The 61,106-nt window shown below is 32.5% G+C and overlaps 7 protein-coding genes across 7 annotated transcripts; 4 read left to right on the forward strand and 3 right to left on the reverse strand.

Annotated features, from left to right (window-relative positions):
* The first annotated feature begins 6,159 nt into the window (after window positions 1-6,159).
* LOC112714779 (transcription factor GTE7) lies at window positions 6,160-9,332 on the forward strand. The gene is made up of 4 exons (XM_025766447.3): window positions 6,160-8,250; window positions 8,343-8,562; window positions 8,648-8,821; window positions 8,917-9,332. Exons 1-3 carry the CDS (start codon window positions 6,937-6,939, stop codon window positions 8,704-8,706), a joined length of 1,593 nt encoding a protein of 530 aa, XP_025622232.1. The 5' UTR covers window positions 6,160-6,936; the 3' UTR covers window positions 8,707-8,821; window positions 8,917-9,332.
* Window positions 9,333-9,477: 145 nt separating this feature from the next.
* Window positions 9,478-16,639, reverse strand: LOC112714777 (uncharacterized). The gene is made up of 8 exons (XM_025766445.3): window positions 15,085-16,639; window positions 14,627-14,752; window positions 14,344-14,541; window positions 13,713-13,940; window positions 12,496-13,620; window positions 11,524-11,811; window positions 10,867-11,311; window positions 9,478-10,715 (listed from the first exon to the last, which is right to left on the reverse strand). Exons 1-8 carry the CDS (start codon window positions 15,664-15,666, stop codon window positions 9,868-9,870), a joined length of 3,840 nt encoding a protein of 1,279 aa, XP_025622230.1. The 5' UTR covers window positions 15,667-16,639; the 3' UTR covers window positions 9,478-9,867.
* A 192-nt stretch (window positions 16,640-16,831) lies between these two features.
* Window positions 16,832-20,377, reverse strand: LOC112714778 (heat shock 70 kDa protein, mitochondrial). Its single transcript, XM_025766446.3, has 6 exons — window positions 19,893-20,377; window positions 19,530-19,594; window positions 19,339-19,417; window positions 18,687-19,253; window positions 17,967-18,587; window positions 16,832-17,788 (listed from the first exon to the last, which is right to left on the reverse strand). Exons 1-6 carry the CDS (start codon window positions 19,965-19,967, stop codon window positions 17,162-17,164), a joined length of 2,034 nt encoding a protein of 677 aa, XP_025622231.1. The 5' UTR covers window positions 19,968-20,377; the 3' UTR covers window positions 16,832-17,161.
* Window positions 20,378-20,461: 84 nt separating this feature from the next.
* On the reverse strand, window positions 20,462-25,430 carry LOC112714780 (uncharacterized). Its single transcript, XM_025766448.3, has 5 exons — window positions 24,761-25,430; window positions 23,561-24,654; window positions 22,161-22,240; window positions 21,302-21,566; window positions 20,462-21,212 (listed from the first exon to the last, which is right to left on the reverse strand). The coding sequence occupies exons 2-5, from the start codon at window positions 24,354-24,356 to the stop codon at window positions 20,944-20,946; spliced, it is 1,410 nt and encodes a 469-aa protein (XP_025622233.1). The 5' UTR covers window positions 24,357-24,654; window positions 24,761-25,430; the 3' UTR covers window positions 20,462-20,943.
* A 24,399-nt stretch (window positions 25,431-49,829) lies between these two features.
* On the forward strand, window positions 49,830-55,919 carry LOC112714781 (oligopeptide transporter 4). The gene is made up of 6 exons (XM_025766449.3): window positions 49,830-50,496; window positions 51,338-51,435; window positions 53,375-53,941; window positions 54,102-54,354; window positions 54,480-54,662; window positions 55,160-55,919. The coding sequence occupies exons 1-6, from the start codon at window positions 49,858-49,860 to the stop codon at window positions 55,772-55,774; spliced, it is 2,355 nt and encodes a 784-aa protein (XP_025622234.1). The 5' UTR covers window positions 49,830-49,857; the 3' UTR covers window positions 55,775-55,919.
* A 2,824-nt stretch (window positions 55,920-58,743) lies between these two features.
* Window positions 58,744-59,166, forward strand: LOC140175545 (uncharacterized). The gene has a single exon (XM_072204050.1). It carries the CDS (start codon window positions 58,744-58,746, stop codon window positions 59,164-59,166), a length of 423 nt encoding a protein of 140 aa, XP_072060151.1.
* Window positions 59,167-59,241: 75 nt separating this feature from the next.
* LOC112717211 (protein FAR1-RELATED SEQUENCE 5-like) lies at window positions 59,242-60,222 on the forward strand. The gene has a single exon (XM_025769305.1). It carries the CDS (start codon window positions 59,242-59,244, stop codon window positions 60,220-60,222), a length of 981 nt encoding a protein of 326 aa, XP_025625090.1.
* The last annotated feature ends 884 nt before the right edge of the window (window positions 60,223-61,106 follow it).

Below are 61,106 nucleotides of genomic sequence, written 5' to 3' on the forward strand. Positions count from 1 at the left end.
CACAATGTGAAAGGAACCTCAATGAGCGAGAATGCAATTGTATTGAATTGCGAAGCAAAATACCTTGCACCAGCCTTGTAATGGAAAACATTAACATAATCTCAGCTACTGGAAATAACATCAATGCAACATGCCAAAATGCACAGGGAACATAATCTCCTCTGTCTTGCCAATATAGTGTGATTATCTTTGTGGTAATATCGAGTGTGTTGTAAAATAAATAAATAAATGTGAAGGCTTATGTACATACAGTTATTTTTACGTGAAATTGATAATTAAAAATAATTAGATAATTTAATAAATTTGATTAAATTATAATTTAATTGTCAATTTCACATAAAGATAATTGTACATGAGTTTTTATTCTAAATAAATAAAAGAAGTAGATATAAAAATAAAGAAAATAAAAAACTATATAAATACTATTTAGTATGTATTTTTATTGTATTTGTGATATTATAATATAGTATAAATAATAATATATTCATTACGTAATACATATAATATCATTCATAGCAACATCAATCAATATATGTTTTCACTTGTTTCTTATTTTTGGTATGATATGAATGCGATAAATTTGATTTATTTATAGCCAAAGTTGGTCATCAAGTCAAAATATAAAAATATAAAATAGATTATAAATTAATTAACTAATTTTGATTAATAATAGCGTATAATTTGCCAATTTAGTGATAATATGTACATTACTTTCTTTAAAAATTAGTCATTAAAAAAATATCAATAAAAATTTGTAGAATAATAAATATAAATAAATTAATTTAAATTAAAATTTTTTATTCTAATCATATAAGGTAATTTGAAGATAATGTGTTCATATATGTTATCCTAAAAAAATTTATTGGTATTTTTTTAAAAACTAATCTATCTAAAATATAATTTTTCAATAATTTATTTGTTACTTTACTCTTTAATTTAAATATTATAAATTATACATGTATATTATTTTCAAACTAACAAATATTTTAGGACAAATAAATAGTATTATGGGTTGCATTCGTTTATAATTATGGAATACTAAAACAGATATATAAAGATATAAAATTATATTTAACAGATGAGACATATAGATATAAACATTATATTTAGAGATATTAAATTAATATATTTTGTGTCTATCTTAATAGAAAGGACACAAAAATACTAACAAAAGACATAATTTATTTTTTATTTTTTTATTGTTATTGCTAATTTTTTAGAATTATTTTATTATTATTATATATTTTTTAAAATTTTTTAAATATAAAAAATAATAATAAATTAAATTTTTATAATTTATTTTAATTTATCATCAAACAAAATATAAAAATATTAAATTTTATGTCTCTATTCTTTATATTTTGTTCTCACTATTTTATTTTATCCGCCAAATGCATTCTTGTAGCGCAAAAGCACTTACGATAAAAGCAATAATAAACAAGTTGTGTTTTTAGAATGTAAATACGTGTTTAAACATTAAAGGTAAAAAAAATTATTGGAGAGCTAGTTTTTTTTTTCAAAGATAATAGGTTATATTTTATTAATTATTAAAAAATAAAATACAAAGATGTCCAAAAGCAGGACAGCATAATAAAAAGTGGGGATTTTCCAAAAACACTACACTGAAGGTATTCATCCAACGGTGCGTGGTCGAAAAACGAAGAAAAATCTTAAAGAAGAAATAATGATAAATCAAATTGAATGCACCTAAGAGCTTGTCTCATGGAGATGACGACCTAAACTGGGAGTTCTTTGGATTTCACGGAGCAACTTGACAGAGCTTGCTAGAATGGCAGACGGCATAAAAGTAGAACCTTCAAAAATCAACTGGTTGCGAGCTTTCCAGCAGTTCCAGCAAATGATGGCAAGCAATTGAGGATTACGGTCAGCATTCTTCAACGGGTTAAGTATCTCTGTTGATGCAGTCCACCATGTCCAAAAGTCGTTAGAACTCTGAGGGGGAAGACAGTCACGAAGATAACTCTGAGACCATACGTCTTTAATTCTAGAGCAATCGATCAAACAATGAGTGACTGTTTCCGTTGCTTCATGACAGCAAGGGCATATTGGTGATATAGATGGGATGCGGTGATGAATCTGAGCAAGCACCGGAAGTCGGCCATGGAGAGCTTTCCAAATAAATAGCTTAATTTTGTGAGGCAAGTTCAACTTCCATAGATCAATCCACGGCTTTTTTTGTTGCATATAATTAGGGCAAACTCCAGAGGCGGATGGTAAAATAAATAGCCAATTCTGTAACCTGAAGCTGTATCATATTGCTTGGATTTGTTCAAATCCCATTGCAATTTGTCCATACTCTACTGAATTTTAACTGACAAAATCCTGTTTGCAACGTCTTGGGGAAATAGTTCTTGAATGAGATTCTGATTCCAATTTCTATCTTCATTAATTAGATCTTTAACTCTTGGAAACAACTCAGAAATAGCCTGTCTATTTGGCATGTCAGAAATCATTAAAGGATACGGAGGAGGCAGCCAAGGATCCTCAAAGGTTCGGATATCCTCACCAGTACCCACAGCCCAATTAAGACCTTTTTCAACAATCTTTCGGCCTTCCAGTATACTCCTCCATCCCCAAGAAGGTAAGACTCCAATTTCTGCCGTTATAGCATTACCATTGCTAAAGTATTTACCTCTTAAGATTTTGGATAATAAGGAAGTAGGCTGTGTTACAAGTTGCCAAAACTGTTTGCCTAAAAGCGCCAGATTTTGGATTCTGAGATCTTTAAATCCAAGGCCTCCTTCTTTTCGTGGGCGAGTCATAGTGTCCCAGCTAATCCAAGTCATCCTCCTTTCAGAACCTTTTTGTCCCCACCAGAACTGAGAAAGTAGAGAGTGAATTTCCGAAATTAAACCATCAGGCAACTTGAAGCAAGACAATGTATAAATAGGAATAGCTTCTCCCACTGCCTTAAGCAATATGTGTCTACCACCTGACGAAAGAAGATTGCGCTTCCACCCTTGGATTCTTTTCCGAACCTTTTCTTTGATCATACTAAAAGAAGCCTTTTTCGATTTAGAGACTGTAGAAGGCAAACCAAGGTATTTATCCTGAGCCCCAATATGATTAATATTCATAGAGTTAGCCAGTGGTGTACGAGTAGTGGATGGAGTGTTGTGGCTAAAGAATACAGCAGATTTATTAAGATTTACCCTCTGGCCACTGATGCTTTCATAAGAATTCAATAAATGCAGGATATTTGAACATGCTTCAGGATTAGCCTTACAGAATAAAATGGAATCATCAGCAAACAGGAGGTGGTTGACCTTGGGACATCGCCTATGTATCTGAAGACCCTGAATTAGTCTATTTTGTTCTGCCTTGTGTAGCAAGAAGGAGAGACCTTCTGCACAAAAAAGAAAAAGATAGGGGATAGAGGATCTCCTTGTCGAATACCTCTATTTGGTTTGAAGAAACCATAAGGTTGTCCTTCCACAATAACAGAATAAGAAACAGTTGTCACTAATTCTCGAATCCACATGATCCATCGAGAGTCAAAACCAAAGTTTTCCAATATAAACCAAAGAAAGTGCCATTCCACCCATCATATGCCTTACTCATATCTAATTTTAGCGCCATTTCATTTTTGAGACCCCTTTTTTTGTTCTTCAAGTAATGCATACACTCGTGAGCAATTAGGATATTATCAGAGATTAATCTGCCTTTAATAAAAACACTCTGCGTAGGGCTAATTAGTCTATTCATCATACTCTGAAGCCTATGTACAAATACTTTGGAGATAATCTTGTAAAATACTGAAGATAGGTTTATTGGTCTTACCTGAGTCATATCTTTAGCATCAAAAATCTTGGGAATAAGACAGATCTGAGTGTGGTTAAAACCCTTCAAGATTCTGCCCCCAGAAAAGAAGCTCTTAACTGCTCGAAACACATCACCACTAAGTATGTTCCAGAAGCTTTGAAAAAATTTTGCTGTCATACCATCATCTCCTGGAGCACTTTGAGGATGAATGCTAAATGTTGCGCGTTTCACTTTCTCCATAGTCACTGGTCTTTGAAGCCTACGATTCATGTGAGCTGTAACCTTAGGTTCAAAATCAGTAAACAGAGGTTCAGGGTTCTCATGACAAGTGGAGGAAAAGATATCCTTGAAATAAGATTCAGCCACAGAAGCAATACCAGCATTTGAAGTAGCCACTTTACCATCATTGCCAATTAGTTGCCAAATTCTATTCCTTCGGGTTCAATTTCTAAATTTCTGATGGAAGAAAGTTGTATTCTGATCACCATATTTGAGCCATTTGACTATAGACTTATCTTTCCAATAAGATTCCTCATTTTGCAATGCTTTTTCAAGTTTGTCCTCTATTTCTGAAATGATGTCGCCTCCATGAATTCCTGCTAAACGAAGTTCCTCTAATTCCGACTGTAGTAAATCAATCTCCACCTTCGAATTAGATCTGTGTTCTTGCTGCCATTTGATAATCTTATGCCGACAACGCTTTATTTTTTGAGCTAGGATATACATGGCTGAACCATCAATCTGTTCATGCTAAACCTCTCTAACAATCTGGCGTATTTCATCATTGGAACACCATCTTTCTTGGAATTTGAATCGTCGTTTAGATCTCTCAGTTCTCGGATTAGAGTCTAGGAGAAGAGGGGCATGATCCGAGCCTGATTCTGACAGTCTAAGAACCGTTGCATTGGGATAGAGTTGCTGCCAATTAACTCCTACCAGGAATCGGTCCAGTCTTTCCTGTATCAACTCATCACCCCTCCGTCTATTTGACCAAGTGAATGGTCTTCCGACCATACCGATATCAACAGAAAATTATCATCAATAAAACTATTAAAGGTTTCAATAGAAGAAGGAGATTTAGCACCCCCACCTTCTTTCTATTAGTCAAAATAGAAATTTTAATATGGAAATACAAAGGATCAAAAAGTATCCCTGAATTCCTTTTTTTTCTGGGATTACTGCTAAGCTTGCTTATATAAATAAGTTGACTGTAAATATAAGCTACAATTGTATATAAATTTAATTATTCTATTGGTCTCTATAATTTCGTAAAATTTTTAATTAGATTTCTGTATTTTTTTAATTGAGTTCTTGCACTAATTTTTTTTTAATTGGGTCTCTATACTTTTTTTCTTTTTATTTGGATTCCTGCATCGATTTTTTTAGTTAGATTATTATAAAATTAAGCCAATTACTGTTAAAAGAGATCTAATTAAAAAATATAATTTGATACAGAGACCCAATTAAAAAAAATATATAAAAATCTAATTAAAAATTTTGTAAAACTATAAAAACCAATAAAATAATTAAACCTCGTATATATTAAAAGTGTATTTGTAAAATTGTAACACAATAAAAGAGAATTAGACAAAAAAATATATATTAACATATGTATGGCGAATGTAATAATATCAAATTGAATAACAGGATCACATATTTTTTATATAAATATAGTAGAAATATTTTTTAAGTTCATATTGATATTCATATACATAACTTACATAATTATTTAAGTTTGATCTATAATATATGATGAAAATTGGGAGGAATTTGATGTATAAAGTTATTTTTTAAAATATCTTCTAACTTATATCTATGAAAAATTAGTTATCTTCTAAAATTTAAATTCAAAATACTTTATTAAAAGAATAAATTATTTATCATCTAAAATTAATATCAAATTTATCATAATATATATTTAATTTAAAAAGGTAGATGAATTCATTAGTAATTATAATTGTCTCATATTAAAAAAATATAAAAAAGGTATACGCATATAAAAAAATTACTAAATAATTAGTATATATTTATATACACTTTTTTGTATTTGATATTGAGATAGTAGTGGTGTTTTTTTGAAATGTGGATTGGAGTGTTATTCTCAAATATGAAACCGTTTAATTAGAAAAGTAGAAATTAGATCGCTCGATTTATTAGAAGTACAGAAATCGAATCGTCGGACCGTCCAATTTGTGTTAAAAAATTAAAAAATTTGAGGTATAGAAATCGAACGGTCCGATTTGCGTACCCCAAATTTTTTTAATTTTTTAAATATAAATTAGACCGTCCGATTTGTATACTTTTCACAATTTTAAAAATACAAAAAATTACCATATTAAAGTGTATCACTCTTACTACTTTCATATCTAATTTTTTTAACCTATTTATATATATTATTAAATTTTTTAGATATATATTTTATATAAATGACATGTAATAATCCTAACACATAAGTAAAATTGGGAGTGAAAGAACCGGTTCCGTCCATATTGAACATGCATTTACGAAACTATCCTTACACAAACACGCGTTTCATTCGAAGCTACGCGCTGCGCGTAATTTCTCACCCGCATGCCGGAACCGCCAGTTTGGTTCCCGCCACGTCATCATCTGGGCCAGGCCCTCTCCAAACCCTAAATGCACGACACATTCACCTCAAATTCGCTTCAAACTCAAACCCCAATCAAGATACCACCACCTCAGTCATCATACGGCTATACAAAGGCCACGTGGAAAACCAGAAAAATCGCTACCGTTTGTGCCAGATCTCATGACCAATTTGCGGGCAACCCCAGAAAACGATTTATGTCCGTTAGATCAGGTATTAACAAAAAATCAACGGTAAATAAAGCTACCCGAAGCAACCACGGGCAGATCTCATCGCCTTTAAGAAGCGGCCATAGCACCCATTCGTTCCTCGCACAGATTAGGGTAAGCCAAATTCCAAACCCTGCCTCTACGCTTTTCCTCTCTCTTTTGATTCAAAATCTTCGTTTGCATCGGCGGCGCGTGACGATTTTCAACTGCGCGTGAGGGTCCCTTTGGCGCGTGATTTTATCTGACAGCTGACTCATGTTCTGTTCGACGCGCATTGGAGAATTCATGCCGGAGATACGCCGGAATCCAACCGGACGGCTGTGATCTTGCACCTTGATGGCTTCCGCCGTCCTAGCCAACCGAAACGAACCTAATTGGCCGCAACATAGAGGCGGTGCAGCTGGATTCATGGGAAAAGTACCATTTTCTAACCCTAACCCTAACTCAAAATTTGGGAACAAAAAGAACCAATCGGCGTCAGATGATGCTTCATCCATCAACCGCAGGTCCAACGACGGTAATCATTCTCAATATGTGACGTTCAACGTGGCGTCGTACACAAAAAAGGAGCTGAACGAGCTCAAGAATCGCCTGATCTTGGAGCTCGAGCAGATTCGAAAGCTTAAGAAACAAATCGAGAGCGGAGAATATCAGCCCAGGCAGAGCTTCAACGGCCCTCCTAAAAAATCATCGAGCAAGAAAATCTCCGGCAACAAGCGGCCATTTCCGGTGAATTCCATCACCAAAGATTTGAAACGGTCGAATTCGGAGATTGGAAACTTGATGAAGTCCTGCTCGCAGGTTCTACAGAAGATCATGAAGCACAAGGTTGGGTGGATCTTCAACACCCCCGTTGATGTCGTTGGAATGGGTCTTCACGATTATTATGATATAGTGAAGAAACCCATGGATCTGGGCACCGTGAAGTCCAATCTCGCGAAGAACGTGTATTCCTCGCCGGCGGATTTTGCCTCCGATGTGCGGTTGACGTTCAAAAACGCGCTGACATATAACCCCCCTGGTCACGATGTGCACAACATGGCTGACCTGCTTTTAACCAAGTTTGAAGAGCTGTATCGTCCCGTGCATGAGAAATTCGAGGATTCGATGAGGCAGCAGGATCATGATGTTGATGAGGAATTGCAGGCCAGTTCCTGGAATCATGCTGAGCCAGAAAGGATTGAGAGGGTTAAGAACAAGAAGGAGAATGTGATCCCTCCGGCAAGGTTTCAACCCGAGCCAGTGCAGGCCCCTGCGAGCTCTTCGAACCCTCCAATGGTGCAGTCGCCAGTGCGCACTCCTTCCCCTATGAGAGCCCCTCCGGTGAAGCCTTTGAAGCAGCCAAAGCCTAAGGCGAAGGACCCCAATAAGAGGGAGATGAGCCTTGAGGAGAAACACAAGTTGGGTATTGGGCTGCAGAGTTTGCCTCCTGAGAAAATGGAGCAGGTGGTACAGATCATAAGGAAGAGGAATGGGAACCTTAAGCAGGATGGGGATGAGATTGAGCTTGATATTGAGGCTGTTGACACTGAGACCCTTTGGGAACTTGATCGGTTGGTGACCAATTGGAAGAAGATGATGAGCAAAATTAAGCGGCAGGCACTACTTGGCAACTTGAACAACAATGCCGCACCCAACAAATCCAATGGGGTAAAGTTTTTTTCAATGTGTGCATCTTCCTCTGTTTAATGAGTTTGACCTTTTTTCCAGATACTAATTTGTGATTATGGACAAATGTACAGGAATTAGCTACTAGTGAGAAGGTTGAGGTGCCTCCTGCTGAAGTGAAGAAACCAAAGAAAATGGAAGCTGGGGATGAGGATGTTGACATTGGGGACGAGATGCCAATGAGTACCTTTCCCCCTGTGGAGATTGAAAAAGACAAAGAGGCAGCTGGAGGCCATGCCAGCAGTAGTTCAAGTAGTTCCAGTAGTTCAAGCAGTGATTCCTCATCATCGAGTGGTATTAACCCCGTTTGTAGCTGTTATCTGTTATAACTATCGGCTACGGAGTAAAAATAACGATATATTTTTATTACTATTTGCAGATTCAGATTCAGGTAGTTCCTCGGGGAGTGATTCTGAAGCAGACAATGGGCACTTGTAGCAGCCATACAGGGCTTTTGTTGCTAATGCTCCAACATGACCAATGTGGGTGAGCTGATGAAGGTGTTTGCTTGATTGGGCATGCCTTGAGCGTGCTGTTTTGAAAAATTGGCGAGGTATGTTCTGTTTAGTTTCGTGTCTGTATATATTCTTTCATTCCCAAGGCTAAAGCTTCTGTTGGTCTAAATCGGTGGTTGCCTTTCGGTTGCAGGTGCTGTGAACATTGCTTTGTTGGTGCAGTTTGGGAGTAGCGGTCTGATTGGGTGCTAAGTCCCTTTTCTCGATGATTTGTAGTGTGCAACAGTTGTAAAAATGATTCTAGGAAATTTTTAGGCCAAAAAAGGTAGTGAAATGCGGTGGAAATCCTGGCAATAATGCATTAGTTATTAGGAATAGGATGGTGGTCTTTTTTTTAGCTTACCTTGTACACATTACATCAGTAAATAGAATTATCCTCTTCCAAGGAGGTCTTTTCACGAATCTGTATTTAAACTGTTGGAAAGTATCACCAATTTTAACCAAGGAAAGGGGTGTGTAGTGAAAGGAAAGCGCAAATAGAGAATTATCTTTTCATCTTGTTGCTGTAATGATATAGACTGGGCATTTTATGGATGATATTTATTCAAAGCTGGCCTTAGTACTCGAGTATATTCCTGTAAAGTAACAGGTTCCTAAAGAAATTTCAAGGCACTACTGTGTATTTATACAAGAACCTGGAATGAAAAAGACGCCTAATAATAATGAAACCTTCCATTAATCGTTTAAAGTTAAATTTACCAAAGAAATGTGCTATTTGATTTAATCACCAAAAAAGTTCATCTTTCAAGTCTTTTTAAGAGTCAAGTTTCCAAAACAAGCATACAAATACACCAAAAACAAATAGGGATATAATAGTACTTCACCGTCAAAAAGGAATTATAAGAGTTACTTTTACCCAAAACTCCCTCAACAAAGTCTTGCCTTAACCTCCATGATTCCGCTTCCAATCGCTTGAACAAGTCCTTGAAGGAAGCATGGAGCTCCAATCCCATCGTACCCGGGCTTTAGTCAAAATAAAATTTCCAGGCTTCAAATCATTTCTATATTGTCCTGGTCTACAAGAACAATCGTGATGCATTATACTAACCAAAATAATCAGGCTGTAGCCATCAGTTCTATATTATTATTTTCCCAGCTGCTTCAAATTAATGAACTGCTCACCAAGTTGTGCCTCAAGAGCAGCTTGAACATCAGGCGCCAGAGCTTTAATAAAAGACTTGGTGAGGTTGAGTTTAGTCAAGATTTCAAAGGTCTTTATACAAAATTTCTGTACCTCTGACCTCCTTGCTTGCTTGCTTGGCATATTTGTCACCAAATCTTTCATTAAATTGCAGAGCTTATCCAAATTGCTCTTAAGAACCTTTTTGGCTGCATTCTGATTATCACTACTCAGCGTCACCAGTGACTTCAATATTTCCATTACCAAATCTAGTGCCTCCACTCGTCGGAAGTCTGACTTGGAACTTCCACATCTCTCCAAAATAAAGCCAAACACAGCATGCCCAATCCATGGTCGTCTTCGGAATATTTCTTTTAAAAACCCAGATTTGATTTGAGACTTTTTACTGTCAAAATACCCAGCCAAAACTTCCCGAAAAATATCAACCACCCTCTGGAGTTCGGACTCTGAGAAGTTTCTTGCATCAATAATCTTCAAAAGCCAAAAGGTTGATGTTTGGGCAAGGGAGGAAACCATTTTCTGTCGGTTCCATGAAGCTGATTTCTTTGATGGATTTGATGCAGACTTTTGTTTCTTCAATGGTTTTGACGCCAATTTCAAATTTCGTTCCAACAAAGGTTCAAGAGTTGATAGTTGAACCCCTTCACCCCTTGGATAATCCTTGGCTTTAAATATTTGCCTTTGTAATATACCCCAAATACGCTGTCCAAGCTGCTCACTAACTTCTGCTGTATGTGGGTTAACAAAAGCTCGAGCCAAATTTGAGTACACCATAAGAACCTGAGGCTTACCTGTAGATTAAAGAATAGCATAATCATTTCAAAGATGAAGTGGGAAAAGATAATAACAAAAACTCATCATCAAATACAAAATGCCTAATTATGTAGTACACTGAGCATAGAAGACAAAATGGCCAGAGTAATAGATTTTAGGTATACTTGCCTGGATTTTCATGAAGGAAAATTTCCAACAATGAAAGGATACGAAGTTTGAACAACACAAGCTGGGAATGGGCAGTTTCACCTCCAGCCTGATTTTTCTTCTCCTTGAAAATCTGGGCCAGATACGTATCAATCCTGAACATTGCATCATCATCCATTCCGCTATCAGAGTCATCAGAAGCTTCAGGATGGCCCTGATCATTTTCCTCAGCCTCAACAACAGAATCCGAGTCATCAGTCTGCTCATCAGTCTCACCTGTTTCACCTGTCTCAGCTTGATCAATATCTTCCTCTTCGATATTGATAAAGTCATCGTCGTCATCGCCATCGCTATCTTCTGCGCTTGTTGCATCAGGATGTCTAGCAGGTTTTAAGTTTTTCTTGATGACCCGCAACATCCGCATCAGTCCATCATCAGTAATATCATCACAGAAGTATTTGAATACCTACAAGGAGATGAGTATTAAACAGATAAAAACAAATAAAATGTTATTGTTAAACCGTCCAACATCTTTCCAGGTATTGTTTTATGTATCTCCTTAACATAAAGGCAAGATACAACATGAGCATGCTCTGAGGTAACTGGGGGTACTATTATACAGTTAACACAGAATCCTGAAGCAGTTGAAGATAAATATCATATTTTGTTTATTCTAACCTGCTCAATAGAAGATCGCATAGGAGCTGATGACTGTGGAAGCAGTGAAAGTAATGTATCCACAAGAACATCCATCAACTCAGGTGCATCATCAGCCTCCAAATCATCATCTCCAGATGAGTCAGGAAGATCACAAGCAGAAAATGCTTTCTTACAGCAGATGATGAGTTCAGATGCAGCTTCTGAGTACTCCCCTGGTTGAAGAAGCACTTGCAGAAGCAATTGGATAAGCAAGTACCTCAGTGCATGCAATCTATTAGCTTCAGGACTAAGCCCATGGCTCCTTTCCTACATATCATTAACAAAAAAAGATTAAGAGAATGCTCAAATATTAATTAAAATATATTTTATTAAAACAAATTGTTAACAGCTCAACTACAACGTTAATTTAGGGTACAAATGCAGGTACTGGTAGGTACTAAATATAATCTCAGAACATGTAAACCACAAGAAAATAATGATGTGAAATGGCTAAAACTGTCACAAGATAATAGCTCTAATTATGGGTAGTTAGACAGTCAACAAACAACAGTCAAGATTCAAGACAACCTCTATTACAAATCCTTATATATTTTATACTCTGATAACTTAGATATGCAAATGAGAACATGAGCTATCACACATCCAAGAAATACCATCAACTCTTTGTTTTGTAACACCATTACTGTTGGAGTCAAGACAATGTCTATGGCCTACCATACGAAACATTAAGTTATGAAGTACAAAATACTCAGATGGTGTACAAACAGATATATATGGAAATAGAAGAGTCGCATCCAAATATAAGGTTTGTAGGTGACTCTTAAACATCACAAGGCAACCTTCTATCTGGTGGAATCTATTGGTTATACTTAAAAACACTGTTGATTTAATTCATTAATTCATCGGATAATCTGTAGTGAAAATCAGTGGAAAGGACCAGTTGAAGTTCAAGTCTGTGTATTATTAATAACAGGTCACAAATATAATTACCTCTCTGGATAATTTTGCTTCAATTGCTTGTAATTTTTTTACTGCTTTATCATCCTCATCATCTAAGGTACGAAATAGGGAAACTGAAGGAATATTGCATAGGGTGCTGAAGAACTTCATGAAGTACAGGCCAAGATCATTTGGCTCAAGGCTACTAGCCGAAGCTCGTGACCCCTCTCCCTTCTGAGCATTTGCCAATAATAACTGGAGCTGTTCAACACACATCTTGCAAAGAGCATTCGATGTGGGTGATTTTGGCCACCTGAATTTTTCCTGCAACTCAAAAGAAGTAACCTCAGATCCAAGAGACGCAGTGAACAGACCTTGAACAGCCAGAAATTTCATGATTTCTTTCTGTACTCGGAATTTCTCCTCTTGACCCAGCTTCAAGTGTTTCAAAATGCTGGGAAGAGATTCAATAATCCAACTCTTTAAAAAATCAGAATTGCCATTGGACCTTGGGGAATCCTTATCATCAACGGAACCTATTTCGGAATTTTCATCTGTAGTTTGACTCTGGTCTGAAGGTTCTTCCGAGGCACTGCCTTCATCTACAAACAGGTTCATCAAGCTCTGAATAAAAAGCAGGCAACCTGCTTCTGTTTTGAAGTGTGACATGAAATCTTTTACAGCTTTTGTTCGTGTGAGATTATCAAATTTTCCATTGCTGTGTTTCTGTAGAGCAACTATAACAGCAACTCTTCTGACATCATCATCTCCAACCCAATCAGACAATTGTTTGAGAAAATGCTGAGCAACTTTATACAGCCAAGTGTTTTTCGTTGATAGTATATCCATAAGGCACTGAACAACTTTGCTTGATAGAATGATTGGAACCAAAGATGCAGACAGCTTTTGGAGTAGAAGAAACAGAACATCAAAAGCTAAATGCTTACGGTCATGAGATGACAAGAGAAGGGATCCTTCAATAATTATTTCGCAGAAAGACTGAAGATTCTTTGCAGTTTCTTCATCATAGGAGCTTGATTTTCGACTCTTTTTATGCTTCTTTAACGAATTTGAAGCTGCTGCTGCATCTTCTTCTTGCATAATAGTATTAGGCAAAAGAATATTTACTAAAACAGGCCAAACACCATGAACACGGGGCTGACAAAAGGTTGACTCCTGCATTAAGAAAATGCATAAAAGATTACCTTCTATTACTTTCAACAGGTTTAATGAATTAGTATTTTATATATGACTGAAAAAACAGCTACCTTCAAGCAATTGCTCAGGGAGGAAAGCTGATCAGTGGAAAAGAGCAGGCTAGAGCTGAATGGATTTGGCAGCAGTTTGACAAATGCAGAGTTGTCAATGGAAATCTTTTCTCGTAGTTTTAGTGCAAGAAGCAAAGCATCAGGATTTCCTACTTCCATAGCAGCATCAAACCATTCCTTCACCCCCGGAGCTTCAACAACATGATTCAACAACGCTTCAACAGGCAACTACAATGAATAAATAAATAAGTTTATATGTCAAACATAGATATGAAACAATATGAAATGCTGCTCAAAATCACCAGAGAAGATACTAGCAAATGGCCCAGATGATAGGTAAGAGTTTCTTGGTTTTTCAGCACAGGACAGGAGAAGAAATGTTTGCAAATCTTCAAATAACAGAAGAAGAAATGAATAGCATGAGAAACAGCATAATATAATGGAAAAGAAAGGCATGCAACTGCACTTTAGAGGAAAGAGAAAAGGATCTCTTTAACTTGTACAGAAAAAAGAGGGATGACGACTACACTTTGAAAACCAACGAAAATGCAACCTAAGCACAACTGGAAACAAGCATAATATTCACAATAGGTACTTCAGGGGTAAACTTCTCTTATGATAATATACAAACCTTTTCAGTTAAGTTTAAAATTATTGAAACAGCAGGCTCTTGCAAGTACCGCTTTTTATTCGCCAGAGAGATTATTACACTGACAAATTCTCTAATGCATGATGTGTTTTTTTCTATAGTCCATTCCTGTGTAAGTCTTCCCGATCTAGCCAGTGCACCATAGGCAAATAAGCGACCCAAGAGACAATCCTTTGCCTCCTGCAATATCCCAAGAACTACACAGATATAGTACTAGCAAGTGAGAAATAAACAAAACAAAATAATAATAATTGGCATCTCCTACCTGACCCTTCATTGACGAAGTTACTTCCAATAAATCAACTACAAGTTTAAGGAATGATTCAACCCGAATCTTGCGGACAGCACCAACTAAAAGAGTTAAACCTAAAGCAAAACCTTGTCGTGCACACTGCAAAAGCAACAAAATATGTTATGTCAGCAACATTTCATCATACAAATTAAGCACAACACCAATGAATGGAGTATACCGAGTAAAAGTTTCCAATAAGAACATGCATGAACAACATCCATCAAACAATGAAGCACAGTCTAAGCAGAGAGGAAAAGAAAATTATGAACCAGAGAGGAACTTTTCAGGTGAAGTTACAATAACAATGACTAGTTCCAAATTCCGATTCACAAGCATCCTTACACTAATCTTCATATTGAATTTCAAAAGCAAAGAGTAAGCAAATCTACATTACAACGAAAAGAAACGCAGAAAAAAGAAGAGGCACAAACCTCTCTAGAGGAAGAAACACCACGAATAAGCCTGCGAACAGCGTATCTAACAGAAGGTGCACAATCATCCAATCCATCATCCTTTTCAGCTTCAAGCTTGAACCCTCCGTCGCCAACCTCCTTCTCATCAAGCGCATCGTAAGCACTCTGAACCGCCTTCAGTTCGGTCACCAGCTGTTTTGCGGCCGCTTCCCTCGCAGGCTCCGCCGCAACCGCGAGATCCTTGAACACGCCAATGTGAAACTCCGGGAGCTGAGAACCTCCGCCGCTGCTGGTTCCGGGCGAGTCCACTGGCTGAGCCTGTGCTGCGGAGGTCGATGGCTCCGGAAGCTTCGGCTCGGTGTCAGCGGCGGTGCGGCGCCTCTCCTTGTCGAGAGCTTTGCGCTTCTTCTTCCTCTCCATTGGCTTGACGGAGCCATCAGATGCTGCTGCCACGTGTTCTTGTGGCTCATCACTGTGGTTATTGCCTTTGTCTTTCTTGGTTTTCTTCTTTGGGGATTTCGGAGAATCGTTGGTTTCAGCTGCGGGTACTTCGACGGCAGGTTCGTCGTCGATGGGAGAGTTCCTTTTCTTAGCGGCCATGTCTGAGAGAAGTGGCGCAGAGGTTTTAGGGTTTAAACCTTAAAAACACACACACTAACTCTTAGTAAGATGGTTCTGGTTTTGGTGATGCTCTAGCGAAACGTAAACGACCTTATTAAGTGTCGTTTTGGGGTTTCCTTTTTTCATTTATAATTATAATTTCCTTGTAAATATTTTCTTCTTTATTTTAATTTTGCTTTTTTGTTCAAAAATAGAATGTTATAGAAAATAGAAAATTTTCAAATATTCTTAGTATATCGATATTTTAATAATTTTAATTATTATATATTTTTTATAATTGAAATCAATCGTTAAAATTATTAAAACATTGATATTTTTGAAATAACTAAAATTTTTTTGGACGTTGCGACTATCTTATAAATTAATTTATAATTTCTTAATACTTTTATAAAAAATATTATGTATATACAGAAAATTAATAATTAAATTAATTATTATATTTTTATATATAAATATATATTATTTAACTTATTTTTAATATATATTTTATATGAATGATTTATTTGATATCTTATTTTTTCATGTATTTTATAAAATGCCTTCATATTTTGCATATCTAAGTTACACGTACAGGTTACAATGGTAAATAATTGGAGTTAGTTCAACAATTTATGTTCTATTTCTGTATTTTCACCTTTTAAAAAACGTCGTACTTTTCATGTTCTATTTATAATCTGAAATAAACTCCTCGTAGATAAATCGCACAAACCAAGTGAAGAGATTAGAGATATTACCTTCTTATTATTCACCTTTAATCTTCTAGTCGGTCACCTCTTTTGGTTCCCACATCAGTATCCTATACCAACCCTACTGTCAACCACGTTTTCACAAGATTCACCTGCTACCAATGTGATGTAATCCCTAAAATGATACACCCATGCTGTGCATATGATATCTGTTAACAGCCATAGTATGTGTGCCAAACACGTTTGTGTATTACTAACTCTGACTAGCTTGGTTGCATTGCTAACTTGATTTTGCTTATGGATGTATATTCCCTTTTATTTTCTTGTTACCATGTTTTTTATGTACATCTTCGAAACATCAACACTTTCTTCTATCTTCCTTTAAACTTTAAAGTAAACCAAACATAATTAGACTAATCAAATTAACTTGTTCCCCAAATGAGCGTAAAACCTGAATATTCAGAAATCCTTGTGCTATAGCATCCAATTCCAATCAATTCTCAATTGAAAGCAAGAATGCGAAATACAAGACGACCCAGTGGGAGAATATATCACTACTGACTAGCAAAAATTTCAGCATCAGTTATTCAAACAGCAATGTTCAGTACTCCAAAAGTACTGCAAATTGACAAGCTTTATGCCGTAAGAAAAACACCTCCAACATTAGTTACAAAATTATGTAAAATATTATATGCTCTTCTACTAAATTTAAAAACATGTTTCACTTTTATACTTGCTACCTAGAGATGAATGAGAGGAAATATCTGGTTACAGACACCTAAGATGTTTCACTTCTTCACCTCCTCATATTCTGCCTCGGGAGCCTGGTCACCACCTTGAGACCCCCCAGTTGAGGAACCACCACTTGAGCCACCACCTGACATGTGCTGCCCAATCTTGGAGACAGCCTTGTTTGCAGCATCAAGCTTTGCCTTAATTTCCTCAGCGTTATCCCCAGACATGGCCGTTCTCAAATCTGAAATAGCATCCTCGATTTCTTTGGCCACTTCGCTGGGAATCTTGTCCCTGTATTCACCCAAGCTCTTCTCAATGCTGTAGATGGTAGTATCTGCACTGTTTCTGATGTCAATAAGGGCCTTCCTTTCTTGGTCTCTCTGTGCATGCAACTCTGCTTCTTTGACCATCTTCTCAATCTCATCTTCTGAGAGCCCACCAGATGATCGGATTGTGATTTGTTGTTCTTTACCGGTTGCCTTGTCTTTGGCAGAGACAGTAACAATTCCGTTGGCATCAATGTCAAAGGTAACTTCAATCTGAGGCAAACCCCTGGGAGCAGGAGGAATGCCGACAAGCTCAAATTCTCCAAGCATTTTGTTGTCTGCAGCCATTTCCCTCTCACCTTGCAGCACCTTGATACCCACCTGTGTTTGGTTGTCAGCTGCTGTTGAAAACACCTGAAACAATGGTATGACAAGTCAGTAAAAGACTCAATTACATAGCAAGCCGTCATAAAACTAAACCAAATGAATGACATGCTTCGTGGTTCAATTAAACACATGATAGTATGATTGTATAAATTCACAACCTAAGAAACCAGTTTCTAAAGATATCTTCACCAAATTCAAGTATTACCTGACTCTTCTTGGTAGGAATAGTAGTGTTGCGGTTGATCAACCTAGTAAAAATACCACCCAAAGTCTCAATACCAAGAGAAAGTGGGGTAACATCAAGTAGCAATAGCTCTTTAACATCTCCACGTAGGATACCACCCTGGATTGCTGCTCCCATGGCAACTGCCTCATCAGGATTTACTCCTTTGCTAGGAGACTTTCCAAAGATAGCTGAAACCACTTCCTGGACTTTAGGCACACGGGTCATCCCTCCCACAAGAAGGACCTCATCAACATCCTTGATAGATATATTAGCATCCTTCAAGCAGCTCTTACATGGTGCCTTGGTCCTTTCAATCAAGTGATTCACCAAAGCCTCAAACTTGGATCTGGTCAATGTGATGTTCAGATGCTTTGCACCAGATGCATCGGCAGTGATGAAAGGAAGGTTTATTTCGGTTTGAGATGTTGACGACAGTTCTATCTTAGCCTTCTCTGCTGCTTCACGAAGCCTCTGCAAAGCAAGCCTGTCTTTTGAAAGGTCAATACTGTCGGTCCTCTTGAATTCGCTTACAAGGAAGTCCAGTAAGGCATTGTCAAAGTCCTCTCCTCCCAAGAATGTGTCACCATTTGTTGCTTTCACCTGGATATAATCATATAAACTCGTTATAAGTTTCCATATCATTTATTTATTTGTGGCAGGCTAGGGAAAGCAAGCAAGAGTTGCAATAAACTAACTTACCTCAAAGACACCATTAGAGATTTCCAAGATGGAGACATCAAATGTTCCACCTCCAAGATCAAAAACCGCAATAAGGCCCTCTTTGTTGTTCATCCCATATGAAAGTGCTGCAGCTGTTGGCTCATTGATAATTCTCTGCACATCAAGACCTGCAATTCTACCAGCATCTTTTGTTGCCTGCCTCTGAGCATCATTGAAGTAAGCTGGTACAGTAATTACAGCCTTGGAAATTGACTTCCCTAGATAAGCTTCTGCTGTCTCCTTCATCTTGGTGAGAACAAAGGCACCAATTTGGCTAGGAGAATATTGCTGGCCATTAGCTTCAACCCACGCATCTCCATTTGGAGCCTTAACAATCTTGTAAGGAACCATTTTCATCTCCTTCTGTGTTTGGGGATCGTCAAAGCGCCGACCAATCAACCGCTTGGTACCAAAAACGGTGTTTGTTGGGTTTGTTACTGCCTGACGTTTTGCCGGTGTACCAACAAGCAGCTCCCCTTTCTGGTTGAAAGCAACCACAGATGGTGTTGTTCGAGAACCTTCAGAGTTTTCAATAACTTTAGGATTCTGTAAAAGATACAATAATAGTAAGCACAAACACAACATATTAATGGAAACGCAATGACAAATTAAGAGCGCAAGAATGCCTTGCCTTTCCTTCCATAACAGCAACACAGGAATTTGTAGTACCCAAATCAATACCGATAACATCATTTCCAGCAGGCCGAGAACTGTAACAAAAAATAAGTTACAATGAGCAAAGACGATCAAAGATTTTAATATATATAAACGTGTAGCACCTCTATATGGTTAACTAATGAAACAAGAACTATAAAATGGTACCTGAATGGTCGACACAAACTTGACCACTTGTGAGCTACATAAGCTGGTTTAGTGCTACCCGACAACTGCATAAACATTTCAATGTAAGAAAAAGGGAAAATATTCCTCCATAATCATAATCAACACACATCAGCAGAATAATTCAATTAATCAATCACAATTCTATCATCAACACCACCAAAAGCATCGACAAGCGGTAACAAATACAAAAATCATAGAGCAGAAACCAGAAAAGAGCTATCAATAAGCTGAAGGAATAGTAGTAACAAGAAATGAAGCAAATCTGAGTAATCGAGCTGATTTCGAAGCAACCGACACAATCAACAAGAATGAAAAAAGTGAGCGAAGAAGTTGGAAGGTTACCGAACGAAAGGCTGAGACGGAAGCAGAGGCGACATCACGGCGGCGAAGAGAGCGAAGCACCGCGGCTGCTGCCATGGCCAAAACCGGATGAATTGACGAAGAAATGGAATAAGGAGAGGGGAGTGATTGAGAGGTTTTTGTAAGTGTTTTCGAGGGTTTAGGGTTTTGAACTTCAAAGAGCTTTTATCGATGGTGGAGGATTATTCTAGTTCCGGTTAGAAAAGAGTCAGAGGATTAGAAGGTTCCAGATAGAGAACAATGTTTACCAAAACGGTGTCGTATGGTATCAGCAAACAAAGACATGTGGCTCCTAGTGGTACCACGATGAATGGCTTTACTGCTTGCTTGGTCTATAAGTCGCAGTAGTGTTTCAAGATCTTGGCCTTGCTGTGCTTATTTTAAACCAAGTTAGAGCACTTGCTTTTTTATTTTCAAGAAAATATTTTCAACATTTTTTATATACAATTGAAGAGAAGAATACAAGTAATTTTTCTTAATTTCTCAAAAACAATTATTATTCATAGGGGGCTTAACTACATTATATACATGAAGTAAAATTTGGAGAGCCATTTGTATCACCAATGGACAAATAATAATATATGAAATTAAAATGCCTAGTCCTTGTTCTGTTATAGTGTATCAAATTAATCAACAACAGAGAAACCCTGTACATGTTAAAAGTGTCCCCATGATTTCAGAAAATAAAATTGATGTGCCACATTTCCTTTCCCCGTTAAAAGAAGGTAGGGAAGAAACAAAGAACAGAAACAAAACAAAACAATACAATGAAAGAATAAAGGTTGTCTAGATCAGATTCTCTCCATTTTGCTTTATCTTCACACAGATTCCATAATCCATATGGGCTTCATGTGATTGTTTTTCTGAACTATTCTGCTAGCTTATTATGCTTCTTTTGTGAGAGTACTGAAAACCAGTTGGTAAAATTGCCTGTGCAGAAGTGGGAGATTATTGAAAACATAACTTGGGAGGTTGATTCATATTTCATTTCATAGTTCATAGCATGACATAGACACATTCAATGATTCAAGCATTAGATCCGAAGGTAGCCCCCTCTTTCTTGATCTCCTATTCGTAACGGTCTCTTGAGGAACGACTTCCTGTTAAGCGACCAGCTTCTTCCAGGACCTTTCCTTTTCTGCCATACAGCAGCTACGCGAGTGTAAAGAGTCGGAAAAACAAAGCAGAGAAGCACAAGAAATAGCATCGCCACGCAGAGTAGCAGGACGTTTCGGAAACCATCTTGTAGCTCCGGCGAATTCTGCCCTGTCCATGGAACTCCACCAACATTCATGCCAAACACTGGAATCCAAAAAGTCCAATGCCATAAAATGTTGCCTATGCATGTGGATAACAAAAGTTCGAGAAGATTTAAGAATTAGATTGCAAACCTCCTGTTATGATGGATAAGGGGAGGAATATTATCGAAAGGAACGAAAGATAGTACAGTTTCCTGTTTATTTGCTCCGACTGCCAGCTGTCAAGACTAGCCTGTACTGCTGTTACACGATTTGCTATAAAACCTACATTCTCCTTCAGCCTCCTTAACCTTCCAATTAGTTCTTCAAGGGAGTTGATGTCTTCATTGGCAAACCACCGTTTCGACGAGCATTTTTCTTTAACTCGGAGATATACTTGCTCTCCATGCGAAATTACCTGAATGGATTTTTCAAGAGAAAATAAAAAATCATATGATTAGAATTTACATATTAACAGTAATGTCATCTCAGCATAGTAACATTCGTAGTTCTAATCATTTACATATTCAGGCTGATATTCTCTTCTTTCCTCATTCATTTAACAACAATGATAAAATACTATCCAGTATTATAGCCTTATTAAAATTACTTGAATGCAATTTTGACTTGGCTGTAAGAGACATGACAAAAGGAAACATAACAATCACTTGATTCAAAATACAACACACAAGAGAAATGATGTTTACACAACCTTTTTGTGTAAATCTCTTTTGTACAGCTTACTTTTTTGGTATAGAAAACAAACTATTAATCTTTTCTCACTTTTTTATCAATCATTTTTAATACCATAACTAGAAAGTGTACAAAAGAGGTGTACACACTCGTGGAGAGGAATACAATGATGAGACTAACAACCCTTACGCACAATGACAAAACTACGATGTTAAATCAATTATGATATATATTGATTTGGATTATAAGGTTCATATTTATTAATGCAATAATCATGATGAATGCATAAAAAATTAAAAAACCACTGACATAGTATTACCTGTAGGAGACGCTGTAAATTAATATGCAGCTTGGGGAATCTTCTGTCATCTAGCATTTGTTTTTTCAGAGCATAACCACCTACAATCAAGCAGAACACTTGTTTCTTAATTCAATGCCATAAACAATTGCAAACATGGCAAAATAAAGGAAGCAGTACAACACAACTTTGCACAGAAGGATACTACGAATTTCAGTTTATACACAACCATTCAGAAGAGATATAAGTCCACCGCACCAAACAATTTTTTATATACGCTTTTGCTAGAATACAATAATGTGAATACATCAAAATGTCACATAAACATTGTTTACTATTTTATAAGTCGACTATATCCAGGAATTCTCTCCTGCTAATGTTTGGCAATTTGTCAGGGGAACAATTGTGTAAGTTTACAAAGTGAAAACCATCCAAATGGACGCTTCTGCTCAGTAAAATATTATGTTCCAAAAGACCTTCTTAAGGTCTTTGTCACTGATTGGATAACAGTGGTAAAACAGTATAAAAGCACAAATGAACTACAGCAAGCTTCTGTTGTTTCTAACATTTCAACATTATAACACAAACCTTCCCTTACGCGATGTGAATCAATGATCTATGTAACTTAGAAACAAGGAGGCCTGTAATTTTCAAACATCAAAGATGATCTACGTGATTTCTAAAAGTATTTAGCATAAAGCACATGCATGGGCTTTACTTTCACAAATTATAGCCTCTGAATAACACAACATACTGAAAAGAGGAGCATGGTAAGATAACTACAAATAGGATTTGCTCCATCCATCTATATTGCCTGATATTTTACAGAAAATCCTGAAGGATATAGGCAATAAACTTTTAGGTCTTTTCCCTATGAATAGCTTGGTCTTAATAGCTAATATTAATTTGGTCATGCAGATTAATAATCTCTTTGAAATAAATGCAAGAAGAAACAAGCCACCAATTAAAAGACAAGTAAAGCACCACGTAACATCTTGATCGGACCAGGATTAACTATTAAGATGTCAAAATAAGTAATTTCGTTAACAAAATTTGAATCAACAACTTAACAGAGACAACTTAATTTTGTGTTATATCTGTTACAATGTCTGGAAAGTCAGACAAAGATTAAGGTTTATATCCAATTACCTTTAATTAATCACCACAAAAGTCAAACGCCATCTTTGGATAATGTCATATTGTCAACACTTATACACCAGAGAAACCAAAAAACTGCATATATCTCATCTCACTATTCCTTTTAAGTTTATTAAAACTAAGGATTATTTGCAGCATGAAAGAATTGCATAAACTTACAAGATGGGATGTGAACAAAAGTTAAGACTCAGTGTATTCTATAAGGATATAAGCCATTTAATTAGCAGTGGTACAAGTAAACAAAATTATGGTTATGATATTACCTTTATCAAGATCAAGCTCCACAGAGTCCAAGTCCATCTCAATCTTTGTCACAAGATCTTGAATCTGATCTATATGTGTGTCAATTATGTGAACCACAAGATTTGAGACAGATCTAGGAACAGGATTGTCAGCTTCCTCGGAGTGATTCATTGTCAATAAGAACTCAAGAACATGTTCCATAATCACAATTCCACTTCCTTCCTGCTGTTGACCTCTAAACTGAGAGGAGCTTTCTACGGTAGGAATCTCAGAAAGTAGTGATTCACCCATGCGTGAGAAACCTAACCTGGGAACACGTCCCAAGGACACAGTAATTACCGACTTTTTTGTAATTCTAGCAGAAAGTCTAAATGTGAAGTCACTAGAGGGAGGACCAGGTGAATTAACTCGAAACACAAGTGCCCCATCAACATGTGCACAAAATGGTCCATTGCTAACAAGTGAGAGAATGTCTTGGAGTTTCAAAGGCGGGCAAAGAACACTGATGAGATCTTGCGCAGATTGTGAAGGCCTTTGATTTCCTTTTGGGATTTCTACATGGTACCAAGAAAACTCGTTCGCCCGGCCATCTGCTACATCTGTTTCCACCTGCTCCGTCTGATAAAGTTCTGCAAGATCCCAGTCCTTATTGTAAAAATTTCCCATTCCATCAAAGATATAAGCTCTCTTCTTCACCAATCCTACGGGGTGAGAAGGGCGGATTCGGCACTCCCTGAGAGGCACTTGATCAGAACTTTCCCCATGCATCTCCTCAACTCTCCCATTCACCATAGCTCTATGCTGAGCTAGTTCCATAACCTTCTATATATACCAAAATAGGCGCTCTCTCTTTTTCCCCTCTAAACCAATAGAACAGAACAAATACTATACAACCTGATCCAGCAGCAACCCAATTTTCTTATCTCACAAATTTGACATGCAAAATTTCTCACCCTTAATCTATATTCTATCTTAAACCATTGATGTGTTATTATTTGCAGTCTCAAATCCAAAGTCAACAAAATCCAGTGAGACTCAATAATAAATTGATCAAAACGAACCACAATGTTTCCCAAAAACAGAACCCCAGCATGTGCCAAATGAACCCAAAACCCTGAAATCAAAGTTGCGTTGTTCGTTCATACTTGAGAATTTCAATCAGCTAAACAACAAATTGTAATAGAAAAAGGGGAAAAATGTAGAATAAGAAAATGCATTACCTCGTTGAATAGCCGAACAGGTGAAAATGAATGAATGAAATGAAACGCTGAATTGGGCTAAAGAGAACGCATGAAAGGTTCAAACTCCAAAAGGGAATTATTATAAAAATAAAAAATAAAAATTTAGAATTAAGATTATACAACTATGAAACAGAACAAAAGCTTTAGTATAATAACCAACAAGAAGGAATCTCAAGTATGCTGAGTATGACAGATCGTTGGATTCTGAGCTTCTTCGAAACTTCCCTTCTTGAATTCGTAACTTAAATCCAATTCGAGTCACTACCCCACCACGAAACGCAAACAACGGAATTTTAAAGCTGTTATATTATATTATTATATTATTGATTATTCAGGAAAACTAGCAAAAATTAAGAAGATTTGGACAGAGAGATAATGGAAGCTAACTAATCATTTAAATTTGAACAATATATATTTGAAGTCAACCATGTTTAAAAGGTATTTAATCTAAATATCTAATCTTGTTTCAGCATATATATATAATTGCTAGCAATAAACTACAGCCAGAAAACAAGTATTACAATTTACAATAGACCAACAACATTATATTGTAGAAATTATGTTTCCCAAAACGTACATATTTTTAAAGGAATGATAAAATTAAAAGTATAAATAAAAACGATATGAGGGACAATTTTTTTTTATTGACACATGTATACCTCTTTTGTCGTCAACTTATATTATTTGACGGATAGATAAGTATAACCAAAAAACTTAATCTTTTGAACAAATTTAAATTAATTTTAAGATAAAAATTCACGTGTAATTATTTTAGTTCTACCCAATTTTAAGTCATTAAAAATTATATTGTCTTTTTTTGTGTATTTTTCATTCATTTTATCGGTTCTCTATCTTATAACACAACATTTATTTTATAAGGGTAATAATAGTTTTCTTTTTATTTTTTGGGTTTACAAGAAAATTATTGTGTTCGAAAAATATGAGTTTAATTTTGATGTAATTATAGAGTAAAATATTTTGTACAGTCATGTAATTACCTTTTTTTTATGACTATTCACGCAGTAAATATAAAAGATAGTTATTTTTACTAATATGACATTATGTAATTAGATACATATATAAAATTATTTTATACTGACAGTGTATTAAAATTAAATTCGAAAAATATTAGGTGACTACATTATTTTTGTAACTAAATGTAATTAAGTTCTTGAAAAAAGGATAAATAGGTCCCTAACCTTTTTTTTCGCAGATATTTTCGTCCCTATAGATTAGAAAATACATTCATGTCTTTGACCCCTCCAAAACGTGGACAAATTTATCTCTCTGTTAAAGTCACTCTGTTGGTTCCGACAAAAAATTCTAATATGGTAAACGTGGCACTGACCTGGTCATTACGGGATAACACGTGGCCGGTAGCTTTTGAAAAAAGGACATATTAGTCCTCCGACACCAAAACGACGCCATTTCACCATGGACCCTACAGACCCACTTTAATCCCCTTATGCATTACCCATAAATCCCCTTCTCTCTTGTGTCTCCCATGACTCCCACCGACCATGGAGTATGCTGGTTGCTGCGATTTCCATTGTCAAAGGCACCGTTGATTGCCCCATGTGCACCCTCCACAACCACCGTATCTCACTACTCTATTCTAGTCTCATCGTCGCGCTTCCAGGGGAAGACTGTCGCCGTCAGTAGTGGTGATTTGGCCACAATCAAAGAAACACGACAGAACCAACCTCTGCAAGGATCGCCGTCAAAACTCAGCGCTGCCTCCACATGACTGTTCGGTGCTCCTCGCGTCATGACAGCGCCGCCGCGAAGCACACCCGTGGAACCACTCGCGACGCCGTCCTCGTCGCTATGGATCCAGTCGCCTCCATCATGCACGGTGTCCTCTCCTTCCTCCTTTGCGACGGTGCCGACCTCGGCGCCATTGCCTCGATGTTGAACTGCAATCACCCGGCTAATGGCCGCCTTTGTAAACGAGTACGATGGCTTTGGCGGTGGGAGATTCAACCCCTCTGCTACCGCTCCTCCGCCCTGGACGGCAACTTCCGCCTCGGCCAAAGTCGTTTCCTCCAAATACACCGAATGTAGATCCAGGTATTCTTTGAAATTTGCATATGCAATTTCTAGTAAATTACTGATTCTATTTGAGAGCGTAGCAATTTCTTACATGTTCTTCATATTTGGACTTGTTGAATTGTGAATTGAGCCTGTGAAATTAAATTTGTGCTCTATTGTAGGTGAATATGTCGCTGAATTACTTGTTGAATCTGAATTTGCATAGACTCTTGCCTCTCGTTTTTCTTGGAATTTCACTGATGTTGCTGCGATTTGTTATTCTGTTGATTTTTTGTTTGTGTATTTTGGATGCATTGCTGATGATCCTAGAATTGTTGTTGCTGCATTTCCTAATTCTATATCTTCGTAAATCGAATATGAATTTGCTGCTTCTAGATTTGGTGAAGTATTGTTGATTGGTTGAAAATCTAAATTTGATTTGGCTTGAATCTGGAATATTGGTTGAAAATGTAGAAGGGGTTTAAAGTGTGTTTGGAGGGGTGGGGTGAAACGGCGTCATTTAGTGCGTGGGGACTAATATATCTTCTAAAGTTACAGGTCACGTGTCATCCCGTAACGGCTAGGTCAACTCCACGTTTGCCACATTAGAGTTTTCTGTCGGGTCCAACAGAGTAACTTCAACGGAGAGATAAATTTATGCACATTTTTAAGGGATCAAGGATATAAATATATTTTCTAATTTTTGAAGACGAAAATATCCCCAGAAGAAAATGTCAGAGATCTATTTGTTCTTTTTTCTAAGTTCTTTTATGTCTATCTTCTTTTTTTTAACTAAAAATTTTAATTATTAATTTTAAAATTATTAAACCAACTTAATTAAACGCATTATTTTTAAGCAAGGAACCGGGTGAGAAAGTAGAGTCGTTTTATTTTTTATTTTTTTGGTTGGTCGGTCAATAAAATATTTACTTAAATGAACTAGTAAGTAACGAAAACTCATTCGACCCAAATTGAATTTTAGAGTTATTCTTAATTAATTAATAACATAATATGTTTACATTCGTGTTGAGGCCCAAACCTTACAGTAACCCAGAAACGAGTATCCTTCACTAAGATCCTTATATGAATTGGGCTATAGCCTTGTACTTTGACCAAAATCTTAGAATATTTGGCCCAAATAAAATGGAATGAAAAATGACAAAAAAAAACCCAGAAAAACTAACGGCACTAATTTTATTCTGATCACGGTATCGGCCTCACAAGGAAGAGTGAAAGACTGAAAATAATAAAATATGAAGGCACTTAATTTATTTCTAACTTCATTAATTTTTGCACGAGTTTCTCATTTTCGTATATATGAATTCCCATCATACCAGTATACATTATCATTACTTTTTTCATGAGCACCGAGTTTTAATCAAGTGGAATCTCTAACTCTAAGGATGAATCGGATCCCTACTCCCTATGAAATAGACTTCAACAAATAATATTTAGTGCCAATGTAGGATTAGGTTCCTTAATTTCTTAATTAGAAATTTTGGATTTCAATTTTGAGAAAAGAAATAATCTTAATAACAAATTGTCTACTCCACTAATGGAAATTCTTTTTTTTTTATTAAAAAATATTATAAAAGTGTATCTATTCTATTTATCTATCTACTTAATATATTAAAATTGAATTTTTTTTTCAACTATATTTCTATAACATATATAAAAATGTATATTTCTATCATATAAAAATTAAATTTCTGCACTTAATGATCGACATGGCATTTTTTAGCGTGTTACTTAATTTATTTTTTATAATTCATTGAATACAATTTATTACAGTAAATGAATTATATCAACTAATTTATTTGATTAAATATTTAAATATCACACGATTTATTATAATTTATATCAATTAAATAATTGTAATTTATTATATCAATTATTTTAATTCATTAATTTATAAGGTACATAATAACATAGATGATTTGTTACTTATACTGATTAAATACAATAAATATAGATTAATTTAGTTAAAAAAAAATCATTTTCTCCTATGTTTTTTCTATTTATTTTTTAATTCATTAAATCCAATCAATTATAATAAATTAATTATATCAACTAATTAATTCAATCAACTATTTTTTTATTTATTTTTTTGAATTCAATAAATCAAATAAAATTAATTATACTAATTATTTATATCAATTAGTTGATTTAATTAATTCTTAAAAATTATTTTATTTAATTTTTTGTTTATTTAAATACATGAATTATAACTAATTAATGATTTAATTTTATTAGGATAAATATATCAAATTCTATTCTTAATATAAAAATATAAAATTGTATTCCTTCTATTTTTATTTTACCACTATAAAAGACCATATATGCTAGAAGAAAATATTATTCATTTACCAATTACTCTTTCATTGGATTGCTTTTACAACAATTCTTTTTCTTCCTATGAGGCATCGGAACAAGAAGGCAACTATCGTGTACACAAACTACCATACACTCTTCAACTCTCGTACTCATCATTCAGAGCAATATATGATATATTATCCATGAAGCATTTATAGACCATTGTATTATCATGTATGCATAAATAAAAAAATTCTGTAATTAAGCTTAAGTCATTTATCTGTTTGTGTGGTATATTGTAGTGTGAAATTACTTTCAATTTGTGTTGTGCAATGATATTATGGTTTAATTTAAACTGTTATTTTAGAATTGTGTTATAATTAGGGGTGGCAAAACGGACCGAACCCGCCGGGTCGAACCGCCAAAACCGCCAAAAAAGACGGGTCGGGACCAGATTTTGAACCTACCAAAATTTAAAAACCCACCAAAACCGCGAGTCAAGGCGGGGCGGGGCGGGCTGGCATCCTTTTTTTAAAGGGATAATTCAGTAAATTTACATGGGGGTATAAATTGAAAATTAGGGTTTCAAGTCTCAAACACACACATCACACCAATCCCTAACGCAGACACGCTGCTACTGCCTCGGTGCGACGGTGCCTCCTCCCACACCCACACCCACACCCACACCAATCCCTAACGCCGGTCACTCAGCTCAGCCACACCCACACCCCAGACGGCCAGACCTTTGACCCTCATCCCTTTCGGCGTTCGCTGACCCACTCCCTGAGCTTCAGCAGCTCGGCTCCCTCCTCACTCGCTCCTCCCTGTGGTGGCCTTTCCTCACTCACTCCTCTATGGCGCCTCTGCCTTTCGCCTTCCTTTCTCTATTTCTGTCGTCGTCGGCAGCTCTGTCTCGTCGGCGCCTCTGCTCGGTGGTTCTGTGACTGGTAGACTCCTGGAATCGCTCCTCTCTCCTCCTCTTCCTGCTCGACGGCTCTGCCATTACTATTAGTAAGTGATTTATAGACTTACAGTTGCTGAATATGATTTATAGCCTGATTTGAGTTTTCTACAACTGGGTATTATTGTTTGTTTATGTTTGAATATTATTTTTCAGCCTGATTTGATTATGTTTCTGCAACTGAATATTATTGTTTGATTATGTTTGAATATTATTTTTCAGCCTGATTTGAATGAAAATATTTTTCATTCAATTAAGTTCATTGCAATAGTGAATCTTAATAAATTTTTATTTCGATGAGAATTTTTTTGTGAATAAATGTTTTCACAATGTCTGTGGCCAAATTGTTAGTTGTAGAACTTCTTCTGGAAAAATGATTAACTTGGTTATTGCAATTGATGGCAATTGGCAAACAAACAATTTTGATTTCATGAACAACGAGAATCTATATATAGAGGAGGTGATGCTTGTATTGAATCATTTACAAATGTGAATTTATTTTTCTTTCAACTGTGTTTCAGCGATTCAGGGTTTGAATTTTATAAGTGGGTTGCATCTAGATGTTACTACTCGATGAAATTCTACGTATATTATGCTCGAAAGTATATTATGCTCGAAAGTGCTATCAATTATCGGAAGGCCTTTGAGTATTTAAAGGCAACCGATCATTCTTATAAGTATTGTCCTTCGGTTGATGAATGGGGGAGAGCTGAAAAGATATGTGAATTTTTATACCCCTTTTATAAAACTACTAATTTGATTTCTGGCACATCTTACCCTACTTCAAATTTGTATTTTCTACAAGTCTATCATATTCAATGTGTTTTGATGGGAAGTTTGAGAAGTGAAGATGAGCTTCTAAGGAGCATGGGAGAAAATATGATGAACAAATTTAAGAAGCATTGGAAAAAGTATAGTGTCATTCTTACATTTGGTGCTATTTTTGATCCTAGACTTAAGATTTCTACTTTAGAGCTTATGTATGAATAGATTGATGTTGAGACTGCAAAAGGAAAAGTGGAACATGTAAAAATTAAATATATAAGCTTTTTAAAAAATATGACAAGAATTCTCTTCCAACTGTTCAAGTACAAGGACCTAGTAATCAATCTTCATCCAAAGCCCATACCCCTGAAAGTGCAAGCAAGAAGCGACTTGCGATTGTTGGCGTAAGTAATGTTTAACATATTTAAATTCTCTTATTAATTGTCATTATTCTATTCTAACAAGATGTGATTATTTCTAATTTTCTATTTTGATAGAAATTGATGAAACGTAACCATCAAGCTGAGGTCTCTAGTGGAAAGAATCCACTTGATACATACTTGGAGGAGCCACTTTTGTCAAAGGATTGCTTTAAAGATTTAGATATTTTGGAATGGTGGCTTATTGAGTATTCCAATTATTACGGTTGCATCGAAATCTGCCTTTAGTATTGGAGCTCATGTCATTAAGAAATATAGAAGTCGAATGTTGCCAGAAAATGTTGAGGCTGTGATTTGTACTCGCAATTGGAATAAAGGCTTTGTTGATGGTAATTACATTGTTAGTTACTAATTTAATATTTATATGACATTTAAGTATTTATATCTTGTTCTAAATTCGGGTATTTTTTTAATTGTAGGTGAAGGCGAAGGTGAAGATGTGAATCCTCAAGGTGCTAGGCGATGCGGTGTTTCAACTTCTGGATCAGATTTAAATTTTGTTGATTTAGAAGTTGATAATTGATTTATGTGTGTTGATTTAAGGTTTTTTGGGTATCTTGTTGATTTATGAATTATGTTGTGTTTTGTTTTAATTATAATAGGATTTATGTGTGGATTATATGTTTGTTTTGTTATTATTATGCACTTATGTTTGAGACTTTGAGACTTATTATTTGTTATGTTATTTTTATTATTGTTAATTTCAATCAAAAAAATTATTATGGTTAATTATAATTTTTTTATGGATTAATAATTAATTTAGAATATTACTCTATATATTAAAAAACTAATTCGATAAAATAATTTTATTATAAAATAAAATAATTGTTAGTACTTAGTGCGTTAAATTGAATTTTATCATAAAAAGAAAAATTTGGTAAAAATAAAAAGGCGGGCCGGCCCGCCAACCCGCCAGTCCGCCCTTTGGTGGGACGGGGTAGCAAGTTGAACCCATATCAGTTTAGCGGGGCGGGCCAGCCCGTCCCATATTTGGGCGGGATGGGGCAAGCCAACCCGTTTTGCCACCCCTAGTTATAATTTTATCTCATCATTTTCGCTTAGATATCAAATTGATGTATTTTTATTTATTATTATTGAAACGGATGCGATATAAAATTTGTAAAAAAATAAAAAAATAAAAACTCTCACGTTCAATTTATTTTATTGTAGTCTTCTATCTCTTTTATTTTTTTTCTTATTCATTTTATTTTCTTTTTAAATATTATATAATTTATTATAGTTTATGCTAATTAATTAACTATAATTCATTATATTATTTAGTTTAATTCATTAATTTATAATATGCATGATAAAATAGATTATTTGTTACTTATACGTTCATTCTTTTAAAATCTAAATCTGAATAATTATATTTTTAGTTTTTGTTATGAACAAAATATTATTAATAATAAATAATAATTAACTACTTATACTTTTAATTAAAATGTTTGGATGATTTTTATATATATTAATTTTAATTATTTATTTTTTTAAATAAATTGTATTATAATTTTATGTTAGTTCATAATTAATTAATGATTAATTTTTATGAAATTATGTTATTCTAAAGTTTTTATTTTATAAATATTTTATGTAAACATAATTTTTTAAACATAAAAATGTATTATTTTTAATAATATCATACTTTTACTTTTCTAAATTATTCTAAATGAATATTTTATCAAATACTAATTAAAGCCATCCTTCAATTTGCTTTTACTAATCTATCATCTAACTATTATATAAACTTAAATCGTATTAATGAATTTAATATGAAAATTAATTTAGCTTTTTATTTAGAGTATTTTTTATTTTTTTAGTCTAATTAACCAAAACTATTCAATTATGAATAGTCACTTCTATCTTATTTTATATTATTAACTAATTAAAATTACTAAAATTTAATAATATAATTTTATTTTATATTTTTATATTTAGTCCAATCCATCTAAGTTATATAATAATAATTTCAATTTTTATATTTTATGGTGTAATACTACATACATTAATAGTAAAATAACATAGTAAATTATCATATTTCAATATTAAATATAAAATTAATACGTACAAAAAATTTTAAACTTTTAAATTAATACAGATAATTGTAAACAATATTTATTTATGGCATAAACAAAGAAATACAGACGTTCCCCAAATGGGTACTCTCGGATCGGGTGAATTTCGATCCATAATAGACGTCTGTTGGCATTCCAACCTTCCTTCTCCTTTCAGGGCTATCCGAAAAAAAAGAGAATTCAGTACTTTTTGATCGTGAATATCTGAATAGGATAAACCGCCCCGTAAATTTCTTTGCTTCGGAACAAAACAATTAGAATTAGACAGGGTCAACTCGAATGTATTTTCATTTGTGATACACATCTTTTCATTTGTGATATAAGGATTCAAAAATAGGAATTTTGAGTAGTGTATTGATTAATCAATTGAAATAGTATTTCAGTATAGATACATAAACAAGTCTATATACATATTTCTGTATAGCAACTCCATTTATTAGAACAGCTTCCATTGAGTCTCTGCACCTATCCCTTTTTTATTCCCGCTTTCTTAATGTTTATTTCTTTTTCGAAAATGGAATTTGACTCAGGATTATCCATTGTAAATTTCAGGGTTTCTTAGGAACATGTTATATGTACAAATGTAATTGTATAATGCTAAATTTTTTTAATGGTATAGACAAATAACTCTAATTTTATTTTATGGTCAAATTTAAAAAAAAAAGTTATAATTTTGAAGATAGTCAGAAAAAAACAACGAAATTGATCAAAAAATAGTTAACTTATATTATTTTATTAATTTATTCAATATATTAAATTATTTTTATTTGTATTAAGATTAATTTTAAATATTTTAAAATAAAAAGTATAATTTATTATAATTTTCATCTTAAATCATATTGAGTATATAATATTCTATTCGGGGCCTGCTACACATACAAGTAAAAAGGCCGTACAAGTTTTACAAGTTATCAGCCCAAACTTCATTAACACGCGCATTAACTCATTTTGAATGGAGCGTAACTACACGCGCCCCACTCAAACGGTTCTTCTTCTTCTTCTTCTTCTTCTTCTTCTTCTTCTTCTTCTTCTTCTTCTTCTTCTTCTTCTTCTTCTTCTTCTTCTTCTTCTTCTTCTTCCTCTTCCTCTTCCTCTTCCTCTTCCTCTTCCTCTTCCTCTTCCTCTTCCTCTTCCTCTTCCTCTTCCTCTTCCTCTTCCTCTTCTTCTTCTTCTTCTTCTTCTTCTTCTTCTTCTTCTTCTTCTTCGTCCTCTTCCTCTTCCTCTTCCTCTTCTTCTTCTTCTTCTTCTTCTTCTTCTTCTTCTTCTTCTTCTTCTTCTTCTTCTTCTTCTTCTTCTTCTTCGTCTTCGTCCTCGTCCTCGTCCTCTTCCTCTTCCTCTTCCTCTTCCTCTTCTTCTTCTTCTTCTTCTTCTTCTTCTTCTTCTTCTTCTTCTTCTTCTTCTTCTTCGTTTTTTTTTCGATTTTCATGGTTTCTGAAATTATTCTTCTTCTTCTTGCTGCACGTTCTTCTTCCTCTTACTCTTCTTCTTCTCCTTTTCTTTCGTTTCTGCACGTTCTTCTTCCTCGTTTTCCTCTTCTTCTTCTTCTTCTTCTTCATTTACGTCTTTTCTCTCTGTTTTCTCTTTTTTTCGATTTTTTATGGTAAAATCATTTTTGAAGAAGAAGAAGCAGCAGAAGATGAGGAGGAGAAAGAGAAAGAGTTCTGAATTATGCATAAGATGTACTTCAACGAATTTTGGGTGTATTTTTTTAAATCCTTTGGGTGTATTTTCTGTAACCCTTTGGGTGTATTCCTATAATCGTTTGGGTGAATTCTTGTAACCGTTTAGGTGTATTTTCTGTAATCCTTTGGGTGCATTTCTGTAATCATTTGGGTGTATTTGAGTGATATCTGACTGATATTTATGGGTGTATCTGACTCATATCTATGGGTATACGAAAAGAAAAGGGGGGATACGAAATAACTATAGCGGATGCATCGGATGGACGTGAAGTGATTGATATTATACCTCCAGGACCGGAACTTCTTGTTTCGGATGGTGAATCTATCAAACTTGATCAACCATTAACGAGTAATCCAGTATCTTACTGATATCTATGGGTGTATTTTTCATTTCAGAAAAAATGGCAAGCATTACAGAAATACATCCAAACGATTACATAAAATACACCCAAGAGATTACAGAAATACACCCAAACGATTACATGAAATACACCCAAACGGTTACAGAAATTCACCCAAACGATTATAGAAATACACTCAAAAGATTACAGAAAATACACCCAAAGGATTTAAGAAATACACCCAAAATCATGCATAATTCAGAACTCTTTCTCTTTCTCCTCCTCATCTTCTGCTACGTCTTCTTCTTCAAAAACGATTTCAGAGCTTGATGTCAAAAAACAATAGAAATCGAGAATAACGAAAAAAGAAAACAGAGAGAAAAGCACGTAAATGAAGAAGGAGAAAGAGAAGGCAAAAAACAAAAGAAAAGAAGAAGAAGAAGAGGAAGAGGAAGAAGAACGTGCAGCAAGAAGAAGAAGAAGGTGCCATGAAAACGTGTCGTAGCAGTATGTGGAGGAACTAACGTCAACGACGAAGAACAAACCAGTGAGAAAGGAGGAGAAAAGAACGATCGAAAAAGAAGGAGAAGAAGAAGGGATGTAGTGCGTGTAAGGAACGTAGCACTTGCAGCGAATTTTGGGAATTAGAGTTTAATTGGCTTGTAATACTTACAAGCCCTAATCGCTTGTACGCAGAGTTTTCCCCTATTCTATTATGCTACTAAAAGTAAAAATGAGATAACAAATATAATTTTATCTTTTAATTCAGTATATTTATTTATATTTTATATATTTTATGATTAATTTTGTACAATGTTAGTATATTGAATAAAAATACCTGTTATAATAACAAAATAAAATTAAATTTCAACCAATAATTTTATATTCTTTACTTTTTTTTTCAGTTTCATTCTAGATTTTAATTTATTACTCAAAGGTAGTGAAATTCTATTGATACTGAAATAAAGTTACAAAAGGGTTCATAAGGTAGAATAAGTAAAATAATATGATACTCACATTGTAACATCCAAATGAAATAACCTATGATCTAAAATGTTTATCTTTCTCTTTCTCGCCGTCTATTATATTATCTATTCTATTATATAAAAATCAAATTTTTACATTTAATGATAGAATCAATGTAGTATGCTTCTAAGAGTGTTTCCTAATTTATTTTGGTTAACTCATTAAATACAATTCTTTATGATGAATTAATTTATATCAACTAATTGATTTGATTAGATATTTAAGTATCCCACAATTTAAAATTGTGTATATCAATTATTTGATTTGATTTTTATAATGTATAAATTTAAGGAATAAATTAAAATAAGATCATTTATTACTTATTTAAATTGAATACAACAAATACAAATTAATTTAGTTAGAAGTTTACTATTTTCTAATCTTCTATACATAAAAATGACAAAACAAAATTGTAAAAATAATCTTTTTATTATTTTGCTATTTTAATTTTATTTTCTTTGTTTTCTTTTACGTGTAATTTTATTTTACATTAACTTTGTTTATTTAATAACAAAATATACTCAAATTAATTTTATCATATAATAATATTTTTTCTCCCATGTTAATCAAAAAATTTCAATAGTTATCAACTACCTCTAATAAAATGACTGAGAAGTGAGAACTACGAGAAGTTAAACCCAATATCAAAATGCTGAAACAAAGGAAAGAAAACAGTGGATATATGATTAGAGAAAGTTATATAATAATGAGAAATATACTAAAACTGGATTTTCTTCCAACTAATAAAAGTGAGGTGTCAATTCCTCATAAATTCATCTTTTCTCTAAAATGAAATCACTATTTTCTATTCTAAATTTATTTTAGACAAATATCTTTATTATAATTATATTACAATTAGCATTTAACGAATAATGCATAATTATATTAATTTAGAAAAATATCTTTATTATAATTATATAAAATCAATATTTAATACATTATTAACTAATAAAAATGGGGTGTCAATTCTTAATGAATTCATTTTTCCTCCAAAATGAAAGCACTAGCTATTCTCTCTTCTAAGTTTATTTTAGAAAAATATCTTTATTATAATTATATTACAATATTACAATTATATTATAATTAGCATTTAATGAATAATGCATAATTATAATAATTTAGAAAAATAAAATAAAATCCAGTAATTTATCTTTCGACTGCACACGTGTGTAGAATAACTTTTAAGGAGTCACGTATAATATAATTTCAGGTATACGTTTTACAAGCATTAAAGAAAAGTGCTGAGTTATTTTTTAGTGGGTTTAAATTATTTATTATTTATTAGATAATTGTGTGTATTAGAATTCTCTAATAATTTATTATTTATTTTGATATATTCTTACTTGACAGTAAAACAACATATAAAAATTTGTTAATTGATTTAAGTATTACTAGATTATTTATGGTCACATTAAATATATATGTTTGATTTATTGAAGAAAGTATATTACTAAAATCAATTAATTATATGTTTGATGTGATATATTTTGTAGAGTGTTTTTTATTTATTTTTTAACTAAATATAATTTACTACGAATAGATTTGATTATATATTTAAATATCACAAAATTGATTATAATTTATATTAATTTATTATAGTAATATTTTCAAATTTATTTATTTTAATATTTTGATAGTATTTTTTAATTTATTTATTTTAATTTATTAAAAAATTAATTATAATAATTATATATATTAATTAATTTGATTAATTTATCAGACATTAAAATAATAAATTTATGAATAAAATAACCAACCGAGATATTTTCAATTAATAATCATATCAAATCAAATCAAATCGTATTTATTGAAATATTGAGTCAATTTCAAAGATTTTTTTTATTTTTTAGCGTGGTTGACAAATTTTTAATAGTAAAAGTAAAAATACTAGAAAAATAAAAAATATCTTTTTTGAGAAGCTGTAATTTACATCTTTTTTTAAAAGATATTTTTTCTTAAAAAAAGATGTTTTTAATATAATAAATAAACAAAAAATACTTTTATATTGTTATACCCAAACATAATTGATAGAAAAAAAGATATTTTTGGATGAGATATCTAAACATAAAATTACTTTTACTTTTTCATAAGATCTTTTAAAAAAAGATAACTCAAAAAAAATGTTTTCTTAGAAGCTCACCCAAACAAGTCCTAAAATAAGATAATTTCTTATTTATTCAAATTAAATGTAGTAATAAATATAAATTAATTTTGTTAGATAATTATAATTATAATCTTCTGATCTTTTATATATAAATGGTCAAACTTATAAGAGCATCTCTACTACTTGATATTAATTTTATTTTAGATTCCCAACTAAAATACCACGTAAATATTTATAAGGACAAAACACTAAAGTAAGCCAAGGGGAGGAAATTTTTACGCAAATCTGCCAAACCAAAATCTAGTTCATGAATCAATCAATGCATGTTTATATGTAGTTCGAATTAACTAGATTCGAACTTGATCTACACATAATTCGAATCATGTTGCTTCGAATTATACACAAAACTCACACACACACTAATTCGAATAAACCTGATTCGAATTACACACATACAATAATTCGAATAAGGTTGATTCGAATTACACCCTAATTATTAAAAAAATAATAATTTAAAATTAAAAAATAAATATTTTATTTCATGCATTAAAAAAAGCTAACAAAATATTTAATTACAAGACTTCTTTAAAATATTAATGAGCTATCAATTTGAATTCCATACGATACTCTTTTGTCCATTTTTAATAGCTCATGAATATTTTTTAATAAATTTTTTTAAACTATATGGTGAGATATTACATGATTCGAATTACGCATGGGAAGTTCAATCACTCTGATTTGAATTATATGGTGAGCAATTCGAATTCTATACAATACTCTTCTGCCCATTCTTGATAGCTCATGAATATTTTTTAATAAATTTATTTGAGTTATACCACAAAAAAATATTTTATTCTATGCAAAATAATTTAAAAAATGGCTTAAAAATATTAGGAGTACTATAAAAATTTGTAATGTTCTAATGATTTAGGTAAATATATGCATGTATACAAATTTTAAATACTCTACATAGTCAATAATAATTTAGAAATTAAAGAAAATATTTTATTCCATCCAAAATAATTAAAAAATATATTTTATTCTATACAAAATAATTTTAAAAAATGGCTTAAAAAATATTATGAGTATTATAAAAGTTTGTAATATTCCAGTGATTTAGGTAAATACATGATAAAAATATATTTTCTTTAATTTCTAAATTATTATCGAGTATGTAGAGTATTTCTTTAATGTCCTAAGTCATTACAAATTTTTATAGTACTCCTAACATCTTTTAAGCCATTTTTTAAATTATTTTGCATAGAATAAAATATTTTTTGTGGTATAATTAAAATAAATTTATTAAAAAATATTCATGAGCTATCAAGAATGGGCAGAAGAGTGTTGTATATAATTCGAATTGCTCACCATATAATTCGAATCAGAGTGATTGAACTTCCCATGCGTAATTTGAATCATGTAGTATCTCACCATATAATTTAAAAAATTTATTAAAAAATATTCATGGACTATTAAAAATGAACAAAGGAGTATCGTATGGAATTCAAATTGATAGCTCATTAATATTTTAAAGAAGTCTTGTAATTAAATATTTTGTTAGCTTTTTTTTAATGCATGAAATAAAATATATATTTTTTATTTTAAATTATTATTTTTTAATAAATTTTTTAATAAATTATTTTTTTTAATAATTAGGGTATAATTCGAATCAACCTAATTCGAATTATTGTATGTGTGTAATTCGAATCAGGCTGATTCGAATTAGTGTGTGTGAGTTTTGTGTATAATTCGAAACAACATGATTCAAATTATGTGTAGATCGAGTTCGAATCTAGTTGATTCGAACTACATATAAACATACATTGGTTGATTCATAAACTAGATTTTGGTTTGACAAATTTGCGTAAAAATTTTCTCCCCTTGACTTATTTTAATATTTTGCCCTATTTATAAACTATATATTAGAAGACTTGATTTGAAATTTAATATAAAATTTATCACTTCAATACTTGATTTTATTTTAATTTAAATTTTAAATCATTTTTTATTATTTTAATAAATTTAATTAAATGGTGAAAATTTAACTAAAATAAAAATATAAAATTACAAAATTAATAATTATATATTATATTTATATTGAGAGAAAAATTAGAATTTTATAAATAATTAAAAAATTGTGTTAAATTGATTTAGATCCATTTTTCTATGAAATTGATAAGATAATAAAAAAATAAAGTAATAAAATAAAGAGTACAAATAAGTACATCTAATTTATATGAATAAATTTTAATGAAGTCTTTGTTACAACGTTACAATAAAACAACATTATAGTAACACTAATAGTGTTTATTTAATGGATGTGTTTAAATAAGTGGCAATATTTTACTCTTCTCTCATTAGAGTGATACGGTATTTTTTTACTATATCAGTATCATTTTCAAAATAGTATCCAATAATACAAGTTTCAATTTATAATCAATTCATTTACTGTACATATCAAAATTGATACTTAAAATTGATCCTAACGGAGTTGTTCTAAGAATCATCATTTTTATCGCTTTGCTATTTCAACTTTTTTTTTTACTTCTTTTTTTTTTTATGTGTGATTTCTTTTATGTATAAATGTACTGAAAATGAAAATGCATATATGAATGGTTTGTTTGACGAATACCATAACCTATAATTGACTCAATTTAAGTGTTCTACGTTGCCGATAGAAGTTAGATTGTAGTAATTAGAGTGATCAGTGTATTTTTTTTATAGTATTGGATAGAAGAATATTTATTAAAATAAATATATCCATTGTAATAAATTTTTTCTTTGTCAATTTGTTATCTTTTACCTAATAAACAATATTCATATTGAATATATTATTTTCATCAGAAGTCATACATAATTGATTGATAATTTTGCGTAAAAACACTCTCGCTAAATTTAATTCTCCTATGATTATTCCAATGTATAACACTATCAGATAGAAATTTATTAGATTATAGTTATTTCTAATGAGATGAGTGAGCTTTTAGACCTAATCACGGTTAAAATTGAGAAAAGTAAAAAAAAAGCTAATAGTACAAATACTATTTATTTTTAATACCTAATAATAATATATAAATTAAAACTAATATTGTTCCGTACAAAATAATAAAACGTATATTATACTTGAATAACGAGAATTTTTTCTTGCAAATTACATTAAATACATCATTTTAATTTGCTCACATATAATTTTAAGTTCTTATTTGCTATTAACACTTTTCATGTCTTTAATTTTAAAAATATTATTTTTTTTATTATGAATATATTATGAATTAGGTTGAATTATATTGAATTAATTATTTTATAATTATTATATTATATATTTTTTTGTTAATTTAAAAAAATCAAAGAATATTTATAGATAACTGTGGCCTGTGAGTATCTGCATTGCCTAAAAGGATAATTAAATAAGGACTTGCAACAAAGATACAGAGGGGACGGAGAATTTTTTTTAAAAAAAAAACAGGAGTAAAGGATGAGAAAGGAAGTCTATTGCACCCACATGAATATTCATTACCATCACTAACTAACAATAGAAATTTAATTTGAGCCGTTTTGAGATGGACACATGGACTTTATTTGTATTGAGTCCTAAAATAATAAACCTAATTCGAATTTGAAATTCGAGCAAAGACCTATATTAATCTTGCTTACTTGAATTAATATTTTTAATCATTGCTATAATAAATACTATACTATTAAATATTATTATATTTAGTATATATAAAAGTTGGATATGTTTAGAAGAGATTTTTTTAATCAAACTAAAAGGATTCTAATTATATTTTTTCTTTTTTAGTGTTAAATATTATTTACTAATGTAATGAAAAAATGAATAATAATAATAATAATAATAATAATAATAATAATAATAATAATAATAATAATAATAATAATAATAATAATAATAATGATTCAAAATTCTTAATTTTTAATTTCGACAAACTACAATTTATTGATAAGGTTTTATTGGACGACTGGACGTGCTAATTTGTTTTAAATTTTAGAGTATAGAATTGGAGTAAAGCATCTATTTCTCATGTGTTTGAATCTAGTCAGATACTTATCAATTGATTTTCTGACATTTCATTTGATGAAAAACAAATCACTTAAACTAATTCTTAATTCACTACGAAAATTGTTTATGAAAATCTTTTTCTAATTGCATCTAAGAGTGAATTGAATTTGGCTTTAGGTTAGAAAACCACATAAAGGCATTTTTCGTCATCGAGGAAGGAAAGAATTTTATTTTTAAATACTCATTTAATGCCATTTCGTTGATTTTGACAGTATAACAAACAATGTGCTCTACTGACGATTCTTCATCTTCCCCAAAGAATATAGTTAATGACTTAGAAAACTTTTATCACTCAAGCAATTCAGTTTGTTGGATAAATTCAGAAAAAAGAGACATAAACTGAGGTTGATTTGCAAATCCAACATTAAATCCCAATCTTTTTAGAATTTGTTCAATCACTTGATTGACATCTTGCCTCTGATGTTATTTTGTTTAAATCTTTTCAACATATTATCAGTATTCTGACCATGTCTAGACAAAAAACATTATAATTAGGAATTGCTCCATCATTTTGGTTGACGTTATCGAATCCTAAACCATAGTTGTCATTTTCTTATAAATTTACCACAGTAGCAATTCTAGTAACTTGCTTATTTAACTTTCAATTCTAATATTTGTGTTCTAAAAAAAGACTCAAAACAATCACTATTTGATGAGTTAACATGTTTACTAGATCATGGTAGCTTTCTTCCATCTATTGCCTAATGTTTACTAAAGATCCGACAATTTGACTAGATTAATTAACAGGTGTTGCTCTTGACATGTCAGGAAACACAGATCTAGAATTTTCTATCCTAGTAGTAGGAGGTGTAGTTGAATTATATGTGCTATTATTTCCTAAATTAATCGCCTATGACAAGTTCTGTTGTGATATATGTGAACATGACACCTCGGAAACGGGTACATTTGACATGACATACGAATTTTGGTAAGGAGAATTTTGAAATATTGATTTGAGAGGCATAGGCAATTCTTGTGTCACCATGGAGGGGACATACCCCGGTAGCAAGTCATAAGATGGCCATCCCACGGTATTTATGTGAGTTGCATTTAATCTTGGATGGGCATGGCCAACGCCATCATGCTTTACTAACAGCAAGGTAAGCTATACGTTTGAAATTACGGGAAAATTTTCTTACTCATTTCCTCTAGTCTCATCATTGGAAGTAGAAGAAGATGCTGCAGATGTATTTGACATGTCAACTGATGCTGATTTTTTGGTATCTGAAAACACAATCTTCCTACTATATAACTACATGCAAATTCAAAACTCTTGATTTTTTCTTTTGACAAACTACAATCTATTGACAATGTTTCACTTGACGTGCCAATTTGTTTTACTCAAATTTTTGTTGCATTGTTAACAACAAATAAATCAACAGTTTTTGAATTTTGTTTCACAATCTTAATTCAAGGAGCGAAAACGACTTGTTTTGTGAGTGCCTCAAAGTCTCAATTGTAGTTTCGAAAGTAAAATTAAAGCTAAAAAAATATACAAGGTGCCAGAGGTAAAGTAAAATCTAGAAATTAAAAAGGAAAGGAAGAAGAAGATGAAGAAGAATAAATAAAAAGTAAAGAACTTTGATTAAAAATAGAAAATAAAGTATAAATTTGAGTTCAAACTTAAGAGAAATTACTTAATATTTCCGGTTCTACTTTGTAATACCAAGGGGTTGAGAATGTTTTGGATTTTTAAATGTTTTCCAAAAATAACTGAACTGACCATGTTTGTCCAAAGCTTTATTTCTAGACTAATCTAATGTCAACCGACAATTACCCCTATAATGATCTTCGTCAGTTTTTAAATTTTAATAACAATTCACATTTGTTTTTTCGACAACTGTTTTGTACCCTACTTTAATGTTCTATATTAATAACTGCTCATGCATATAGCATGCCCTATAATCCAAGCCTAATTCAAATTTTGCATAAAACTGCTCTTTTATTAGTGTTAATTAGAAGTTTCATTTAAAATATATTAAAACTGACTTCATAAATTGATAATAATATTATATTATATTTATTTACTTAAAATAATTTTTTTTAAGTAATAATTTTTTTGTCTAACAAATGCAAAGTTAAATTCTAACTTGTCCTGCAAATATTTGTGGTTAATTTTTTTTATATGAAAAAAATATTGGTGTTTTTGTTGGAAATAAAAGTATTTAGTGTAATTATAAAGGAGTGAATTTTTTAGATAGAAAGTAAGCACATGAGATGTGTTGGACATGTGGCAACATTCTGACCAACATATAAAATCGTATTGAATAATTTTTATAATACTATAATACACTTTAAATATTAATATTCAACTAAAACACTATCTCTCTTTTCATATTAAAAATAATTTTTAAATATTCGTTTTGTCCCTATATATATATATATATATATATATATATATATATATATATATAGTGACGAATGTATGTAGTTATTATCTAAATTCGATCTGGAGTCACTCCGTCCAAAATTCCCACTCCGCTGAAAACCTGTCCGGAGTAAATTATTTCAAAAGACAACTAGTTTAGAATGATAAACAAATCCTTCGTAAATTTTGCCTTCGCTCATATATGGGAAATCGGTCGCACGCAATTGCGTTTGTTGACCGAAAGGAGGCAATTGGATTTTTTTTGTTTTTTAAAAAAGGCATGTTGCATATAAGCATAGCTGTCCTTGTTGAAAAAAAAAGCATTATCGTCACGTGAGGATGGAGCAAACATTAAACTAGAACTAGAATCTTCATCCAGATTCTGTGTAGCTTTCACTTCCATTTATTTTTACCTTTTGTCCCAAAGCATTCTGATCTAAAAAAGGGTCATATATATATATAGGGGAATACTTTTCCATATATATAAACATCTTTCGTCAACCAGCTTGCATTAATAGGATCGTCAATTCATTCATTCATTTAATTCGGGCATGGTGTATACTGTACGTATATAACAATGTATTGATTAGTAATTGATTTTTTTTTTGTAGATGATTAGTTCTTAATTTATCAAATTAATATATTATGAAAAATTCAAACAAAACTATCTCTTAATTAAAATTTATTATTTTTTATTATTATTTTTAATTACTAACTTAATTCTTTTAATTTAATAATTTAATAATATATTTTAACTCATACTTTAAATATTAATAATTAATTAATAAAAGAATAATAAATTTTAATAATTTTCTAACATTTACCTTTATTAAATTCTCGTCAAACTTTGAATATAGCATGCCATACCATTATTACCATCATTTCATTCCATTGCACTTTTTATCACTTGCGGTCATACAGTTATACCAATAATCTCAATTAATAATAAGTAACAACATTTTCTAGCCACCAATTCAGGGCTGCAAAGGATAACATTCAATACAAATATCTATATTACCTAAAGTTCTTCTAAAACATATCTAAGACAATAGTTTTAGTATGTACACACATATATATCGGTAATATTAAAAAAAATAGTTAAAATTTATCTTATTTAATATTTATTGATTATTACAATAATTAATAAGTATTAAATAAGATAAATTTTAACTATTTTGATTAATTTTTTTAGTTATTAAATATATATATATATATATATATTCTCTATGCTTCTTTTATAAAAATAAATAAACAAAAATTAAGCAAACAACAACTTCGTACAAGAATTAATTCTCTCTCTCTCACACACACATATACATACATATATATATATATATATATATATATATATATATATATATATATCACACAAAAAAAAAAAACAAAAAAAGAGACATTAAAAGTTAAAAAGATGATAATGCTTCTCCTATTTTAATAATATTATTATTTTATAAATTCAGATAAAATACAATATAAAAAAACCACGTGAAAAATGACATTACTAAAAATAGGATTGAAATGACGCTATCATATTCTTAGAAATTATGATTGAAGAATGATTTGAAAAAAAAAATTAATATACGATTTGTTGAGTTTGTACTTTTATTTTTAGTATTTTTATTTAAGATTATATTGAGAAAAAAATATGAAAACAAAAACATGTTTGTGTTGGTATTGAGATGTCTTTTAAATTTATTTCTTCACAATATTTACTTGAAATAAAAATTAAATACACGTAAATTAAAAGTATCGAATATACTTATAAAGTAGTTAAAATATCGATTTAATTTAAAAAATTATTGATATTATAATTTTAAAGAGTCAATTATTTTTATAGAATTCGTATTTTGTAATTTAAATCTTATTATGATTTTTTTATGTATTTAAATTATTTTTTAAATTTTACATAAAATCTGGATTTTGTGTATGTTCCTCTTATATATCCTTATCCACAAATAAAAATCTGAACGGCATGCCTAATATACGGACAAAGAAGGCCCAGCTACGCATTAAACCAATTTGTTAGCACTTAGCACTCGCACTTACACTTTGTTCTCACCACGCAAAAATATATGTCACAAATTATATATTCTTTCCCTTCAAAATTAACAATCCCACTCTCTTCTTTTCTTATTCTTTTTCTTTTTCTTTTTTATCTTTCTCTCTCTCTCTTCTCTCACATTTTCTATCTCTTTTAACATTTCTATTTTACAGAAAATAAAATTAATAAAATAAAATAATTTAAATAAATTCATAAAATTAAAAAAATATATTACATTTATAATTAAATATATTAAAAAAATAATCCCATAATATTATTTACATAAATATTATTATTATTATTATTATTTACATACTTTTTTAATTTTTTATTTAGTTTCAAATTTTTACTATTTATCTTTTTACTCTTATTTCTTCAAATATTTATTACGCATAATTTAACTAAATAAAAACTTTTTTTATATAATTTTTTTATAAAAATAATTTGATTATATAAATATTTAATTTTCTGTCATCATTTATAATATCAAAACAAAATCGATATAATTTTAAAAAATTTATATTTTAATAATATTATTACTGACAAACACCCTAGTTATTCAATAAAAATTGACCAAATTATTGGACGAAATCACATTGGTTTCACATCATTTCTATCATAATCTTTATGCATGTGCACACGTTCACACTTCACACAAGCAACGCAAGTAGCCACGAAGTTACAATATAATGGTCAGTCTACCAAGAAAAATGAGAAATGGGGAATGCATGAAGAAATCATAGCCGGCTATTTTGGACCTTATATTATACGTTCAGCAAACTTCATTATTAACCAAATGACAATAATCATGCCATCAAAACATGCGTAACCTCTTGTTTTTGTTGAAACCACTTTTTTCTATTCAAACGTGGTTCCGAGGAGATCATAATTATTGGTGGGATTTTAAATCGTAACAAAACTACAAAAGTATATATTCTACGGGATACAGTGCATAGTCAATGAAATAGTTTGTCTGAATCTAAGTCTACGGAGTAATTCCTTTCATAAAATAGAGAAAAAAAAACTTTTTAATAAAATAATGTTTGAACAATTGTTGGGCCACCAAATAACGAGAACATAAAATGAGAAGACACCACATCCAACTCAAAATCTTAAAGTGTCAAGTTAGTGGGTTTTTCATCTTATAAATTCTTCACTCTTCTTTACTTTTTTTGATGTGGGACTAACTTCAACACTTCTCACATTTGCAATACTAACAACAATAAAAATGTAATACATGACAATATTTTAGTATATATTTAGACAAATTTAATTTTATTCGACGAACCTAAAATAATTAATCGAACCGAAAATTAGTCAACGAATTTAAATAAACAATAAAATCATTTCATATACCATATACTCAGCTCAGCTCATTGTACTATTTAATTAAAAAATATTTTTACTCCATTTCCGCATAAAAAATAGTGATCTGATTCAAACGTCATGGCCTTGGAACCATACTTGTACTTTTATGGTTAATTAAGATTATTAAGTTGAACTATTGGGACTGAACTAAACGGATATTCGGTAATAGGTTAATAATAGCAGTATTTTACTATTTGACTTACCTTTTTGGATCTCATAATAAAGTGCACAAGAAGCACAATCATGAATGACGAACAAGATTAAAGATTCCCACAATCCCACCCATGTTTAACCAACTTAATTATTGTTAAGAGTTTATTTTAGAATATTATAGATGAATATGATATTTATATCTTGTTATGATTTTATATTAATTTAATTTTGTCATTATGATTAAATTATATTAAATTTTGAGCCTATAAATAAATATTTTTTATTATACATTATAAATTAAATATCTAAATACAAAATTTAAGTCTACAATTCATCACAAATTCAACCGAGGCATCCTCTTAACATTATGAGAATTTTTTATTACTCAAACTTTCCGTAGAAAATTTGTTTATTATACAAATTCATCTGTCACGTACTCACGGAAAAAAAATATATAATATTTTATAATATTATTGAAATATGATGTGTTTAATTAGAATATAAAAAGTACAAATCGAATAATCAGATTTGTCACTTCAAACACAAATTGAATTCTTAAATTTGTATATCTTACTCAAATTAAATTTTCATATTTTATTTTTCTCTCTTTTTTTTTTAACAAATCTGAGCATCCAATTTGTTTAATAATAATTTTAAAAAAATCATATATTAAAAAATATCAATCTTTTTAACAAGGTTAATATTATAGTACTTAAAAAGTAGTATTTATTTATTAAAAAATTAAATATTAATATTTAATTTAAAAAATAAATAATTTTAAAAAAATTAAAACTTATTACAAAAAATAAATTAAGTAAAATTTAGACAATAGTTTATAAGCACTATAAAATTCACTTTTTTAACAATTATATATTACACACCAATTCTTTAGTATAAAAAAAATAGCTGAATATTCGCTAGTAGCAATAATTTATATCTTTTGTATAAAAATATATTAATTTTTTAATACATTAAAAAAATTAAAAGATAGTTATTATTTTGAAAAGAAACACTATTTTACTTATCCTTGGGATAATTGGATCCAATACTGTGCACAAATCATGAATGAAAGGACAAAATTAAAGACTCCCCATACGTTTAAGCAACTTAATTATGATTACCGTCATCACAACAAACACACCTCATAGCTCATAGGACCATATATAGAAATCGGTAATAATAATAATATTATTAATAAAATCTTTTCATTTTTTAAATAATTAAATACATTAATAATTTAAATCTTCTATATTTTTAATTTATAATCTTAAATATAAGTCTTTAGAATAATCTGATCATGAAGCCAAAAATCCTCACCTTCCATCCATTAATGCAAATAAAACCACACACAACAACACCTCTCTTCAAAAACACCCCAAAGCCAAGACCAAAAACACCTCTCTCTCTCTCTCTCTCTCTCTCTCTCTCTCTCTCTCTCTCTCTCATGGCTACCACAGACCCGCCAGAGAAGCTGAAATTAGAAACAAGCTTCGACTATGAGAAGAACGAAGAGAAAAAAGAAGAAGAAGAAGAAGTGTCGCCGGTTGAAGAAGTGCGACTAACGGTTTCGAACACTGACGATCCAAGCCAACCAGTGTGGACCTTCAGAATGTGGTTCTTAGGTCTAATCTCATGCGCGCTATTATCTTTCCTCAACCAGTTCTTCGCTTACCGTACGGAGCCACTCATCATAACTCAGATCACCGTTCAGATCGCCACACTTCCCATCGGTCACTTCATGGCGGCGGTGCTGCCAACTACCAAGTTTCGCCTCGGATCCAAAACGATGTCGTTTAACCCCGGCCCTTTTAACATGAAGGAGCACGTGCTCATAACCATATTCGCGAATGCGGGTAGCGCTTTCGGGTCCGGGTCGCCCTATGCGGTGGGTATTGTGAACATAATTAAGGCCTTTTATGGACGCAGCATCTCTTTCTTTGCTTCCTGGCTTCTCATCATTACTACTCAGGTTAATCACTTCCTCCTTTAATTATTCCACTTCATTATTAGCAATAACAATAATTACTTTTTATATCCATCTTATTATAAATTAAAATTAATTAAATAATTATATAAAATATGATTTAAGTCTTTATTTGCCATATATATATACCTTTGTTCATGGTGATGACGTCAAAGTCTCATGATTGTCGTTGCCAATTCCCAATTATTTTACTTGAAAATTGTGTTTTGTGAATAATGACAATTTTGAGCTATCTATGAATGATTTATACTTTTTATTGCTCTAGATTGCGGTTGATGTATTATATTCTTGTGTTTGATGATTGATAGTTACAACTTACAACCTAACTCTATTATTGGTTTATTGTAGTATAAACGCACGTATGTATGTATGTATATATGTATGCACGTACTTGCTTATAATGAATTTAATTAATTAATATTTGTAGTGAAACTTAATTTTAAAAGATATATAGAGCTATTTAGAGATCACGATTCTTGTGTTTCGATAGATTCCTGTTTGAAGCAGGAATTCTTATGCGTTTTTCTTGCTCCATGCTTATGTCGTGATTGTTTTTTTTGTCATCCTTAGCTTTCATTTTTATTCTCAATTGTTGTAATAATTTTTATTTGGCTTTCGGAAAAGAATAATTTATAGTATTCAATAATAATAATAATAATAATAATAATAATAATAATAATAATAATAATAATAATAATAATAATAATAATAATAATAATAATAATAATAATAATAATAATAATAATAATAATAATAATAATAATAATAATAATAATAATAATAATAATAATAATAATAATAATAATAATAATTATTGAGTATATAGGTTCTGGGTTATGGATGGGCTGGGTTGCTAAGGAAGTACGTTGTGGAACCAGCTCATATGTGGTGGCCTGGCACTCTCGTTCAAGTCTCACTTTTCCGGTATTCACTTTTTCCTTCTTCTTCTACTCTTTATTTATTTAATTATTTATATTTTATTTTAGACAAAAGCCCAAAAGATATACTATTAAGAGGTTTAATTTGTTAGGATATTCCCACCCTAGGATTTAACGTCAACTATTAGGGGTGACTAAATAAATTGGAAGTTAGATATCAAGCTCTTATAAAATTCGGTATAGCAATTAATTAATGACAGATCAATTAAAATATGAGTTAACTTTTTTTTACATTATTGTTATCCAGTTACTTGCAAAGTAACTTTGACTTGCATTATTGAAAGATATTTTCAAAAGTCAATTCTATGGTGATTGTTATTCAATATTTAATTTTTGTTTAATTTATTTTTATATTAAATTTTAAAAGTTATTTATTTTTAATTAAATATTTATTTTTAATTTTTTAATAAATTAAATAGTGGCAATCACCATTCTCAAATGGCAAGAACCGTCAATTAAGAGTTAAGTTTTTAATAATATTAAATATATTAGAAAATGGAGTAGAAGTTGTACAACTGACTCAAATGTGACTTGTGTGAGCAATAATCAGCTGATTGATATAAGATAAGAAAAATTGTGCATCGAAATAGCCGAACCTTCGTTCTCTCTCCTCATATGAAGTCAAAAAAATAGGGGACTGTGGCCTTGTGGGACAAGGAGATAACTGATAAGTATGTTTGCGTATTTTGTGGAAAAGGAAAAAAAGGAAGAGAAGAATTATAGTCCGACAAACCCAGTTGACTTCAATATTAACTATTTTTTTTTTTTGTACATAATATTAACTATTTAAATTCTCCCTTCACACCCAGACCACAAGGAAAGAAAGAAGAAAAAGGCTTTCCCTTCACACTGCACAAAGTAGTTGGCTATGATCCGTTAATTATTGTTACGGGTCTTCAAACAAAAACAAAAAGTCATATTTTGGGCATTAAAATATGGGCCAGGCCTTGTTGACTACTAAAAATGTCTGAATTGCATCTTCCACACAAAAAACAAGAGGTCATATCTGGGGCATTAAAAAATGGGCCAGAACCTTGTTGACTACTAAACAGGTTTGACTTGTATACTAGTAATGACTCAAGGTAATATTAACTTTATTGCACTGCTTTTTACCAAAAACAAAAAAAAAACTTTATTGCACTGCAAGGCCTGTAGCGGTGTACATTCGAGTTCAAATTCTAGTTATAACTAAAAAGTTGTTATATGAAATTTATAAAAAAAGAAAAGAAGTGTGTATGTTAGGGTCTTGACCCAAAAAAAAAAATATTGCGCTTGGGACATGTTTTGATATATTTTTTGTCAAATTAAATTTTAAGTATATATTTACCTTGCTAGAAACTATACCAGATTCAAATCTTAACTATGACTAAGAGTTGCTATATAAAACTCATGAGAAGGGCAGAGGATGTGTGTGTTAGGATGTAACTTGAAAAAAAAGTATATGGAAGAATCGAAAAAAATTGTATAAAATAAAATACTTACCAATTAAAAGGGTTACTAATCAGAGTGATAAAAAAAAAAATAACAGAAAACGTTTTAAATTGGTCTATAAAAAATATCAATAAATTAGTTTTTTAATTGACACCTCATAATGTCAAACCAATTTGAAGCATTTACAACACTAAATTAAAACACGAGTCATACTATTTTGACCATTATACTATGATAAATGAATAAGTTCAATTAGATTAAAAGAATTTAAATTTTTTATTATGTAAAAGAATTTTACACATATATCTAATCACATATTGTTAAATGATAAAAAATAATTAATTTTTAAATTTACTGCTTAAAAATCTATAAATTCAAATAGATGAAGTGGACAACTCTTTACCCCATCAAAATCAAACTCAAATTAAAAAACAAAATGTCAAAACATTTTTCATATGATGACGTTTCACATATAAACATTTGTTGGTATGCAGAGCTTTGCATGAGAAAGACAACAGCCATGGAATTTCACGGGCAAAGTTCTTCTTCATTGCACTAGTGTGCAGTTTTTCATGGTACGTGGTACCTGGATTCTTCTTCACAACGCTAACAAACATCTCATGGGTCTGTTGGGTGTTCTCCAAATCAGTAACAGCTCAACAACTAGGCTCAGGCATGAGAGGCTTAGGCCTTGGAGCCATCACACTTGATTGGAGCGCCGTGGCATCGTTCTTGTTCAGCCCTCTCATCTCGCCCTTTTTCGCCATTGTCAATGTCTTTGTTGGCTATGCAATGATAGTATATGTGGTTATTCCTATTGCATATTGGGGTTTGAATGTGTATAATGCAAATAGATTCCCTATTTTTTCATCACATTTGTTCACAGCTCAAGGTCAACCTTATAACATATCTGCTATTGTTAATGACAAGTTTGAGTTGGATATTGCCAAGTATCAAGAGCAAGGGAGAATCAATCTTAGTGTCTTTTTTGCTCTCACTTATGGTTTTGGATTTGCTACCATTGCATCTACCATCACACACGTTGCTTGCTTCTATGGAAGGTAATACAATGCTGCTTATGTTATCTTAATTTGCAACCACGTTTGATTTAATGCAGCAATATGTTCCAAACTCCACTTTGCAATGTAAATTTCCATAGCTCTTAGTTATAATTCAAAATTATTTGAAGTTGGAATTTTGATCTACCGAAAAAAAATGCAGGGAGATTATGGAACGTTATCGTGCTTCATTCAAAGGCAAAGAAGATATCCACACAAAACTGATGAAGACATACAAAGACATACCATCTTGGTGGTTTCATTTGTTGCTAGGTGTTGCTTTAATGGTTTCTCTAGCACTATGCATCTTTTTAAAAAACCAAGTTCAAATGCCATGGTGGGGACTTCTCTTTGCTGCGGTCTTATCCTTTGGATTTACCCTTCCAATTAGCATCATTACTGCCACCACAAACCAGGTGAGTTAAAATCTTCACTCCCCAAGAATAGGAAAATTGTTAAGTACCAATTATTTTTTATTGGGAGAAGTTTAAGTTATTAAGCAAAGACACATGACTGAAATATATTTATGCTCTTTGAACAGACACCAGGGTTGAATATCATCACCGAGTATGTCTTTGGTCTCATATACCCTGGAAGGCCAATTGCAAATGTTTGCTTCAAAACTTATGGCTACATCAGCATGTCTCAAGCCGTCTCGTTTCTCAGTGATTTCAAACTTGGACACTACATGAAAATCCCCCCAAGATCAATGTTCTTGGTGCAGGTATATTCTTTATGAACAATTTCAGTCCCTTCCTCATAAATAAGTTTTGCAGAGTTCATATGTTAGTTTAATTATAATTGTTTATTTACTGTGATCCAATAAAAAAAATAACAAGAAAGAAGAAATAACACTCATAAGGAAAAATGCATGCACATAAGCTGATATTAATTGTTGCATTGGTAGGGAGATATTGATTTAGTTTTGCATTATATTGCCCATATATATAGTTCTACATTCAAGATAAGAATAATCACAGTATCTATTATCTAAATTTGAATGAAGTATAAGAGCTCTATCATTTTATAGGACTTGTCGAGGATGCAATCATAGAAGCAGATTTTCTCAATGAAAAGAGACTTTTTGATATACTAAATATTTGTAGATGGTAATTGAATATATCATGCCATGTAAAATCCAACTCTAATGGTATTACAAGTGTCCCATGTTTTGTGTTTTCTCTCTAATTCTTAATCCATGTTATTCATAAATATATGCAGTTCATAGGTACAATGCTTGCTGGAACTATCAACATAGGGGTAGCATGGTGGTTGCTAAACTCTATCAAAAACATATGCCATGATGATCTCCTTCCAGAAGGTAGTCCCTGGACATGCCCCGGTGACCGTGTATTCTTTGATGCATCAGTAATCTGGGGATTGGTAGGACCAAAGAGAATCTTTGGCTCCAAAGGAAACTACAGTGCAATGAATTGGTTCTTCCTTGGTGGTGCAATAGGGCCAGTAATTGTTTGGCTATTGCACAAGGCATTCCCTAAACAATCATGGATACCCTTCATCAACCTCCCAGTTCTCCTTGGAGCAACCGGAATGATGCCACCGGCAACACCATTGAACTACAATGCCTGGATTTTCGTCGGAACCATGTTCAACTTCTTTGTGTTCCGATACAGAAAGGGTTGGTGGCAGAGATATAACTACGTCCTATCGGCCGCCCTTGATGCCGGGGTGGCGTTTATGACTGTGCTGCTGTTCTTTTCTCTGGGATTGGAGAACAAGAGTATTAGTTGGTGGGGAAATGATGGTGAACATTGTCCATTAGCATCTTGTCCAACAGCCAAAGGCATTGTGGTTGATGGTTGCCCAACACACTAAGTAATTGGTTCTTATCACTATAATAATGTGACTCTTAATTGTTTCTATTCACAGCAACAATAGCACTCAAATTATGTAATGAAACTTGCAAATTAAGTCAATGTAATATATAGTAAGCTGAATAGAATTTATTGTGCAAAGAAAATATAGTTGGTGTTATATATCGTTTGCTAGTCTCTTAATGTTAAAAATGACTCTCAATTTGTTCATGGAGAAGGGAATGTATGATAAAGGAATAAGGACTAAACAAATGAGGCTTCTCATTTCTGAATAATATATACAATTAAAGTTTAAGAGGATGCAGTAATTAGTCTAGTAATCCTATTTAATAATGCGTATTATTATTATTATTATTGCAAATAACAAATTTGACATTTGCTGATGGATTATTGTTAGGCAAGTTTTATGGTATAGATAGTAACTTAGTATCTACATGTGTAGATAGTCGGTGGTAAGTTCTGGTTATGACAGGTGGTATAAGTAGGGGACAAATTGTTCAGTATTTTAGAGAGGTTGCAAGAAAAGTTTAATAGACTCACATGAGGGGAGTCATAATTAGGTTGGATAATAAAACGTTATAATGAGTAATTAATTTTGGCTGATTAGGGGTCCAAGCCTTGATCCTTTTTTCGTTTTTGGATAAAAACATTTTTTTTTGTGTCATAAGCCTTTACAATAAATACCCAAAAATTCAGAAATCACTGCAACTATGGTAACCAAAATACAACAAGGAGAATAACGTCATTGAAACCACTATGGCAAAGAAAAAATAAACCCGACCCATAGAAAAAATAGTTGATCCGCCATTTTAGTGAGTGAAACCCATTCCCAATTCCCAGCTGTTGCTGACCCCAGAAAGTATGGTTCTCATGAAACGACAATGCTTTGTTGCTAAAAGAAAAAGAAAGAAAGCACGAAGAATACCCAGAATGCATCTCCTCCCAAGTCCCAACCCTTCCTCCAGTTCTCCCATATCCTTCTGTCAAAAGAAATGGTAACTGTAGAATCACCGGCGCAACCTACCGCACCCGCCCATCGCAGTCACGGGCAGGCATGAAACACAGAAGCCTCCCCTCCTAACCCTAGGCCCCCATCTCTATTTTTTGTTATCTCCTTCCTTCCCCCAAAATTAAAACAGAAACCCTAGAGGTACTGCCGGAAGTAGAGAGCTGACGCAGCCATCCGTTGTAGTCAGGGACTTGCCTCTCCATCCCGTCGGCGTTCCCGGAAAAACCACACCCGGTTAAGTCTCCTTCCTGGCCCTATACCGGCGACGTCGTCTGGTTGCAGTGTTCCTTTGGAGGTCAGTGCTCACTGCTAGTGGATGAATTAATCTTACCCAGCTGTACTTCTGCGGTCCGTTGTCCTACTCGTCGTGTGGTCTCCCTGTTGATCGTGCTTCTGCCCCTTTGCTGAAACTGCTCAAAGAGTAGGTAATGGACTTTTTTTTTGTAATTATTGCTCTGTGTTTTTCATTCTTCACTCAGAACATCTTGTTTTTAGATTCTGCTAATCCTACTTAGATTGAAATTTGAATATAGCTGTATTATGGTCTTGTTTTCTTGTTTTCGATTGATCTTTGAGTGTTATCTTTGACAAAGCATTCTCAGTTTTTGAGTTTGGAGGAAAAAATACACATACTTTCTATTATACCTGTTCAATAAGTATCTGATTAATTATTATTCGAATGTTGTGGTTAAAATTTTTTATTGATTGATGATTTGGTTACCGATTTCCTTTGCTTGAATTTGTTAAGTTGATAGTGTGTTAAATTAGTTTGCTGCTGCCGTTTTGAGTTGCAAATTTTTTTTAGGGTTTTGCAATTTCAATTGCCGGATTATCTATTCAGGTGTTGTGGTTGTTTATTTGTTAAATTGTTGTTGTGTGTACCTATTGTTGTGTTTGAAATCATTGAGTTGCCATTTTCTTCTCAAATTACTAATTTGCTGATTTGGTAAATTCTTGTTATGGTGATATTTGAGATTGTGGTTGGCTATTACTGGGTTGCTGAGTTTTTCTATGAAGATCTTATTCTTGTTAAATTGTTCTTGTTTCCATGCATAACTTGTCCTTGTGGTCTACAGTTTCATTAGGTTTAGGTTTGAGATAGCTTTGATGTATTTTGGTAATTGTGATGTCTTTTGATGAGATGTGGCCCAGAACAGCCTTTGATTTGGTTTATATATGGTTGATGGCCTAGAATCTGCTAGTACTATTCAGATTCTGCTAACCATACTCATATTGAAATTTGAATGTAGCTGTATTATGTTCTTGTTTTGTTGTTTTCGGTTGATCTTTGAATGCTATCTTTGACTATACATTCTCAGTTTCTATGTTTATAGGAAAAATTATACACTTACTTTCTATTATACCTATTAAATAATTCTTTGATTAATGATTATTTGAATGTTATGTTTGAAATTTTTTAATGAATGATGATTTGGTTATTGATTTCCTGGTCTTGAATTTGTTAAGTTGATAGTTTCTTAAGTTGGTTGGCTGCTGCTGTTTTAAGTTATTAAATTTTTACGGTTGTTGTAGTTTGCTAATTGCTAGATTTTCTATTCAGGTCTTGTGGTTGTTTATTTGTTAGGGTGTTGTTGTGTGTACCTATTGTTCTCAAATTATTACTTTGGTAATTTGGTACTTTGTTGTCGTCGTGATAATTGAGATTGAGATAGGCTATTATTGGGTTGCTGAGTTGTTGAATGAAGTTCCTCTTTTATTTAAATTGTTCTTGTTTTCATGCATAACTTGTCTGTGTGGTCAAAAGTTTATTATGTCTGGGTTTGAGATAGATTGGATGCATTTTTTGGTAATTGTGATGTCATATAATGAGATCTAGCCCTTAGTAGCATTTGATTTGGTTTATATATGGTTGATGGCATGGAACTTGGTAGAGGTAAAGGCGTGTAATTTTATAGCAGAATTAGTTATTATTTTGAAAACCAACTTCTACAACTTAATAGATGGAGTGCTATGGTAGGATGGGCAAGGCAAACAGTTTGTTTCCAGATGAAAGTGAAAATGAGTTAGGCCTTTCAAACAACGACGTTGTTGACGAGGATGACTTAAGAAAGGTTGAGTTGTTGTCGGATGAAGATGGTCGTGAATATGGAGATGTGACTGGGTTGAGTGCAGATGATATAATGAAAAAGGTGTTTCGAAGTGAAGAGCGTGCATATGAGTTTTATTGTAGGGTAGGAAAATGCAATGGATTTGGGTCCCGTAAGGGAGACTATGCAAAGGATGAAGATGGGACTGTAGTGAGAAGGAGGTTCTTCTGTAATAGGGCTGGCCTAAGGGATGGGAAACACTACAATAGACTAGACAGGAAGAGATGCCATAGGCCTAAGACACGCACGAATTGCCAAGCCTTGATGTTTGTATAACTTGATAAGGGTATCTCGATTTGGAAGGTTCGGAAAGTAATCCTCAAGCATAACCACGAATTGATATCGAGGGGAATGGTTCACATGATCCGAAGTTTTCGGGTGATATCGGGTTCCGCAAAGGCCCATATGGATGGAATGCATGCGTATGGGTTGCCAACGTCTAAGATACTGGGGTACATGGCTGGGATTGTGGGTGGTTATTCTTGTTTGGGTTTTACCAAAAAAGACGCATACAATTATATTGATCGGTCGAAGCGTGCAAAGGTGGTTAATGGATACATGAACGCTGCTATAGTCTACCTAGAAGGCAAGGCAGCTGCTGATCCCATGTCTATGGCCCGGTACAATTTGACTAAAGAAGGTATGTTGACAAACATGTTTTGGACAGATAGTCCTAGTAGGGTTGATTTTCAACACTTTGGAGACGTCGTTGCATTCGATTCGACGTATAAGAAGAACAAGTACAACAGACCCCTTGTCATATTCTCAGGTTCAAACAACCACAAGCAAACAACAATTTTTAGTTTTGGTTTGGTTTTAGATGAGACAATCGGTTCATACAAGTGGATGTTGGAGAACTTGTTAGAACTCATGTGTGGGAAGATGCCCTCTGTTGTCGTGATCGACGGGGATGAATCAATGATTGCTGCAGTTAGAGAAGTGTTGGCTCGGGCAACCCATAGGTTGTGTGCATGGCATCTGCAGAAGAATGTGACCTCGAACACCAATGAGCAGATGTTCCGTGATGTCTTTGCCAAGTGGTTGTATGCCGACATGGAGGTTGAAGAGTTTGAGGGTGAACGGGCACAGGTTGCTGAACAGTATGGGTTACTCAATAAGTATTGGGCGTTACAACTGTATGAAAAGAGGAAGATATGGGTAAATGCGTACTTGCGTCGCAAGTTTTGTGCTGGGTTTCGCACGACGTCTCGGTGTGAGAGTATCAATTCCCATTTTAAAAAATTTCTGTCGTCTAGGCACACTATTTTAGAGCTTGTGCAGAATCTAGAGCTACTAGTACGGGAGTACCAGAACAATGAGCTGGTTACATAGTTCAGTTCAATGTATGGTGTTCCTGTTATGACGACCTGTCTTGATCCGATGGAACAGTTTGCTGCATCGGTGTACAAGAAGGTCATATTCACACAAGTCAAGAAAGAGATTGATTCTATATCGGTCGTTAACTTCGTAAGCAAACGACGGGTCTCAACAACCATGGTGTACACGGTTAAGGAGTATGGATTCTCCGGTCAGAATGTGGTGGCATTGTACGATCCAAAAAGAGGGAGGTTGGTCTCTCGATGTGGATTTTGGGAGAAAGAAGATTTTCCTTGCAGGCATATGTTTTTTGTCATGAAGCACAAGCATGTAAAAAGAATTCCTGAGCAGTTGATTTTGAGACGATGGAGGAAGGATGTGAAGACAGTCAATGAATATGCTGAGAAGACGACACTAGCTCATGAGCGGGGTTTCTTGTTGAGACATGGAGCCCTGCATGCTGCTTCACAGTGGATGTTGTTCGTCGGATCTAAAAATAACGATCTGCACAAGAAATGCATGAGCAGAATCAAGTATATATGTTGTGATCTACAAGCACGCAGCGACAATGACACGATGGATAAGAATTCGAATGCTGCCTGTGATGTTCGAGATCCAACCGTTGTGTGCACAAAAGGGGCACCTAGCACACGGGGACACAAAGGTAGAAAAAGGAAGTGCACGAGATGCAGGAAAATCGAGCACACAAAGAGGAGGTGCACTGAGCCATAAAAAATCCCAACCTCGACAAAATATAAACAGTGTCCCACCAAGAAAACGACACTAAGCAAACTCGAGGTAAACAGTTGTTTGCAATATCATTATTCACTAGTTAAATAGTTTGACCTCATTGCGTCAGCAACATTATATCAATTTTGTTGTGATATAGGTTGTTCTGT

This window comes from Arachis hypogaea, chromosome 10 (genome assembly GCF_003086295.3).
Source record: "Arachis hypogaea cultivar Tifrunner chromosome 10, arahy.Tifrunner.gnm2.J5K5, whole genome shotgun sequence".
NCBI classification, from domain to species: domain Eukaryota; kingdom Viridiplantae; phylum Streptophyta; class Magnoliopsida; order Fabales; family Fabaceae; genus Arachis; species Arachis hypogaea.

Bases quoted from the DNA above. Each gene is read 5' to 3' on its own strand.
- LOC112714779 (XM_025766447.3), top strand. From the start codon at position 6,937: ATGGCTTCCGCCGTCCTAGCCAACCGAAACGAACCTAATTGGCCGCAA. The intron at 8,251-8,342 runs GTAAAGTTTTTT...ACAAATGTACAG, and splicing joins CACCCAACAAATCCAATGGG to GAATTAGCTACTAGTGAGAA. The intron at 8,563-8,647 runs GTATTAACCCCG...TACTATTTGCAG, and splicing joins TGATTCCTCATCATCGAGTG to ATTCAGATTCAGGTAGTTCC.
- LOC112714777 (XM_025766445.3), bottom strand. From the start codon at position 15,666: ATGGCCGCTAAGAAAAGGAACTCTCCCATCGACGACGAACCTGCCGTC. The intron at 11,812-12,495 runs GTAATTATATTT...AATGATATGTAG, and splicing joins AAGCAAAATTATCCAGAGAG to GAAAGGAGCCATGGGCTTAG. The intron at 11,312-11,523 runs GTTAGAATAAAC...ATCTCCTTGTAG, and splicing joins TGCGATCTTCTATTGAGCAG to GTATTCAAATACTTCTGTGA.
- LOC112714778 (XM_025766446.3), bottom strand. From the start codon at position 19,967: ATGGCAGCAGCCGCGGTGCTTCGCTCTCTTCGCCGCCGTGATGTCGCC. The intron at 19,254-19,338 runs GCAAGGCATTCT...TATCTTTTACAG, and splicing joins TTGCTGTTATGGAAGGAAAG to AATCCTAAAGTTATTGAAAA. The intron at 18,588-18,686 runs GTAAGTTAGTTT...GATTATATCCAG, and splicing joins TCTCTAATGGTGTCTTTGAG to GTGAAAGCAACAAATGGTGA.
- LOC112714780 (XM_025766448.3), bottom strand. From the start codon at position 24,356: ATGGAACTAGCTCAGCATAGAGCTATGGTGAATGGGAGAGTTGAGGAG. The intron at 22,241-23,560 runs GTAATATCATAA...GCTTGATTGTAG, and splicing joins GGAGCTTGATCTTGATAAAG to GTGGTTATGCTCTGAAAAAA. The intron at 21,567-22,160 runs GTAATACTATGT...AAATCCATTCAG, and splicing joins ATTTACAGCGTCTCCTACAG to GTAATTTCGCATGGAGAGCA.
- LOC112714781 (XM_025766449.3), top strand. From the start codon at position 49,858: ATGCAAATAAAACCACACACAACAACACCTCTCTTCAAAAACACCCCA. The intron at 50,497-51,337 runs GTTAATCACTTC...TTGAGTATATAG, and splicing joins TTCTCATCATTACTACTCAG to GTTCTGGGTTATGGATGGGC. The intron at 53,942-54,101 runs GTAATACAATGC...AAAAAAATGCAG, and splicing joins GTTGCTTGCTTCTATGGAAG to GGAGATTATGGAACGTTATC.
- LOC140175545 (XM_072204050.1), top strand. From the start codon at position 58,744: ATGGAGTGCTATGGTAGGATGGGCAAGGCAAACAGTTTGTTTCCAGAT.
- LOC112717211 (XM_025769305.1), top strand. From the start codon at position 59,242: ATGGTTCACATGATCCGAAGTTTTCGGGTGATATCGGGTTCCGCAAAG.